This window comes from Corvus cornix, chromosome 1 (assembly GCF_000738735.6).
Source record: "Corvus cornix cornix isolate S_Up_H32 chromosome 1, ASM73873v5, whole genome shotgun sequence".
Classification (NCBI taxonomy): Eukaryota; Metazoa; Chordata; class Aves; order Passeriformes; family Corvidae; genus Corvus; species Corvus cornix.
In genome coordinates this window covers 41,965,392-42,037,480 of record NC_046332.1, presented here as the reverse complement: position 1 = coordinate 42,037,480, position 72,089 = coordinate 41,965,392, and the positions used below count along the sequence as shown (strand labels likewise).

At 37.6% G+C, this 72,089-nt stretch overlaps 2 long non-coding RNA genes across 2 annotated transcripts; both read right to left on the bottom strand.

Moving 5' to 3' along the window:
- Positions 1–21,163: 21,163 nt before the first annotated feature.
- On the bottom strand, positions 21,164–45,325 carry LOC104690056. The gene is made up of 3 exons (XR_002045658.2): positions 45,232–45,325; positions 40,756–40,822; positions 21,164–21,311 (listed from the first exon to the last, which is right to left on the bottom strand). It is a non-coding gene; the product is annotated as an uncharacterized LOC104690056 (long non-coding RNA).
- Positions 45,326–48,427: 3,102 nt separating this feature from the next.
- Positions 48,428–49,962, bottom strand: LOC120410147. Its single transcript, XR_005602111.1, has 3 exons — positions 49,581–49,962; positions 49,241–49,329; positions 48,428–48,551 (listed from the first exon to the last, which is right to left on the bottom strand). It is a non-coding gene; the product is annotated as an uncharacterized LOC120410147 (long non-coding RNA).
- Between the last annotated feature and the right edge of the window lie 22,127 nt (positions 49,963–72,089).

Below are 72,089 nucleotides of genomic sequence, written 5' to 3'. Positions count from 1 at the left end.
AGTTGTCTTTTGGGATCAGAAAGGCTGGACACATCTATATAATAGGAATACCAACCATTATTGACCAACAGCTTACCAGTGATTTTAAGGACTGAAAACAATGCAACTTCAATGCAATATTCAGGACTGATCACTTAAAACTTGTTTTTACACTGTCTTACTTCTTCACTGAGGCCATGGCTTGAGATGATAAATACTACATGAAAAGCTATCTCTGCATTGTTCCTGGAAGAAATTACTAGAAGGATGTTGAGAAAATTCATTATTAATAATCATAGTGTAGAAATTTGTTTGAATTACTTATGATTTGACTCCAGTTGGAAGGGTTTGTTATGATTTCTTTTTCTACCAACCCTTTCTTTCAGTTGTCTGGTGGAAAATGGAAGGCAGGGTCACCAAGAGAAACTGGGACTGTTTGGGGCCTGTAGATGGCATTATGACATTACTGCATTTCTGTTGACTAGCTCTGAACGCATTAAAAATTATAAAGTACCAAGAGGTCATAAAGGTGTATAGCAGCTGTGTCACAGCTGATGAAGTTATGTGACTGCCAACCGGCATCATTTAAATCCCTTAAAATATATCTGGTGCAATGCTTAGTTGCAGTTCAGTGTAGCAAGTGAATGCCATATAACCTATGAATAATGTACTGAGTAATGCAATCTAACTGTTTCTCAGGAGAATTTGGCTGTGGTTTTAGTCAACTAAGATTAGCAATTGGCAAATCAAAACTGGAAGTCTTTGTGTAGTCAACAGTGGAAAAGGCCAAGATGTGCCTTAGGGCCTTCACTGTACTGGCATATAGAAAGCAAAATTACATGGCTACAATTACACTGTTGATATTATGTCCTAGAAGTACCAAAGATATGTCACTAGAATATTATTGCTTTTTTTTTTTTTTTTTCTTCTCAGAATGCAGGACAGAAAATGAAGACGCAGCTAAAAGTGGAAATATATACTTAAAGAAGTGTAGGATTCAGCTAGCATGCTCTCCTTTCTTCTGTGAATTAAGTTTCAGGTCAGTAGTCTGTAACAAATCCTCTGTTCCAGCAGGAGACAAGCTAGTGCATTACAACACAGAAACCAGACTACCTTTTAAAATGCTTGTAAAAATGAGATTATATCTACCAGGATACATAAAAGTTTTTAACACATTAAATCAATAATATTTTTCTGAGATTAACCTATCCTTTCTTATTTAAAGGACATACCCTTTCAGCAGAGATCAGCTACACTAAAATTACCCTCAGCAAGCACAGTAAACGCTGAAATAATCGTTATGATCTGAGATGAAAATTGTACTGTAGAGCTTATTTAAAACATAAAGCTTTCTTTTATGTTCCAAATATGTTTATAGTTTGGTAGTATTCATTACCATAATGTTAATAGTTGAAATTGTAAGCAGTGTTATGTTATATACATCAAGTATGGCTGGGGAGTAATGGAATTGCTTACCATGGGGAATTACAAGCAGGATATCAAACTGACTGTTCTTCAACTGTAACTTGGGGGTTACACACATCAAACAGGAGGTTGTTTTGCAACAGCCACAGGCATATTTGTATAATGCAGACCCGCTGCTGTGGTGTAGTTTTCTACCAGAAGAAAAATCCTATCCCTATGCTTTTTGATAAGGTCACTGATAATGTGTCAGAAGAATTAAATGGTCCTGTTGAGCCAGACCTGAGCAAATTACAACTGGTAATCATAGCAGAATCATTAGTCCTGCTGTGGGAGAAAAAAACCCCCATCTTTCATAGGTTAGGTGACTGTTAACCAGAAGTCGTATCCATATTGCATATTGACATTTGTCTACATGAAACAATTATATTTTCAGTGTTTCCACACAAGATTTTCACAAGATTAGGTTTTCCTCAGATGATTTTTTTTTTTTCCTGGTGTCCTTTGAGCTATGTCTCCCAGCTGACAAGATGCTCTTGAAACTATTAGAGCTTTCTGCCTTTGAAACGTGGACTTGCATTCCTGGTTGACACACAGAGAACTGGAGCAATGAACTCTGTAGGGGCATGAATCCATAAGAATGAGCAATTTGCTGTTAGAAGAGACCTCAGAAACACATCTCTGTACAACAGTAAGCACAATCCATCCTCCACTCGCTACAGTGGCTCCCTATGGAGTGCTGAATAGGTAGAGCAGAACTTGCACCTGTCTGTCTTAGCAGCTCTGTTGGCTTTTTCATATTCAGCTGTCTGTCCTGCATATGTGAGGAAACATTGCTTCCTATGAACAAAGTCTGGAACCTTGGACAGCACTATCTTGGTTAAATTCAATGTGGATTCTTTTGCCAGCTAATAGGTTAGCAATACATAGTCATTAAAAGTCATGGGGTATATCTAGAGTGAAGGGAAATGAATACTCAAAAGAGTTGTATTTGATTTTGCCTGTATTGACACTGTGTATGACTATACCTCTTAAAAGCCTGTTTTATTTTATGCACTTTATGCATTTTAGGAAAACTGTTTTGAAATGTACAGTGCAATTTTCTTCTCAGACAGAGGGTTAGTAAATGTTTTGCTGTGAGAAATGGAGTTTGTCTGCATGACAGATAGTGAGTTTGCACCTGAGCATGGTGATTGTGTCTTAATGCTATGTTTCTTGTGGTTCTACTTAGCTGAAATACAGCTGAGTTTTGTGATCCAGATCTGGCACTGAACAACACTGCTTCTCTGCTGTCTGTGACTGTGCAATTTAATCAGCAGAGGATGCGTCTTGAAAGTTCAAAACCATTTAGATCAAGAAGTCTTTTTCCTATGTCAAATACAACTGTAAAAATTAAATAGTATATACAGAACAGTTTGTATCAGTCCTTGCACACTCACATGTGGTCTAGATGACTTCAGTGTTGACGGCTTTGAGCACCCACCCGCAAATTTGTTTTGAATAGATTCTGATGATAATTTTATTACCTCTCTAAGAGCATGTTTTAATTTAGAACAATGAAGCAGGCATTCATGAATGAGTAATAATTAGACTGAGTTATTTAGGCTCTGCTTCTAATAAGAGACATAGCAAATAAGATGTCTACTAACAATTATAGGGAAACAATCTAAACAGCTCCGCTGTCATATTGCAAACCATTGCAAAACTGAGGAGAACAAGGTCCATCTTAAATTACTAGTGCTAAATGCCTTAAGTTACTAGCAATATCTTAGAGGTTCTGTCATTCATCAGTTTCATCTGTCATTCATCTGTCATTTATCAGTTTCTTCTTCCCCTTCTTCCCCTGCTGTCTGCAGCCTAGGAGTCAACCTTGTAGGGGAAATCGTCAGCTCCTGCCATTCAGTGACAGCCATTCAAATGAATGGCAGTATTCCCACTGCCTGGAATGGATGCCATTTGTCTTTTGAAGTGGGTGGTTGCAAACATGCAACCATAAAAACTCTTAAAATTTTTTTTCTCAGATTTCCCCAGTTCTGTCTTGATATCTTCCACTACGTTCTGATGCCGCTATGGTCATTTGAGCTCAGTCTGACTCGCTAACATATTTACTGTGTTTCTGTTGCAAAGCACTTCTCCAAAACCATAACCAGGCCCTGTTGTACAGAGACAAGGAAATGGAGTCCTTGAAATTAAAGATGTTCTACTGCACAGTCTCTGAAAGCAGCAAACATCACTGCATTCTTCTCTCCCCCACCACAGCTCATGTATGGTGTGTGGGCTTTCAAAAAGCAACCAACAATCAGATCTGCAAAATCCACCAAACAGCAAAAAATGTGAGTACCTAAAGAGGAGAAGATTTCAATTTTCTGTGCAGAGAAAAAGAAAAATCCCAGAGATATGCCCACTCCCCTCAGCCAGTACATGTTCTCAGGTAGCTGGGGAAAGACACAAGTTTTGGGAACTGCCAGTGAGACTGACAAAACAGGGCTTGGTGCAGCCCTTAAGCATGGTCCTATTAAAACCGTGGGCTTGGACACAGCAAAAAACCCCTGCAGGCTTCCAAAAAAGTGCTAATTTTCAATGCATGAATTGAGTCTTTTCCTCTCAAAATGTTGGCTGCAAATTCCAGACTTGTCTGAAACTCATTCCTAGGTAAGGTGTGGAACCTTGAAAGAAGGTCAGTGCAACACCATCAGTATTCTTCTCTAGAGATGTAACTATTTCCATAAAAATTTAGAACCACAAAATGGTTGAGGTTGGCAGTAACCTCTGCATGTCATCTGTTCCACCTCTTCTGTTCAAGCAGTGCCACCTGGAGTGGGTTTTTCATGACCATGTCAGATGGCTTTTTAATATCTGCAAGGATGAAGGCTTCACCACCTTTCTGGCAACCTGTGTCAGTTCTTGGTCACTCTCATAGCAAAAAAATGTTTCTGCATGTTCAGAATTTTCTCCCATATCTACTTTACTTTCTTCAGAGATATTTGCATTTTGTAAGAACAGGGGTGTATTTTCTTTTGCAAATATATATAGAGGCAAATATAGATCATGAAAGGATAGATTGATGGCTAGAGAAATGATCAGGTGTGACAGCACAATACAGACTTTGCCAGCAGGCAGACTTGTGGCCCCTCCTCTGGATCTCCCCACAAGTGTGGTCCTCAAAAAATTCAGGCAAATAACCTCCATTTAGCTCCTTGCCTTCCCTGTCTAGCACCAAAACTATGCAGAGCTGATTTCTCCCTGTCTTTCCTGGGGACTTCCTGGTATTGCAATCTCCTGCTTTCCACTTGGGAAGGGCTAGAGAAGGGAAGGGGACCCATTTGAGGTCCCACACATATGGCAGCCACTTGCCAGCTTTTAACTTAAGTCATAAAAGACAGTCTCTCTCACTGACATATTATTCAGCCTCATAGGTCTTTTTAATACAACTTCATGACAGTACCATCCTCCTTTTGGTATTTTTGTGAATTTAGTGAACTGCCTGCCAACAAAATCCCACTTTCTTCCCCCACCAAGTTAGAAAAAGGAATGAAGCTGCTAGAGAAGATCTGTAGGATGTTTTTCAGGCACAAGTAAGTACAAGATATGCTATTTGAATATGAGAAAGAAACTGTTTTTACTGTGAGGGTGGTCAAACATTAGAGGTAGGTAGAGAAAAACTTTGTAATATCCAAAGTCTGACTGGAGATGGTCATGGGGAACCTTCTGTTAGTGATCCTGCCTGCAGCAGGAGTTTGACTGATGATCTCCAGAGGTACATTTCTAGCTCAGTTGCTCTGTGTTCCTGTGATTCTCTCACACTCCAGCTGTATTTCAGACCTGTTCACTTCTGCCCAAGAGTCTGGGCTTTCAGCTCCAGTTGAAAACTCTTCCAGCTACCAAATTTCCCTACAATATTATGCAGCAACTAATACAGTACAATCTTGATTTCTTCTGGGCTTTGGGCTCTACTATAATAGCAGTGTTATTGGTGGTTTAGTTTCTTAAATGCCATGTTCACTTTTAAGTGACCACCTACATTTTTTTGTAAGGGCAAGGTAACACAAATCGCAATGTCTCCAAATTTATCCTATTTATATAATAATAATAATTATATAGAATATATTTATATAATGAAGTTAAATAACTGCATTTGATATATAAAATACTAAACTATATTTATTCTTAATGTAGTTTGTACCCTTCTTTCCAAAGGGACATTAAAAATTTTTATTAGCACCATGATCATTTTACCTTTAAGACTGAAAATTGATATATTTTTTTCTCAAGCCATGAGTCTTTTGTCATTGCTGAGGGATTTTTGGTGTGCATTCTGTGTATGTGTTTTTTTGTTTTGTTTTGTTTCATTTCATGTACAATATGTAGAAATAGAAAAAGCAAGAATAATGCCTTTGTGATAATTTTCTTTAAAAGTCAATTTTGTACAACAGTCCTTAAATTACTCTCTTAAGAAGCATGTTAAGCACTAATTTGACAGTGACATATATGTGTATGTCACAGACATTTCAGCTTCCATTGTGTAGAGGAGACCCTAGGAAGAAAGCTACTAGGGTAAAGAGATTGTTTTCTTTGCTTCTTTTCTGTGGTTGAGTGATAAATTACTTTTTAAATTAGTTTTTCCTGTGTAAGTTTCTCTAGGAAAATTTTGCAGGATGGCAGAATATAAAAATATTGTATCAGAAATATTGCGTCCAGCAGGACCAGTGCAGAGACCATCCCCCTGTACTTGGCACTGGTGAGACTACTCCTCAAATGCTCAGTATTGGACCCCTTGCTGCAAGGAAGACATTGAGGTGCTGCTTTGAGTGCTGTGGTCTAGTTGCCAGTGTGGTGATGGATCAAAGGTTAGACTCAATTATCTTGTAGTCTTTTCCAGCCTGAATGATTCTATGATTCTGTAGTTCTGTAAAACTGGACATCCAAAAGGACTAGACTTGGACTCTAAGAGAATGGCATAAAGTTACACTGGATACCATCACTAAGTGCTGAAGCAGGAAACACAACAGAACTGAAATAAACTGTTTCTGCCACACTCTGCACATAGTGCTTCTTCCTCTTCTCATTGATGATTATCACATTGGGAAAAATTTCCATATCCCAACCACCTGATGAGACAATAGGCAGGAAACAGGAAGCAAGAAGGGATTCACCTATGTTAGTCAGTCCAAGCTCTCTTTACAGACTGTGGAAAGAAACTGGCACTGTTATGAATTTATTTGATTTAAGTTAAAAAATTGAAATAGTTTGAGCACCACTTAGGACACATCCCAAGGATTTCAAGAATGTAGAAGAGTTTTTGCCATTCACTGATAAAATTCTGGCTGCTCCTGCAGCTGGAATAGTCTTTTAAATTAAACAACAACAGATGCTAGATATTTACTGTTGCAATATGGGTAACAAATGGTGGAGAAGCAGGGAAGTATCCTGGTTTATTTCTATTGAGGTCTATTTTTTAAAGGAAGAAAAGCCTGCCTACATAAACAAAAAAAGTATTAAATAATACTAATTAGTTTTCTTTCCTTTGCTTCAGCAGACCTGAGAGGTGAAAACATTCTAACAGAGATTAATATATTAGGAACCAAAATGGTAGCATGGGCAATTTTTAATTAGCTTAAATCAGCTTCTATCTGCTTGTTTCATTATGTATTGTATTTAATGTATATGTGTTTTATCTTTCACAGTTTGTAAATGGTATATATATATAAGTAGTATGCAATTTATAAATTATAATTGGTTGTATATATATCTTCACTGAAATTGGCTCATTAGTGATAGTAATCAGTCAGTATTTGACAATAGAATTAGCCACTCATCAAAAAAAACTGGAAATTAAAAAGCAGATTGTTGGATAACACCTTCAGTAGTAATGCAAAGGTTTTCCTGCCTTTACTAGTTTTAAGTGAAAAATTAGAATGAAAACTAATTGCTCTGACCAGACATGAGGTTCTGGAAAGTATATGATGACAGCAGAGTTGCCATTAGATTGCTCTTTCCTCCTGCTATTTAGGACAATGAGTAGCAATGTCAATGTTACGCAAAATCTCTCAGATTTATTTGCAGTCCAACAGAAGGTCAAGGCAATTCCATCCAAGCAGCAACTCCAAAAAGCAACAGAAAAATGAATTTTTTTGACTACAGAAGCAGTACTTTCTAGCCCTCCAGAGAAATTTGCTCCCTCTACTTGGTCAACCTTGTTCACTTCTGACTCTTTTCCCTCTGATGCCACACTTTCTTTCCAAGCAGTGCATACCTAACCTCTTCCCTTCTTTAGGGCTGTAAATTTATTTAAAACCACAAGGTGACCTGATTCTCAGCACTGCATTCCTTCACAGTGACAGCTGTTCTTCCATTTTGTGAAAGGGTCTTAAGTGTTCAGTTCTAGTAAAAACACTTCTGGCATCCACTAATTCAGTATTCTTTTCTGTTTCAGCCATTGATATGTTACTCTACTGGATGGGGCATTCCCAACTTTCCTCCCAAATCTCACCTGTCTTGTCCAGTTGGACTGCATGGACTTGGGAGAGGAATAGTCCTGCTCATGATGGACAACATCTATCATAACCTGTCTGTTATCTCAGATGGAACTGTTATGTGGAGAAAAACATATGTACTTTGTCTAGATTGCAAAACATTCCACAGATACAATATAGGATTACTCAATCCCTGGTTACTCCTCAGGATCACATCTATAGCAATTATATTCAGTTGCAACAACTGTTTCAAAGTAACTACTAATTCTAAAAATTGAACTACTTAATAAATATTTTGCAAAAAGTATTTCAGAGTCATGGTTACTTTACATACGCATTCACAGCATAAGCATTTGTTGTTGGTTTGGCAAAGCATACTCAACATATACATACACATATATCTTTGCATAGTCAACTCAAATATATGTTTGTGGATATGGCATACAGTAAGAATGAGCATGTACATAATGTTTTGAAGTGCCTGTGGATTATTTTGTCCATTCATTACAAAGCTGGCTTAGCTGTTGCTTTAGCAACAGAAAACCCAGTGTAGACAGCTCTCAGATCAGATAGAATGATTCGACTCAGGTCAACTCCAACAGATATGATATCATCACCATTTCTTTCAATATTTGTAGGCTTATAAAAATAGAACATTTATTTTGTAGGCTTATACAAATAGAACATTCATTTTGCTTTTGATAATGATTTAAAAATACAGTACTTATTGTACATAGGGGATTGTTTTCAAACTACTGCCCTTCCCTGTGCACTGAAAGTCATAGTTCATGCCTTTTGAGGCTGGTAAATATCTAAATGCATTGTATTCCTGCTGAGCCTTTACAGTGTTCTATGTGCATCATATATCTTGTTTAGAATAATGATCTGGCACTAAACCATCACTAGTCAGTTGGTTCGAATGTAATAGACTGTCACTTCTTCAACTCAGGCCAGTGATGTCATGTGACATGACTTTACTGACTTACCACATTCTATCAAGTATTCTTGGGCTAATTATTCCAGTTCACACCATCTGAATCATTGTATAACTGAAGGTACACAAATATTTCCAGTTGTTTTGTGTCATGATGATTAATTTATTTAATTATATAAAAATAACTGTTCCAAGGGAAAAAAATAACTCAGTCCAAATAATTCAAGGATACATCTATTACATACCTTGGATTCAGTATTTCATTATTTAGGTACTTACATTACTTACATTACTAGGTGAACAACCTAGAAAGTAACAGGGTAAAGAAGCACTATATACCTCTTTCTGTGAAGCTGGCTGTGTATGGTGTTTTGGTTAAAATGGATAAAAACGTACAGTAAATATTTAGAAAATATATGAATACTGGAAGTTTGTTACAATCAGTCTGGCCCTTTGATTGGCAGCGGAGTAGGAAATGAATGAGGGCATGCTTCCCAACAAAATTTGGACATGTTTTGTTATGATAAAGAGGGGAAGGGGCAGTTGACTTCATGGAGGACAGGAACTAGAGGAAGGTGTTTCTTAGAGCCACATCTGGGGATCATAATCCATTCTTGAAAAGATTATTTCATCAAACTCAGATCCATTTCATGAAAAGTAGACATGTACATTTAAACTAGTCACTCTAAGTGCCTTCTTTAGTAAAGGAGAAAGGGGTTTATCTAATCCTAAATAGCATATCTAAATAGTCAATTGACTAAGTTGAGAAGACAGGAATATAAGAATAACAATAAAGTGCAGAAATTCACCAGTTAGCATTTTCTCTCTGAAGTTTCGTGGATGAGACACCATTGCTAGGAAGGTGATTTCCCTCATATTCAGATGGAACTTCCTGTGTATCAGTTTTTGCCCACTGCCTCTTTTACTATCTCTTGGCACCACCAAGAAGAGCCTGGCTCCATCCTCTTGGCATCCTCCCTTCAGATACTTGTATACATGGATGAGGTCCCTCCCAGCCATCTCTTCTCAAGACTGAACAGGCCCAGCTCCCTCAGCCTGTACTTGTAAGAGATGCTGCAGACCCTTCATCATCTTTTTCGCTGTCCAAGGGAAAGTCTTCTTCCCAACATTCCTTTACCCTGCGCTCTTGGGGAAGAAATTTCTGAGGGATGGTCTTGTCAGAGAAGACAAGCGCAAAGACATTCAGTAACTCTGACTTCTCTGGGTTGTCTGTTACCAGGATCCCCCTCCATTTAGTAGTGGACCCACATTATCCTTTGTTTTTCCTTTTGCTGTTGATGTATTTGAAAAAGCCCTTCTTCTTGTCCTTGACCTCCTTGGCCAGATTTAATCACAGATGGACCTTGATGTCATAGGTTAGCAAGCATAGTCCCGGAAGGGATGTCCTTGCTAAGGGGTGCTTACAGCTTCCTCTGGGACCTGATAGAACCTATCAGCTGGCCAGTTTGAATATGGACAATTCTCTAAGCCACTTAAAGTTGTGACCGCCTCTGTGATCCACATTTAAGAATAGGCAAACTCCCCCTCCAAGCTCTCTCTCGTTTCCGGCGCTGGCACAGGTGGCTGCGGGCCCAGCCCAGGCCCTGCTCGGGCCAGGCCGGGCCGGGCCACGGCCATCCTGGAGCCAATGGACCTGTTCCAGCTGTGGAACCCCCCCACTGCCTTTCTGTGGGCAGCTGGAGTGGCTCGGCTCTACCCCCTCTCCACTGCGATAAGAAAAATTCAACATTCCAGCTGCAAAGCTGCAAGGCCGAGGTGAGAGTAACCCTTTTTATTGCTGTGAAGAGCTGAAAACCTGAGGGAAGAGAGAGAGGAGATGCTTAAAGCTGAAATTCTGTTGTGAAGCTATGATATATCAGAGTATCCCGTTGTAATTTCATGAAGATATGGGGGGTGGAGTGTTCAACTTGTGAGCAGAAGCACCTGCGTTGAGATAGGCAGATGCTGACGCAGCTGTAATTTCATGAGAAGTTTGGACAGGGAGAGATGGAAGCGATGAGGACTTTTGCTCCAAACGGGAAAGGAGAAAACCTCAGTCCCTAGAGATGAACCAGATGAGGACTTTTGCTCCAAATGGGAAAGGAGAAAACCTCAGTCCCTAGAGATGCTCCCAGAGATAGTCCTAACAATGAAGATGAGGAAGACCCTTTGCTCCCAGGGAAGGAGAAGGGCCTCTGTTTTTGTTTCTGAATGGCTCAGCCTTAAAATTGTACCCCAAAAAACTTCAAGAGTGGACCCTCGAAAGTGGGAAAACCAATTGCTATCTGTGTGTGACCTTGAACAAGCTGCAAGTCGGGGGAAGGGACTCACATGCAGGCAGAGGGACTCCTCTTCCTAAATGGACTGAACAATATTTGGAAGTGGGCGGCTGTCTCGTTGTGATACTGTTTTCATAGCATGAGCAAGAAGAGACTTCTAAATGGACTAAACAAGGTTATTATGGCAGCGGTAAACAGACTGAACATCTTAAGGGTTGTCTTTTTACATTGTCAGTGGGAGAAGGGAAGAAGGTGGGGGGAGGAGGAGAGTTCTGAAGGTGGTATAATTTTTTTTTTCTTTCCTCTTTTAGGTCTGTTAATAAACTTCTTTATATTCTTTCAAGTTTGGTGCCTGCTTTGTGTTTCTCCTAATTCTTATCTCACAGCAGATAAACAGTAATGAGTATTTTGGACCAAACCACTACACTAAATTGGTGTTTCCGCCCAGTTACAAACTGAACCTGCGACACTTGGTCTTCCTTGTCTCATTTCTAATCACTCTGACTCTCTCTCTATATTCATTTCAAGTGGCCTGATCCTGCTTCCATCTCCTGTATATTTCTTGATTATTCTTGAGTAATGAGTTCTTTATTCATCCACATGGGCCTCTTGTCCCCTTTGTTTATTTCTTGCTCAAGAGGACTGTTTTTGAGATTGGAGAAAGTGATTAATGAATATCAACCAACTCTCAGACTCCTCTTTGCTGCAGGGCCTGTCCTCATGGGATTGTTCCAAGAAGATCCCTGAAGAGGTTAAAGCTAGTTTTTCTGAAGCCCGTGATTGTATCTTACTTGCTGCCATGCTTCCTCCTCACATGACACTGAACTTCACAATCTCGTGGTTGCTGCAGCTAAGGCTGCCCACAACTTTAAATCTCCAGCAAGGCCTTCACTGTTTGTTAGATAAGGTCGAGAAGCACATTCTCCTTCCTACTCTTGGCAGTTCCACTCCATGCCTGTTCTTTCTCCCTTATCCCATGGTGTTCAGTCTCTTTTGAAGATTTTAATGACTGATTGCAGGAATTTTCTCTTGAAATTTTGTAAACAGCATTCCATTACCAGTAGTTGTAGAGTACCTAAAAAACATTTCTACTCACATCTTAGAAAGCAATTTTGCAGACTTCCTCTGGTTTTGAGAAAGTCTTCATAACATTGAAATGAGAATAAAATTATAGAAATGTGATCATGTTCTCCCATTCTTTTTAACGCTGTTTGCTTTTGGTTTTGTTATCATTATCCAGCTTTCCCATTACCACCCCCATCTTAAAAATATCAGCCAATGGGGCTAATCATTTTCTTAGGGGCTACAGATCCAAAGTTAAAAATCTATGACAGCTGGTACAATGTGTGTACTGCTATGACAGTTTAAACAAAACTGATGTGTAGCTCCAGAGAATAAAATTTTAGCTTGATCTAACACAGAAACAAATTGATAAATTAGTTGGAAAGCATAATGCCATATCTCTAAAATATCTTTAACTCCTGCTTGAAAGTGTATTTACTGGAAATAATTGCATAGAACCATAAAATTGAAAAGTTGACTTATGTAGCTATATAGTTCTGTGCAAACATATTTTTTTATAATCATATTACAAAGTGCTGTACTGGCACTTATGATATGCCCATCTGAATACGTTTTACAGCATTGGAATTGTGTACTACACTTGTGTTACTGTGAAGAAATGTTCATAGTAGACAAAGTTCTTAGGTATAGAGATTACCATCACCTCATCAATTTTTAAATTGACATAGGTAAGTTGTGAAATAACCAGAGAAGCCGTAATTTACAAGGTTGGATATTACTGGCCCATGGATGACCCCATGCTGGAGCAGGTGGATATGTGAATGAGGCTGTGACCCTGTGGGAAGCCTGCACTCAAGCAGGCTCCTGCAGACTGGTGGACCCATGGAAAGAGGAGCCAACACTGGAGCAGGTTTGCTGGCAGGTCTTGTGATCCTGAGTGGGACAATGCTGGAACAGCCTGTTCCTGCAGGACTGCACCCCTGGAAGGCATTCACACTAGAGCAGTTTACCCATGTTGGAGAAGTTCATGGAGGACTGTCTGTAATGTGAGGGACTCCACGCTGCAGCAGGAGAAGAGTGTGAGGAGTCCTCCCCCTGAGGACGAAGGAGTGGCAGAGACAACTCTTTGACTGAATGCATGAACTGACTGCAACCCGTGTTCCCCATCATCCTGCACAGCTGAGGGGAGAAGGCAGAGAATTTGTGAGTGAAGTTGAGCCTGGGAAGAAGGGAGGGGTGGAGGAATGTTTTTTTTATGATTCGTTTTTAATTCTCATTATCCTACTCTGATATGATTGTCAGTTTTCCCAAGTTGAGATTGTCTGACGGTAACAGGTGAGTGATCCCTCCATGTTTTTGTCTCGAGCAAGGAGCCTTTTGTTATATTTTTCATCTGTCTGTCCATCCAGGACATCCAGGTGTCCAGCCAGGGTCCACCCACCACAGATGTTCTCATGCAGACATGTGCACAGAAAGGTACCTTGTAACTTGTTGCTTCTCCTCCAGAGATCACTAGTTTCTTCTTCAGAGCCCTGAGTGCATTGACAGTCCCTGACAACTTTTGGCTGCTTGAGCTCGTGTACAATTACAGAAAACAAAACAGGTGGTTCTGGCTGTGAAACTGTTGTGAAGAAAGTGAGAAGCCTTAATGGGGATGATCCTCCTTCCCATAGGAGCGGGTTTTAAGCTAAGACTCTAGCCCTTGGCTCCTGCCCAAGATGAATTCAGGTTGCCTGTTCCTGGCCACACACTTGCTGATTCAGACCCTGACCCCGATCCACAGGTCATGATTTAGATATGCTTTATAAGAGGTCTTTTACCTCTCTATATTCATATGTTTTGGGAGAAGAGGGAAAGATGGCAAGAAAGCCACCAAAACAGGCAAAATCTGTCATGGTATTAGTTTTCCAAAAACCATTCCCAACAGAGTAGGCCCATAAGGGTTCCAGCTGTGTCTCATAATCTTTGTGATTATTGGCATTCTTAAAAAAACATTTACAAGTTTCAGCCATGGTTTTATTATTGGTTTTACTTTTTATAATTAATTTTTTTCTTTTCATTACAGTCTTCACCATACTGCCAGTGAAATCTGTACATATTTCTCCTTATTTATTACTGGCTATGTTCCTTTCTGTTGTCACATTGCTTTACCTTGCCATAGATTCTCTGCCACCTCCACCCAGGCTACAGGTTACTTTCTATCCTGTTTTTCCCTGGTGTGTTACCTGGTTTTGGTAGATGTTACTCAAAATAAAGCTTCTATTCAAATAAGAAAATTGTACATTACACACTTTACATTTGCCATATTCGGCTGGAGACTTTCAGCATTACTTTCTCTGTAATATAAGTCAGACTTTGTTTGTCAGCTATGGTACAGGAGTTATTCTGGGGAACTCCACCACAGAAGCCATGATAAGAAATAATAAAACATGTCAAACTCATACAGGAAAGGGTCTAATCAAATGTGACTTAAAAGAGTTTATATAGAATCTATTTTCACCTGGAGCTTGATGGGCTGACAGTAATGATTATATGTACTTGAGAGAAGAAAGGTTCCAAAGGGTATACTGTTATTCCATCTTGCCAGTTGAAATACAGTGCATAAGGGAGAAAAGTTCATGTATTTATGGATTTGTAAATAAAAGGAATAGTTTCTTATTACCAGTTCAATCTTTTTATCCAAATAATGCATGATCTTCTGTGTAAAATTGAAATTTGATGTAGTTGCAAACCAGAAGGTTTTTGGCACACAATGACTGCCAAATTCTGGGCAGTGCTATCTATGTTTTAACAAAAGTGCCTGCAGATTTAAAGTTATATGTAAAATTGCATGCAAAACCTCACCTTTAAATATTTTCCCATTTTGGACTCTAGAGCAGTAATCTTGCCTCAATCTGCTTATACTTGAGAGACTATAGTTACAGAGAAGGTTGTGGTTAAGGCAGAGAAATGTGTCTCCCTGTCACAGCAGATGTTTGTTTGGGTTCCAGTCCTCTTAATGTGAGAGACAGAGAAGTCTGTGGAACAGTACTTTATTTTGCCAGCCTCCAGAAACAAGTTTTATAGCTGTAAATATAAAACTACTAAATAAAATCTATAGGACCTGAGGATTATTAAAACCTAACGTACAGATCTTGCCATTTGCCTCCAACCTTCCCTTTATTGATTCCATAATTTTATTGATTCCTTTTCTTGATTTTAGTGGAATTTCTCACGCTGGAGATGCACTATATGTATCCATAACATTAGGGACTAGGTTCTGCCTTAGGACATGTATTTATGGTAGGACAGAAGAATTCCTTCACACAGTGATCAAGTGTGTTTCATGCCCTAGCACCAGTGTGCCTGGCGAGTATCTGGTCTGAGTCTCCGGGGTCAAATGGAGGGAAGCTTAGCTGGGGGAAATTGAAGAGCTGTCTCCTTTCAGAGCAAGTAAAGACTAGCAATGTTTCTGGGTCATGTGTGTGCAAGAGGTGTGAGGTAGGGAAGAGAAGCATTTCTGTGGTTGCCAAGAGGATAGATTCAGAGAAACTAAAAAGGAGAGAGAACACAGAAAAGGAAGCTGTGAAGTCTATCCCTTGTGAGTTATGATAAAGACTCCCCTCTACCTCTGTTGTGGACAATTGTATATATATGATGGAAAAATCTGAATAACCTGGACTAAGGAGTAGAAAATCAGCTTCAATTGGCCAGAAAAGGAGGGATTGCCTGTTTCAGCAGTGGCAGTTGAAAGGTACAGCAAAACCTGAAAATTCAATGTCTTGTGCTCTGGAAGTGATTTGCCTTCTTACCCCCTCCCCCCCTCCTTTCAGTCTCATGTATATTTATCACAGCTCCCATCTGATGCACAGACTCTCCCTGCCTTGTCCTAAAAAATCCTGACAAGCTGCTAGAACATCTTCTGCCCCAAGCTGCACTACACTTGTGGAAATTTGTCTTGTAGAGGGGAGGTGAAAATGTACAGGTTGCTGCTTAGGATTTTTATTTTTCCTGGAGAGTGGAAGGATTTTGTTTTGGCTGAGGGCCAAGGCTGAAACACTTTCTATCCTTGAGAAGGACTTTTTTAGAATGGTGGGAAAGAGGCAATAGAAGACTGAAAATACAGTTGCCTGGACATGCTCCTTATGACTCTCAATGAATTCTCCAAATCAGCAATCCTGCAGGAGCAAATGAGGTTATGTGGTTATCAACTTTCTTCTGGGTTGAACATTTTTTCTATTTTATTTTAATATTTCCTTTACATGGCTGAGGAAAAACAAGGGTAGTTTCTCTTTCATTTAAAAACATTTCTATTTTTGCAGGACAGTAATATTGCTAAAGGTTCACTACTAAATTTTAAAGGAATAATAGCTCTTACTTGATTCTCTTTTTGCTATAGATCTCAGTGTCTTATCATAACATGCATCCTCGGAACTAGCATGTCATTATAGTGCTCTGATTTATCCACTGCACTTTTTATTGGGCTAGCTTTTATTCCACATAAGTATCCATTTGTTTCCTGACGTTATATGTTTGCCTGTCTGTGCATTTCAGAGCCAATGATAAACCCACAATGTCCTGGAATCGGCTTTGCTTCTTCTTGTGACTGGAGCTGTTGTAAGAACTTAAAGAACACCATTGCCTGTCTCAAACACTGTAAAGGCCACAGAAGGAACTGGCCATAAGAGAATCCACCATAGCTGGAACTTGAGATAAGCACAGAAGGGAAGAATTTTTGACAGGAAAGTGCTAATTCCAGGCCTGGTGGAGGTGACATCTGGTTAGCACATCCCGGTTAATGCACAACAGGCTGTAAAACAAAGACGTGAGATCTCTGGGGGAAATGATGTTGCTACTGATGCTGGAATCAATTGTCTGTAGCTGCCTGTAACTGTATCTTCCAGGCGTTTCCTGTCGTGGATCAAGGAATTAAAGTTAGGAAGACTGCCTAGATTGGAAATGGATTAGTGGGGAGAGGGAATGTGTCCAATGACCACAACCATGGCCTTAAGAGGCCCAGACACAATATTATCTCTTATCTCTTTCCAATTTGTTCCAGACTTTTCTGTGATGAGAAATGTAAGGTAAAGCACAGGGAAAAGCTCTTACATCAAACCTCAGTGACCAAAACAAAACTTCAAATTCATGACTATACTGTCATTTGTTTCTGAGTTTTTATTTCTCTCTACCAGCTTCAGCCTGCAACACTTCGTTTAATCACAAGATCCCTCTCTTAACTTAAAAGAAGAAGAAGCTAGAGTAATCCTTTTACTTTGTTAAGAATATCTTTTGGAGCATATTTCATATTTAGGGCAGATGCCATTTCCACTTTATTTAAAACCAGCTGGAAGCTAAAGGCTGCATTTTCCTTCCTGACCTTCTGCTGAAAAATGCTGTTTTCCAGGGGACTTGGGAGAGGAGGGAAAAGTTATTCAAGATATCTCCATATCAGCAGAGCTAAAATATTAAGTATGATGCCTCAAATAAATTGATAAAACCTGGTAATTTACACCCTTTAATGTTTGCTTATATTTCCAGTTTGTCATTCTGTGCCTGTAACCTGTAAGAATGTAAGCTCTATTTTCAGTTGACATTTCATGACTCACATGTGTATGGACATCTGAAATCCCAAAAGAAATGAAAGAGATTAGAAAAACATTAAATGAAATTCCAGTGGGCCTGAGCTAATATTTATTGAGACTCCATGACCTTAACACTTTGTAGAATGCCTTCCACTATAATTTTTGCTCTGCGCTTCACGCTACGATCCATAAGAGCCAGAGGATGAGCTTCAGTTTGCTTGTGGCATATATACCTTGGCATAGTGACAAGGTATATGTGGTATCTGGCTTATCAACAGGCAGCAGGCAGGGCCAGATTGACACCTACAGATATGTCCCACAGTATCAAGAAAAGCAGTACCTAATAATAGTTTCAGAGATGGTTTCAAATGAGTACTGGCAATCTTTCTCTGAGACAATAAACTGTAGACCTTAAAAATGTTTTCAATAGGTTGCAAGATTGAAAGATAGTAAGTTCAAAGCATACAGATAGAATAACAGTGCAGCTGATTGAAGGCCCATGAACCAGTGGTATAAGGGAACCTATTGTAATTACTTACACTGAACAAGAATAATTTGTAAATAAAATCACACCACATGATATAAAGAAAACATATTTGATGCTTAGGTTATTTCTGTGGGTTATTGCTCATATATAAATCATGCTTTATAAATCCCTTATTTTTCTGTCTGAAGTGGTTCCCATTAAAAAATCAACATTTGCCCACAGATGAAGCAGGTTACAGTCACTCGGTTCAATAAATTTTGGTTTGAGGTTGGAAAGGAAAAATCTTTCTACATCTTGCAGCTTCGAGTTTGGTACCTTTGATAACTGCTGATAGGGTCAAATGTGTGGATTTCATACTGGAAAAGAAATACTATGTGTTCCCTGTACATCTGACCCTCTCTTTACTGAGAATTAGTTTATTTTCTCAGTATTAAGTATAAAACCTGAACTTAGCATATTAATATTGCTTACACCTAAAATTTCCTTCATTCCCTTGTTGGGGTCTCCCAGTTTATCTTTGTTCCTTCATTCTTTTTCTGATACAAAATAAAAGTATTCACTTTTCACACATAACTGTATTTAAAAGTGTCTTTACAACTGGAAATACTAGACAACTTTCTTGCCTGGGCTAGTGCTAAAGTCAGTAGTTAGATACCTTTTGTTTTTTCAATCTCTCTATGTCAGATTTCTTTTTGGGATAATGGGATTTATGACTAATTGCTCCTAGATCAGGCTTATTTAACTGTTGACCTTCGCAGCTAGCTACTGAAGTATGGTTGACAGATTAGAGAACAGTGCTGCCTTAGATTTCACTCTGTGTCTACAGCTTCTGAAGGCAAGAGCAAACTGGATGAGCAGGGCAGTAGAAATGGACATAAATGATGGCCTTTCAAACAAAAAATAAAGTGGGTAGATCTGAATTTCCTCCCTGGATTACCCACAGACTTCTATGGCACCTCTGAGCATCTTGTGAAACACCTCTTATGGTGTCCCATCACTTATGGTGTTTAAGGACATTTACTTAGAACACAAGAAGCATTATGGCACTGAATTTTAATGTGCTTTGTTCTTCAAAAGGAAGATCTGTACAAGCATAAATGAACATGGAATTTTTATTCGTCTCAAAATAGAGGAGAGATCAGTAAAGCTCTGATTTTCCACATTTGTGTTGCATAGTCTTTAGTAGATATAAAGAAATTTTCAGAATTTTTAAGGCTTGGCACAGCCGATATTTTGGAGGCTATCTGCTCCTAAAAGAGAGAAAATTTTAAAATATTTGATATTTAACATAAAATAATATAACTGATTCTTATAATGCCACTAGGTAAACTACTTAAGGGTGTGTATGGGAGGCTGGAGAAGGAATGTACTCTGATTGCAAATTCAGTTCCACTCCTCCTTCTCCTTCTCCTTCTCCTTCTCCTTCTCCTTCTCCTTCTCCTTCTCCTGCTCCTTCTCCTTCTTTCTCCTTCTCTTTCTTCACCATAATGCTTTACCATTGGCTAACGTCTCTCTACTTCTTTTGAGTGAGATAGAACAGTGCAATTTAACTGACATCTTTTTTGTGCCTTATTTCCTGCACAGGGTTGAAGCAAAACATATAGAAAAGGGCAATTTCTTCCCCCTTAATAACATTACATCTTTTGTGATTAACTGCTGATATTTATTTCAGTGATATTTTACAATGTTACTGTTGAATGTCAAAAAGCAGTGAAATCTGAGTCATACATTGTATGGTAAGCTCTTCTATACCTCTGTTATCCACAATGAATTCATGCCATTACATGTCTGTCATTTCAGCAGCAGACTTTTTTTCTCAGTAAATACAAGGTCATTAAGTAGTCAGATATCTGCAATCTAGTAACTCTAATGAAATTAAAGATCCCACAGTTTCGCTACAGTAATAATAAATAACTTATTCAATTTTACGGTAGGATGGATATGTGCCTTTCAATGCAGGACTTGAACAGGGCTGGGAGTGAAATATCTGTTGTATACTGAGGAGTATATCTTATTCCTTTGCAATATTAAATGCTGGTTTTGCTATCAGGCTAACTTTTTGTGTATATATCACTGCATGCAGACTGCCATAAAGACTGGCTGTTTGCTTCTATTTTGTCTCTGCTTACAAATTAAAGCAGTTTGTTAGGAGAAACTGCTCAGAGCGTCCAAATGGGAAAGAAGTGGCTGAATTTCATCCCTGAGTTCATCACTGAATTGCCCTACAACTGTAGAAAAAGCAGTGAGGTGGATCCCACTGCAATTCTGAAAGGAGGTTCTCTACTGACCTGAGCAGGAAAGCTGGTACTCAGGAGTTCTCAGGCCTAACCAGAGGTCAAGTCTAAATACCATGTCACCATGGAGCAAGGAAGTAATTTTCTCCTTTAGAAAAATGTGAATCTTAGACAAAGTCCAGGGCAAATGGAGACGTATGTTGTGAGATAAAGCCATAGGGATTGAAATTCACTATATAACAGTTTCATGGTGCTCTGTTCAGTGTGACTGAACATTATATTAGAACAACAATTTTAACTGTGTCTGCTGCCATCTGATATCCATATAAGTGCTACTTAAAGAGAAATTAGAAATAGGATTCTCTTTTTTTCCCCTCTTTCTTTCTTTGGCTCTGTTAATTACTTAGCAACAGAGCTTGTGCCATTGCAGAAAATGAGGTCGGCAAGACAACATTCTGTAGTTATTTTAGCAGTTTATAAATGTTGCTTTTTAATATTCACTCTCTTAAACACTTCCCTCCACTCCAGCCCCAATAAAAGTACGTATTTATCCCTATGTGTCTCTATAAGAGCAAAAGTTTACTAGGATCAATGTCCCCTAAATCTGTTCCACTGGTCTCCTACATACCTCCAGTCTTACTGGGGATCAAGGAGAGCATCTGTAATGTAAAACAAATCTGTAATGTAAACACAAACCTGAAGTACATTTTTGCACAGTATCACGGCTGAAGTCTTTGAGATACTGGTACTATGAAAATATTTTACCTCTGACTCAAAGCCTCAACTGTAAATGGTCCCAGGTGGAAAGAATCACTGAGTCATAGCCTCTTCTGTCCCCTTGTCCATGCTTGCTGCAGAGAAGCAGGGCAAAATGGGGATTGCAAGTCTGTTCAGGGAACTAATTGCAGCCTTCCAGTGCCTGCAAAAAGAAAAAGGAGTACAGAGGCTGTTTACAAGAACATGTATTGACAGGACAAAGGGGGTTGTTTTCAAACTGAGAGTAGGTTAGATTAGATAGTCGGAAAAAATTCTTTTCTGTGAGGGTGTTGAAGCACTGGAATAGAAGCTATGGATGCCACACCCCTGAGAGTGTTCAAGGCCAGGTTGAATGGGACTTTGAGCAGCCTGGTTTAATGGAAGATATTCCTGTCCATGGCAGGGTGTTGGAACTAGATGATCTTTTAGGTCCCTCCCAACCCAGAGTGTTCTATGATTCCATGATTCCATGATTCCATGATTTTGACATAACAATGAATCTGCTGCCCAGTGTTAGGAGAGATCTTTGTAGAAAAGATTACTTCTACTTCAAAATTCACTCCTCTTGCTTCTGGCTGCTGCTGCTGCTGTCAAGTGTCGTTGCTTGGTTTCATCTGGGTACATCCATAATACTGAACAACACAGGACAGCCTCAACTTTGTAGCTGTGAGACTGTTGAATGGCCAATCTTACATTCACAGGGTGCTACCTCTGCCCCTTCCAAAAGGAATCCAGCCGTCCTTTGGGAATGAGGTCTGTCAGGTATTATCATCCATTGGGGATTACTTGGCAGAGTGCTAATTTTCACAAAGCAAATAGGTGTACAAGAGTAGGTTAATGAAGGGGTGCAAAGGATCACAAATCAACTGCCTAGTTTTTAATGTGAACCCTTTTAATTTGGTTGTATAAATTTATCCATCACTTCTTCAAGCCTGGTGCAGAAGAGTAACAAAGCATTCTTCTACACAAAGTGTGTCTCATCCTGAGCTCTTACTTAAATTGCACAGAAACCTTGTTCATTGATTTATGTTGGATATGTTATTTTAAACATATATTTATTTCCATACACATGTGGATGCATAACTATATAATCTCACTGACATCCTTGCAAATTCAATTTGGTGCTAATAGACAAGTTGCGCTGTTTTCATATCAATCATCATTACTACTGGTATGAAATGATAGGTTAGAAAAGTTGCATATCCTCTGCCTAACAGGAGCCAGGAGATGGCAATTTCAGAGGGAGGTGTAAAAAAGTTTAAAAATAAAAAATAAGATCCTACATGCCAAATTATTTCCATAGTTACACCTCTGAGCATTCAGTAAGATTTCACAGCTGTCACCAAGAACTAAAATTGGCCTGTATGATCTTTCTTACTGGTTGTGATGGAAGGTAGTGAAAGAAAATGCTCTTATTCTCAAGATTCGTGAATTTTACAGTGGTCACCACTCTGAAACTTTATTAAAAAAGGAAAAATATGGAATGAATATGGATTTTTATGGAACATAAAAATCTACCATGATTTAGAGGTATGATTTATAATCTCTCTATTATGACTCCCTAAGTCATAACTCAGTGTGCTGGGAGGATTCTTCCTCTGTGAAAATTTACCTCCAGTCTGTACTTGGAGTCATGCCATATACACACAACCAAGTCAAACTCTAGTCCTTCCTGGTTTACATTGCATTAGTTGATAACATGGATACACCCATTTAGTCACAGTCTAAAAAAGGGATTGCATTTTCTTCAGTGTTTTTCTGCTGGTACTTTAAGACGAGGATTTCAAATTGATATGGAAGCATATGGACAAGACATTAAAGTTCATCACATTCATGGATATGATGGAGATGTGTTCCAGAAGAACTAGAAAATAACTGCATAAGTGGTTTTCATCTCATCTAACTTTAACCATATGTTTTTGCCATTACTTTCATATGCTTGTTAAAGGTAATGAAGAAAGACAGAGAGAAAGGAGAATACACTATACTATGGAAAAAAGTATATCCACATTAATCACCTTCTGGATGCATGTAATTCTCTTCACTGAACTTGGAGGGAGATTAGAAGTTGGATTCATCTTTCCTAATGCAAATCCTGCTGTTATATATACATGTCTACACCTCAGTTAGGCTTTTTATATAGTCAAAAGGGATAAATGGATGTTTCTTCAAGTGATTCATCAAACACCAAAGTAGAGACACAGGTAAGGTGAATGAATTTTTCTTTCCATATAAGCACACTGGAAGGTTATGGTGTTCTACACAGTTGAGATAACTACATTACAGACATGCAAAGTCAGGTGGAATAGGAATTTCAATGAAGATGAAACTAGGTGATTTGTTTGAATGGAACAAGGAAATCAATTCTGTATGGTCTCTTTGAGTTCCAGTCCACAGTCCATATTCCATACATAAGCAGGTTAATAATGTATATTTGCAACCTTTTTAAAACTCTTTTCACAATGCTAGTGTGATTATTGATTACTAGCAGAACAGAGAGGTCTGAAAACACTTTAGAGAACATTATGGAAAGAAAATCCTTTGTTTGAATATCTGTAGTAGAAAAATAATACAATCAGGGAAGGCTATTTGAAGGTTCATTCCAGAAGGAAGGTGGAGAATCTCACTTCCTGCGCAAGCGTAGGACGCTGCAACACAGACCCCCTACTTTCCTTATGGGATGCAATCATAATGGGCCACACAGTCCTTAATATGAGATGGGCACAGTAAATATTATAGATTTGGGATTACTGTTGGGATCCCTTCTAAAATGAGAAATAAGTTCTAAATTGTAAGAGTTGGAGAGGGTGTAGTGGTGGCTAGGTTCTGTGCTTTACCCTCTTCTAAGCAGGATAAGCAACTCTCTCAATGGTTAAAAGTCTTCTCCTTTCCTCATGGTCAAAACAGCCCCTAGGCATAACACTGGTGTATAAGAGCCTAAGCAAAGGGGGGTATAAGCAACAGTCATCAGGTCTAAAAGCTGAAGACAGACAGCAAGAGAACATCTAGAATTTAATAACTGGATTTAGGTCTAATAAATTTCAGATCCCTTCTCTTTCCAAAGAGCAGGTTTCATGAGTCAAGACTTTGTCCCCACAGTATGTTTTTAGTTATCCTCTCTAGAGAAAAATACATATACGTATCCCTCAAGTTTGTTCAAAATGCTGATCAGTGGCTTTCTTTACATGTAAAGAAAGGGGCTTGATTTGTTGAGACATTTACAGATCTTTTGGCAGGTGTATTAGAGGACATGAGATTCCTGCCTTACATGTCTTTGGGCCATTTATTCTGAAAGCCACATTCTTCCCACTCAAAATAAAGAAGCAGCTTTCTCTCATATTTATTCTTCCTAAGTTCCTCAAGATTTAAGGAATAACATTGTCCACTGCCTGAAATCTAAAAAATGAAATATACCTGGACACCTAGACAGATTTTTTGTTCTGGCCTTTTGTGTCAAAGACACTATTCTGAGAAGTTTTGTCTATGGCAAATGCATGACAAGGGGCTTATCTGACTTAATTTCATTAACAAATGCATCACTTACATGACTTTGGTAGAAGGAAATATTCCTCCTACATTGGACAATACTTCTCAGCGTCTGGATAACAGCTACCATGTCTGTCAGCAATGAAGGTATGAAATTATTAACATAATGGATTGGTTTCAGAGGAATCCATGGCAGAATTAAAGGATCCGTAGCTTGGGCAATGAAGAAAGAGCTCAATACTTAACATAGTGTATTTGTATTTTTCCACAAAGGGTTTCCGTTATTATAATGACTCAACATATATTTTGGAAAATTGTTAAAATTAGCAAAAATTTGAAACTTCGATGTGAAGCAATTAAATAATCTGTTTCATTGGAAGCAAGATTAATGAACTGAAGCTACCTGAGTAGCTGTGGCCTGCCAAAATTTTTCCCTTTACAGTTAGGCCTGCTGTGTCTCTATCACCAAGGAACATTGGGGAGGACAATGGCTTGTCTGGAAATTGCTGATCTCTATTTCCCACTAGCAATTGTCAGATGCTGGTTTACCAGAACGATTTGTCTCAAAACCCATTGTCACTCCCTTCAGGTAAAGATGGAGTGTGTGCAGGTGGGTTGTCAGTTTCTTGGTGGACACAGGCATCATCGTGTGGCAAATGAAACAACAGTGGAGGAAAATGAACCACTAGGAGCCAAAACTTCAGTTGGTCAGAGGAGCACACATGATCAGAGACCCACTTCTAGGGAGGCAGTCCTTGCTGAAAGAGGTGGGAAAAGCCCCCAAGGGGGTGTGGTCACGGGTGACTCACGCTGTGTTAAAGACACAAAAACCTGGTTACAAAAAGAGCAAATGGAAACCTTCTATGTACGGGCAGCCAAAACCATCACATGCACTCAGACTCCTGTGCTGCCCATCACCTCCTCAGAGGGCAAACCATGGCAAAAGAAAGGAAAGGTGGGCATGGGGAAGAGGAAGGACAGGACAAGTGTTTGTGTTCTTTTACTTAATTTGCAAATCAGCTATGGGAGATTAGTACTGATTGTCAATCAAACAAGCAAAATGTCCAGACCCTAGGATCTTTTGTCTTAAAAGGGTATTTAAGAACATCTCTGCAATGATTTGAGTAAATATGCTTTTTCTTATAACAATATTTGAGATTAAAATATATTTACCCACTATTGAGGACTTCCAGTGATTTGCAGATACTTAAGAAAAACATTCACTGGAATCTATTATGGAATATTTTCTAGTACCTTCAGATTTTCTGGAATTGCTGCTTTCACCTTATCTGCCATAGTGCCTGAAATCAAAACTTTTTACTAGCACCAGGGGAAAAAGTAAAGGCACACAGTGTTATTTAAGTATCGATAAGATCGGTGCAAGGCTCAAGGGTTAGCTGCAAGTGTGGGTTTAATGAATTCAAGTTCAGGCAGATATTGGATTTATGGATGTTAATAGAGACAGTCATGTGCGTCTCATGGATTGCCACAAGCCAGGAGGGCTTATGAAGTACTTATGACATGCTGACTGAAGGTGGAGAAAACAGAGATAATAAAATAAATATGGGCTCTGATTTCAAAGTCCTGACTAATGAAACCACTGGAGCTCTGCCATCCTACAGCGAAGCTACAATCAGATGTGAGCTAAGTGCTGAAGGTGTTCACAGAAACTTGCTGCTCCTGATTGCTGTTCTCATGGGTGCTGCCCCCATTAAAAGATGTTTCACTCAAAGATTCTGCAGCACAGTGTCTGCATAAGAAGCAACCATTTTAGCAGAGAAACAGAGAAAAAAAATTATTGTTACACCAAAATTATTGTGTTCTCTTACAGAAACATTTGCTTTGTTTTGTTTTGCTCAAATTGATCACATATTTTTGAATGTAAAGAACTCTGCCTAAGCACAGAACACTGATATAAAACACTATCAAGAAGAAGAAAATGAGTCATATAAATGAAAAAGAATTCTGTACTGTGATATAGTAGATTTTCATGTAAAAAATCAGCCCTTGTTCCTTTGCAGAAAAGTGTATAAGGATTGGAATTTTATACCTTTAAACTATATAAAATCAGACAATTTCAGTATGATAGACCATAGCATAAAACATTCCACCATGTTGTTCTGTAAGGCAGAACCTTTTTAAGTGCAAAACTCATTAAAATAATTTTTTGGAAGAAAATTTTTAACATGTTTTCTTTTTGAGCTTTCCCACAAAAAAGATTGAAAATTTTGGTTTACTTGTTCTTTTAATTAGTTTTTAAGTTCTCTACAGTTTGTCCTACTTGAAAACTGTCTTCCGTATTGCATTGATATCTCACTCATAATGACATCTCTGCAGCTCTGCTTACATTTGGTAGTTCATTGTTTATATATCTGAGAATCATTTTCCTGTCAATTCATTATTACCTCATTATTTACCATATGTGTAGCTATCATGTGTCCTTTCCAGAGAAAGAATTCTAGAGCACAACCCTCATTAATCTATGGGAGTTACATTTGTTACTTCTAGAGTCATGTCATTTCATATAATTCATTATTCCACCTTGCCAAATGATCCGGTGTGTCTAATATAGTCCCATTCTAGCCGTGACTCCACCATACTTTGAAGTTATTAGAAAGTTTTACAAGTAACAATTACGTATTTATTGCTGGTGTTCTTCTACTGATTTATTGTGATTTTCCACTTACTTACATTTAATTTCTGTATGTATCATATAAATAATAAACCATATAATATAGAAAACTCTAGCAATATCTAAAAAAATTAAATTACAGAATCATAGACTACTTTAGGTTGGAATGGACCTCTAGAAGTCACTTGATCTTTTTCTTTTCTCAGAGTAAGGCTATATGAGAGCAGATTCCTCAGGGAATATTCTGTAAGAAAATTCATAACTTCTCTGGGCAAGTTATTCCAGTGTCTGACTACTTGCATTGTGAGAAAGTTTCTTCCAATATTTCCCAGAAATTTTCCCCTTTGTAAATTTTGTCTACTTACTGTACATATATGAGAATAATCCAATTTTCAGATATCTAAAGATAGCATCAGTTATAAACGATATCAGACAACTAAAATATCAAATTTACACACTATGTAAGGCTCAAGTGGTTTAATCTTTAAGCAAAAGTACTATCACATGGTCTCATGCTTCCATTTTGAAATTTGGAATTGTGTAGAGGACAACATCAAATGTTGAGATGAGAACTCAACCATATCCAAACCTGATATTTCATTAAAATCTTTTCTATCCCTTGCAAGTTTAATTGCCATTAAATTATTTTCTTTTGTATAGCTTTTTCTCCTGAATTTTAATTTCAGAGGCAAATCATTCATCCTTTAGCCCTACTTTGGTGATGTCATAACAGGGTTTCACAATATCCTCTACATGAGAGACACTGAAATTATTCAGGATTTGGATGGTCTCACACAGCAGGATATCTGCGGAGATCTGATGCGTTAGATCAGACCTACTGAAATTTAAGGTACTATCTATGGCCTATAAAACTTTACATGGCTTGGAATCAATTCACTTGAGAGATTATCGCACTCTCACTGCCACTGATGTGTGTGGCATCAAAGATTTAGTTGTTTTCCACTCTTTACAAAGGAAAAGTATGTACCCATCTGAACATTGTCTGCAGCATTTCCTGCGTGCTCAGATTTTCTTCAGATTTCTTTCTGCAATAGGCACATTTTTACTCTGGAAAAAACTGAATGTGGCTAGGAGGTACACTGAGAGAATAGGTGTTTGCCTGATTTGGGAAATGATTTAGACGATGATGAGGTGTAATTTAGTCATATTTAGTGTATAATTAAATATTAGACCACCTAGAGCCTTGTATAATGCCTTTATTATATTAAACTGAAATGAATAAAAAACGTAATCAGCACCATTACTAATTTACTGGTGATTTATTGAGGTAACAGCTTTGCAACACCACAGGTGCAGACACACTGCAGTGGGCCCCGTGTAGTTCAGGTCTGGGAGTCCTGATTAGACTGGGAAATATGCTGTGCAGTTGTGCCCATCTTGACTGTATCCATGGTGCTAAAGAAAGACAGCTGGGGACTGATAACTGCAATAGCCAAGTGTGGTGCCTAGCTTGTGTCCATAAAAATAAGACACTTGTTTTGAAGCAGAAAAGCTGGATCACCCAAACCCAGAGAGTGAGCTAGCAGTTTAGCTGGCTGACCAGAGTCTGTTATTTCAATCCAGTCACTGGCCCTTTTTTGTTTAACAGTATAGATATATTTCTCTGGAGATACCAAAAACTTGATTAAATAAGTCAAGAAGGAACCTGATGCACTGGAATTACTGTGAGCAAAACTGGATTAGGTGGTCTATAGCAGTCCTTCATAGTTTAAACCATTCTAAGAGTCTATGAATATCATTTCTAATGACAACCTGGTCCTATCTATGATAGTTATTCATATGCAGGTTTGCTCTTGGGTACTGAGGTAAATTGGCACAGAATACTTCATACCCACCTAAAATCCTCTTAACGTCCTGCCTGTTGAGAGTGATGCCTACCCAGTGAAGGCTTTGTGCTGTGCCTGAGAATCACTCTGTGATTCTGTGGAAGAGTCTGAGCTAGGTCAAAAAACAGCCTTCCAGGGACCATGTGAATCATTTCACTGGGTGAATGATCAAGTATATGGGAATGTTCTCTAGCCCTGTTTACTTGACTTGTACAGAAATGGCACTAGTGTCTGAAAGCAGCTTAGTTAGTTCAGACAAGTGTTACAGATCTGGGCAGGCTTCTTGCCAGCTGTTGGTTGGTCTTTCCCTCTTTGTGAGCTCTCCCATTGTCTTGGAGTCAGGTGAACTCACAGCCCATACTTTGAAAAGTAAACCAGACCAAGCACTGTGATTACCTACAGCGATACTGTTGTTTTAAGATGTTGGTGCGGTTTTGGCCTGGGCCAACTCACACTACACAGACAAAGCCAAGGGACTTTGGATAGCACTAGCCAAGGTCGGCTCCTGATGGACAGTAAGTACAAGGCCATCTTACTCAGAGGACAGAAGAGAGTTTAATCATGTGAGCCTCTATCTTGTGCTACTTGCCTTCAGAATGGCCCCAGCCCACTCTTTTTATTAACACAGACATAGTAGTAATATAATTTGCTTAGAACTCAGAAACGTTCAGCAAGATCCACACTCATCTGCTTCTCTTCATTGAAAATTTTGCAATGTAAATAGAAGGACTGAATTTTCCTGAAGTTTGGTATTTCTAGGGATGATTAATATAAGAGCTGGATGGTGAAAAAGATAAGTTTGGGTCTTGCATAGATGTATATCTGAAGATACAAGCAGTATCTAAAAGATAAATATGTATTTCCAGATTTGCAATATTCCATAACAACACACACTGACTGCTTCTAAGATACCTCTTTTCCTAAAACACACTTTTCCTAAATCTTCTTACAGAGTAAGCTTGATGTCCTGTAAAACAACTGATGCCAATTCTGAAACAAACCTCATTGCTCCTTTAAATCCTCTCTAAAGCTGTAATGGGTTATCTAGGTCTTTTCTTTTAGACTTCCTGATTAAACCTTTCATTTTCAATCTTGAAATTACTTTAAACTGTTCATAGCTCTGTTCAGAAACAGGAATACTTAGTCTTTCCAAACAATTTTTTAAATATTTTTTTTACCAAATTATGAGAAATTATTACAAGGTTAAAGTGTTATGTGCCTTAAAATTTTCAAAAACCTTCAGCTGCAGAATCTTGAATTATGTTTTCTGTCCTCCTAAACATGCAGTTTGAAACCCCAGAATAGCAGCAGTACATTTTGTTCCACTTGGCAGCTGGGTGAACAACATGAACAGAGAGCAGACACTAAAAGGGGACTCAGGACTGAAAATAGGCTTTTTAATTTTTCCTAGTTATTTTCTGCCAGATGGTTTCCAGTAGTATTCCTCAAGTATTTCCTGCGATATTGCAGGGAAGTAAGAATTCGAAGTGCCCTTAGACCAATCTTTGTGCAGTGGTTTGATGTATTCAAATAGCAGGTATGACACATTCAAGTAACTCTGAAAATATGTTTACATGAATCCACAGCATTGTTGGTTATTCATCATAATAATTCTGATCATTCTGCTGTTTATTTCTTACCTTTTTTTCATTTTTGGAAAGGAGTTTATGAAAGTCAATGAACATGTTAAAGTTATTCGTGGCATGTGGTTAGCTGGGAATGAATATTCAGCTAAGAAGTATTTTACAGAGAAAGTGGTCCAAGAAAGGACCATGTGTGCACGCTTATATTTTCATTTAGTTGGACATGGTAAGCCATTTGAAATAAAAACTTGCGAGACACTGATTGCTGATCACAGCTGAATTCAAGTCTGCGTTATTTATGGAAAACCAAAATATATCTCAACCAATGAAGATCCAAATTTCATATTATTCACTTGACTAATATACTTCAGTAAGAGATTTCTGTAGAGCTAACTGAACTTTCTTAATGTTGATAAGAGTTATGAGAGTACCAAGAATTCTCATAACATTAAAACTGAATGGAGAGATATCTGTAGAAACATAACTCCTGAACTGTAATAACTTGGCATCAATGATAATGACATTTTGAGACAGGAATTGTAATGCTGGTGGAAAAATGCAGAAATAATTTAATTTAAACCCACTTCTTCCGTAGGATGGGATTTTTTAAGCCCTTCTACATAATGATATTAAATTAATTGAAAATATTTGTTCTTTCTTTTCCATTCACTTCATTTATTCTTAATAGATAATATGCTTTGAACTACAACAAAGTCATTTTTCAAAAGAATTGATAGGGTATTGAAGCACTGTCATATCTGGGGGCAGAAAATTTTAAAATGTATAATACGTCTCTAAGTATTAATAAAACCCAGCAACACTTCAAAGTTTTCAAGTAAGTCATAGAATAGTTTGGGTTGGAAGGGACCATTTAAAATCATATAGTCCAACCCCCCTGCCATGAGCAGGGATATTCTCAGTGCGATCTGGTTGCTCACGAAGCCCCATCCAATCTGACCTTGAATGTTTTCAGGGACAGAGTATCCATTATTTCTCTGGGTAACCTGTTCCAGTGTCTCACCAACTTCCTTGCAAAAAATATCTTTCTATATCTAGTCTGAATCTACCCTCTTTCAGTTTAAAACCTTTACCCCTTGTCCTGTCACAGCAGGCTCTACTAAAAAGCCTGTCCCCATCTATCTTGTAGCCCCTTTTAGTTACTGAAAGGCTGCTGGAAGGTCTTCTGAAAACCTTCTCCAGGCTGAACACCCAGCTCTTCCAGCCCATCGTGTTGGGAGAGGTGCCCCAGTCTTCTGATCATCTTTGTGGACCTTCTCAGGACTTGCTCCAGCAAGTCCACTCCCTCAACCTGCTGGCCACTGTTTTTTTGGTGCAGTCTAGGGGACAATTTGCTTTCTGGGCACAAGTGCACATCCCCATTTCATGTCAATAACCCCCCAGTCCTTCTTGTCAGGGCTGCTCTCAATCCCTTTATCTCCCATTTGGTATGAATACCAGGGATTACCCCACCCTACATGCAAGACCTTGTCGAACATCATGAGGTCCTCCTGGGCCCATCTTTAGAGCTTGTCCAGGTCCCTCTGAATAGCATCCCATCCTTTGGGCATGTCAACCGCATCATTCAGCTTGGTGTCATCTGCAAATTTGCAGAGTATGCGCTTACTGTCTGTGTCATTGATGAATGAGTGAAAAGTCATGGCAGTCAAGTGAGGTCACCAGTGCCTGGAAAATAGGAGACACTGCACTCATTTTGTAAAAGCATAGAAAGGAGGACCCTGTGAACTACCCACCTTGTGCATGGAAAGATCGAGGAACAGTTTCTCCTAGAAGTTGTGCTAAGGCCCATGGAGGATAGGGAGGCAATTCAAGGCGACCTGGCTCCACAAAGGGCAAATCCTCCCCGACGTATATATAGAAGCCCTTCATATTATTCCTTGCATCCCGTGCCAAGGTCAGCTCCATTCTCACCTTGAGCTTCCTGACCCCATTCCTACACAACTGCTGTGTCCCTATGCTCTCCCTAGGACATCTCTCCCTATTTCCTCTGCCTGTGCGTTTCTTTGTCTCCCTTTAGTTTGACCAGCGGGACTTGGTTCATCATGGCAGTCTTATCCTCCTTTCCTGATTGCTTACACCTGGGGATCACTAGCTCTTACACTGTCTGGAAGATGTCCTTAAAGATCTCCCACTCTATTTTGCTCCCATTTTCCTGAGGGCAGTTTCCCAGGGGGTCCTCTTGACTAACTTTGTGAAGAGCTGGAGTTCTGCTTTCCTAAAATTCTGGGTGCTTGCTTTATTCTTCACCTGACCCATATCCCTCAGGACTGCAAACTCCACTAGTGCTAAGGAAAGGAAGTGAAAGAAATAATTTGACACACACTAATACAGATAAAATGCAAACGTGCCTACAAAACCAGAAGAAATTTAGAAAAGGAGGTATGTGCTTCACAGTTCTGAGATTTTGATAGGTTAAAGAAGGCACATAGCAGTTGACAATGTGTGTGAATAGTTGGAAGCATTCTGGCTCCAACAAAGTGAACTTCAAATAATTAAGTGGCTAAAAGTTTACATCCTGGACTCATAAAAACAGGTTTTGATTAGAATCTTCAGTTAATTGCAGGTATTTTAATTTTCAGTTACTTGGAAATCAAGTTTGTTCGTGAACAAAGAATTTTAATTGTGTTTAGCTGTCATGTTTAATACCTTCAATTAATACAATTGACATTGATGATGTTCTCATTTTCTAGAATCCTAGATAGTAAAATTTTGGTCCCTTAGATACAACTAAATAAAATTATAGCAAATTAGATCTTTCCTTATGAATACCTACAGCACCTACCATTTAGCCCCTCAGAACAAAAATTTGCTTTTCATAAGAGCAACGATGCTCTCCTGTACACAGAGGTGCATCAGGTCAACCTATAATGTGAGGCAAACCTGAAATGAGACAGCACAATGTGAAAAGACATGCTTTTCAGGTTTCACAGTAGTGCAATAAGAACAACTTTCAACTAAATCAAAGCAATAAACGTTGAAACCAGAAGCAGAAATAAAATAGTGCCATATCAGTTTAAAGAAATAGTTGTATACATACTGATAGACAGACCTTAACATACAAAATTTTTTTTGGTTCCAATACTAAAGTAGAAAATTTTTAAACGCGAGAATAGGAGACTGACTTTTCAGCTGTGTAGTTTTCTCCAGTTGTCTGGGCAAAAATGATACCTAATCTCCTACTGCTGAGATCAGCTGGCTTTTCAGCATTGAATTCAATGAAAAGAGTAGTTTGATGTCTGGTATGTGCAGTATTGCAATTGCACATTCTGTGAAGAATTGGTAACTAAAGGTCTTGGTGATTTGAAATAACACTGCGGCATTTGAATTAGTGCCTTCTAGCGCCTTCCACCAGTACCAGTCTTTATAAGGTGAAATACCTAGATTTAAGAGGCAAAATTATAAACTTATTATTAAAGAGTAAAATCAAAAATTCTCTCTAAGAAACACCAGTGTCACAGACTTGAATTCCTCATTTACATGATATCAGTGATACAGTGCTACAGCCATCTGCTAATAAAATGACCATTCAACTCCAAATGAGACAGAAGGCATAATGCATTTTTAAAAGAGACTAAAATTCATTTTCTCAAAGAATGTTCTCTGACTTTTAATTGAAATTAGGCCATGATTTCCCCAGTCTACAACTGGCACCAATGATGAGTCAGTCAGCTATATAATGTGAACAGGCGTAAGTTCATCCAACTAAATCATTTGAACATAAGACTCTAAGAAGACAGAGCTCTACAAAACTCCACTCAAGCATATGGCAATGTACATGTAGAAGGACATTAACCTGTCATCTCCTCCTGCCTTGTGATGGCAGTTCTGGATCTTGTTAAAGTCTTGCATATTTTTGCCGACAGCTCTCCAAGTCTTTTGAGGTTTAAAAATACAAATTAATGAGAGAACAGTTCTTTATTCTTGCTTTGTGTCAATATACAGTAAGGTCAGGTCAAATTGCTGCCATTCTGAAACACACACTTATATGGCCAGTGGAGGATTTCCACCTCTTCCTTCCCACTCAGATTTTCTAGCATTTTCAGTAATAGTAATGGCCAAAATTTTCAAGGTTGAGGTATTGAGTTACATATGGATTTAAATAGTATGCAAGTGTCAGACAATGTAAAATTTTGTTCCTCTGTCTATTAAAGCAAGACATATAATAAATTTAAATTCTTATAGAAGAGCAACAATGAATTTATTTAGTGGGTCAGTAACACTTAGCTGTGGATATCTTTTGCAGAACAAGGTCTGATATGCAATCGTATTTTAAAAAAATCTAAAAAAAAAGTAAAACTAAGGAAATTATTTAATTTTGAGACTGACTGCCATAAATAAGAAGAAAGATTAGTTAAGAAACATAATCAAAGATATTGATTAAAATAATGATTGTAAAAGAATATTTTAAATGGATTTGGGATTTTGTGTTATCTTTTCTCCAATAATTTGTCAGACAGGAACTTTGTGCTCAAATACAGGAACTGATTGACAGGTCTTGAGAAACCCAATGCCTTCTGCCCACACACCCCCTGTCAAATTTCATCACAGTATTCTGTTGTGAAAGTTGATTAATTAGTCTGGATCTTGGTTACACCTGAGAGGCAAAAAAAAGCTTGTATTTGTTAACTAAATTTAACAAAATAATAATAACTGAAATTAGTAAGAGATTAAAATAAAGTAACATTTAATACAAAACTTCCATAACCTCTGACAGGTTCAAATTCTTGTGTACGTGAAAGTTAAAAAAAGAGAAGCTTATTAAATTATCCAAACACGCTAGATTTTTTTATTTATACAAAACTAATCTAATAATCTAACTACAAATGTCTAAAAATTCCATCTTTTCAGGACCAAAAAAATGAAGCATCTTTTTATTTTTGCATCTCTTTATTTATGTATTTATTATGTAAACTATGATGGAAATAATGCTAAAGATATAGCATTATGTGTATACCAAAACATAGAAAATTATTACTCAAACAAGAGAAAAAAAATTAAAAGTGCTAATAAAATTCAAAAGGATAATACAAATAAACAGTAGAAAATTAGTGTGGGAGGAGAAAAAGACATTGAAACTGGTCTTACTAGAAAAAATTCTTTTTTTTGAATCTCTTGTCAATGTCCATTCTCACAATGTGTACTACAAGATTTATAGCCTTTGGGGAAAGCATAATCACCTTTTTTTAAAAAAAAATTATGATTAAACGTAATATTTTAAGTTTAATTTTTACACAGCAACCCATGGTTTTTGGAAAATATCTAGCAAAATCTAGTGGCTTCCTAGTATAATACATTTACAACACTGAGTAGAGGTATACAAGACGATATTGCTTCAACTTAAATATGCTTCCCAAGGCAAATCCAGTAGAGAGGCTATTTTGTTTTTCAAGAACCCTGCCATAAGGTGCAGTTCAAATGTCTCTGTCTGGGCTGTGATCCCCCGTTTTTAAAGCTCTTCTAAGGATGCAAGTGTCAACACATTACCTTTTTAAATCTGACAGAAAAAGCAATGCATGGATGTTTTGATTTTAATTCCTAACACCAGCACACCATAGCACCAGGCCATGGAGCACCACATGGGATGGCATAATTCACCCCACGGTAGCTGTGCTGTTGTGGGGACAGGAGCATGAAATCAGAGTCTGAAAAAGAGGAATTGGGAGGAAGGCTCTATGGCCCAATAGATGTGCCATTGCTCTGTGAGAGGGCAGATACAGCTTCTTGATCATTCGCTCAGTACTGGTTTTCTTCCCCTGCACTAATATTTTTAATATTTCTGCCATATATTTCCACTGTTAATTGTTGCTAACAGGAAGAACACAGTGAGGAGGCACCATCAGCTCCTGAGCAAGAAGTTGGACAGAGTGCAGACATCATTGCCACAAAGCTGCATTCAAAGTAGAGATTTTTTAAGAATTACTATCTTGGATTTAAGGTCCTACATTTTATGCTTATCCCATTTGCTGAGCTAAAGCCTTCTCTCTGGATCTTAATCTCTGTAATAATACATTCCATCTCTGTGAGAGGCAAAGAACACCTTTTCCTTGCAACTTTAAAATTCTTTGAAGAAAATTTGACAGAGTACAAAGGGGTCCAGACTGAAGATACCTTGAATGTTAATAGTACTAATTGTCTTGTTTACTTGTAGTATATTGATATAATATTATTATGTACAACATGAGCTAAAGAAGAAAGAGCTAAGGAGTACAAAAACAAAGAGCAGAACTGTGAAAAATCTTAGTTAACTTTCAATTAGTTGAATGTTTCAGCTTCAGCATTTGTTTTTTAGAAGACTTGGAGAATGAATAAACAAAGATTTTTCAATCCCATTATTCAACAAGGTAGAGTTGGATCACTTTGTACATTACAGGTCTCCCTCTGTCTTAACTCAAAGGAGAAAATGACAGCTAAAGTTTGGTTTATTCAAATGAAATGTGTTTTCCCCCCACACCATTAACTGCATAGCATCTACAGTACCGACATGCTACTTGAATAACCAGCCTTTCAGTGCCAAAAGAAAATGAATTATATGTTATTAAGAAAATCCCCAAAGTTCTCTTCAGCAATGAGGGAGTACAATCATGGATGCTGTAATTATGTAAATAATCATTTATATTCAATATTGCCCAAGTGCCACTAAGCTATTATATCTGTACGCTTGTAGTTATATCTGCAAACATATCTGCATGCAACTCATTCATAATCAGAATACGTATTTGATCAGTTGAAGTGCATTTTTGGAAGGCAAATGCCTTGTTTATTGGTAATGAAATGAAGGCCTCGGAGTAGCTAATAAAGACTTAGCTAGTGGAAAGATTTTTTTATACACCCATGTGCCCTCAGAACTCCTGATGAACTGTGTGGTCCAGATGATCAGACAGTGTCACACAGGCATTGACTCACACTACTTGTGATTCTTCCCACATGCTTGATTTGCTCCTGTGTTAACCCTTCTCACAGCCACAGACTCATGGGAATTACATCTTTCACTAACATCTTATTGTGAGATAGGAAATGAATGTCTTTTTGCCCTGTAGATGAAATTATACACTTTACCTTCAATAACATTTGAGAAATGCTTTAGACATTCTTCTATTAAGTACTATGTCCTGGGCTGTGGACATATCATACACAGTTCACTTGAAAATTAGAATATCTAAATGTAGATATTAACCTGTGGGTATCTGCATAGTCGTATTGGGTTTGTGTGGACAGGTTCTGGTACCAGGGGATCAGTAGATCAGCAGCTTCTGTGAGAAGTCACCAGAAGCTGCTCCTGTGTCCAACAGAGCCAATGTCAGCTGGCTCCAAGACAGACCCACCACTGGCCAAGGCTGAGCCCATCAGCGATGGTGGGAGCAACACTGAGATAATAGATCGAAGAAAGGGAAAAAAATACTGCACAACAGCAGGTGGGAGAGAGGAGTGAGAATGTGTGAGAGAAACAGTCCTGCAGACACCAATGTCAGTGCAGAAGGAGGGGGAGGATGTGCTCCAGGCACTGGAGCAGAGATTTTCCTGCAGCCTGTGGCGCAGACCATGGTGAGGCAACTGTGCCCCTGCAGCCCATGAGGGAGCAGAGATCCAGCTGCAGTCTCTGGAAGACTCCACACTGGAGCAGGTGGATGTACACAGCTGCACAAAGCTGTGACCCTGTAGGACGCTTGTGCTGGAGCAGGCTCCTGTCAGGATAGGTGGACCCAAGCAGAGAGGAGTGCATTCTGGAGCAGGTTTTCTGCCAGGTTCTGGGATCCCATGGTGAGGACCCCTGATGGAGAAGTTTTTCCTGAAGGATTGCACCCCATGGCAGTCCCCACGCTGAAGCAGTTTATGAAGAACTGCAGCCTGTGAGAAGGAATCACACTGGAGAAATCGTGGAGGACTGTCTCCTGTGGGAAGGATCCTACGCTGGAGCAGGGGAAGAGTGTGAGGTGGAAGGAGCAGCAGAGACAAAGTATTATGAACTGGCTATGAGCCCCATCCCCTATCTCCTTGCACAGCTTATGGTAAGAGGTAGAACAGTCAGGAGTAAAGGAAGTTGAGCTTGGGAAGATGAGAGTATGGGGGAAAGGTGTTGCAAAATTTGTTTTTTTTTTCTCATTCTCTTACTCTAATTTACTGGCAATAAATTTAATTAGCTTTCCTAATTCGTCTGTTTTGTCCATGACTGTAATTGCTGAATGATCTCCCTATATTTACGTTGTTCCCATAAACTTTTGATTGTATTTTCTCCCCCTGTCCTGTTGAGGAAAATGAGTGATGGAGCAGTCAGCACCCAGCCAAGATCAACCCCTGGCTCTTCCACATTATTTTGTACTGCAGCAGATATTTTTATTGGGATTTCTGATAGGGATTATGATCATTATATATATAGTAGTAAATTTTCCCCAACAATATTAATTTTATTGTTAATTTTAATGTTATTTACAGAATTAGGACTATAAGACTCTAAAAATAATTCTTACTATTTTTGTCTCTGTAGTTATTTTTGTCTTTTATCATACTTTTTCTCAGTGAAATGGTTCCTTTTCCCATGACCAGTTTCCCTTCTCTCTTCTACTAATCAACCGCTAGAGAATTCCTAGAATTGTGTGCATATACTTGATCATATTCTTGGTATGCACAAAGAAGTAATTTCTTTAAGGATTGCAGTTATCCAAATGACCAAGTGACATTAAGGTCTTCAGATTATATCTGGATAGAAAATACATGGAAAGCAATATTATCTAAGAAACAGAGCCACTGATTCACATCATTGTTAAGTGTGGAAAGGAACACCAGTGACTAATAAGCTGAGGGGGAAAAAAAAGGGAATACCACTTCTGTAGGATAGTTTCCTGGTTTCAGCAGTTTCTCTGAGTTAACTCAGTGAAAATATGCTCTATGCAAGACCATGTCTTGTGAGACAGCAAGGTTCTGTGCCATGTGTGTTCCCCTTCAAAACAGAAATTATTTATAACAGGGGAAAATGTTATTACCATTATGAGCAACCATGTTTAATACTAACCATTTTAAGACCCACAGGGAAGAGGGAAACATTAATTTTTCTTCTCATGTATCCCAAGCATTAATGTATAGCTTCAAGACATTTAATCTTTCCCTTTTTTTCTCCTGTCAGTCCTACAACCTTTTTTAGGGAAAGATGTATTGCAACATCAGCCAGGAAAAATGAGTAAGTCATTTCTTTTCCATGCAAGAGGAATGAGCAATCTATCTGGATAAGCTCAAGAAACAAAGATGAATAATGAAATGAATAGTTAGTTCACTAAAAAGTGCAGTGTCGAGGTCATTGAAATGTCACTATTTCTTGAAATGACTTTTTAATAAAGATTGTTTTGAAAAGCTCAGATTTTGATTTTGATCTTTTAAAACAGCATTTTTCAGCTTTTCATTTTAACATTTAATGTCAGGATTTTTCCAGTTTTGGTTAAGAATATAATAACTGATTATAAAAGATGACTTCACATTAAATTAACTGATTTTTTTCTAAATTATTTAAGAAATAAAAAGGTTTAATAATGGCATAAAGTTCCACCTAATGTATCTCAAGTAAAAGTATGTGTAAATATTATCTCACCAAGAAATGCTGTAATATAGTTAAATTTATAATTCACTCAAAAGTTTTCATTTCTCTAAAATGACAACAGTGGAAAATAATGAAAAGTAGACAAATACGAGTAAACAAATACAATGTAAAAATAAATTACATTGGTTCCATCTTACTAATTTTCTCATCTAGCTTTTATAAAAAAATATGTTCATGTACAGAAAAAAGGAGCAGATAAAGACCATTAAGTCAGCAGAAAATTAACATGTCAGTAGAATAATATCTACAGCAATAAAATCTTGGAGAAAAAGTTCTTATTTGCTTATATGCTGATTTTGGAATCATTGGTAAAGGCTAGAAATGCTGCTGTATGCATAAAAATTCAGCTGATATTTCAGCAATCTGATGGGAAGATTTCCTTGGAGTGTTAAAATCACAGGGATTAAATCCATTTATTATGGTTGAAACATACCAGAAGGTCAATGCATTGTTACCTTTTTTTCTGAATCCAGGACAAGGTGGAAGTAAATGATCTTTCTGGCCTTGAGAGTAGTCTTCTAACTAACAAAAGAGAGGATGAGGTAGTCTGATGTCAACCAAAGAAAGCCGAAGCAGAACAGAGAGAATGAGATAAATGGTCAAGCACATCTAGGAACTATGACTTAAAATTAAAAATACATAGGAGCTGCAAATGTAAACATACTGGAGTTTTTTTCTCTATTAATATTAACAACAAAATAATTTGTCTAAATTATTAGTGACTGTTTTCTTAAATTTAAAATATAAAATTGCAAGTTAGTAAATTCCAGGGCAGTCTTCTTTTGTTTTTCAGGTTTTTTTAAAGGTACTGAAGAACTGATTCAAGCTTAAAAATTAATGATGACTTTTGTGAGCCTTCATGATTTGATTATGCTTCTGTGGAAACCAATAACACATTCTCTGGTGCATACCAGGAGCTAGTTTCACAGGCATCCAGATAATTATAGGCTTAGTCAACTGGTAAATAGAAAGTAAAGAGAAAAATGTGAATACTTATTGGGAACTACTTAAGAACACTTACCAGGCCCTTAAAATACACTACACCACTGTCTAAAGTATTGTGTATTATTTACAATTATTTGCAGAGGATGAACATCTTTACATATATTCCAATCAAAACACTCAATTGTTCACTCTCATAATATCCTCGAACTTCAATCTAATTTTTTTCATCTTTGTCTTTCACACTTTCAGCTTCACATTTTCTGCTAGAGTGGAAAGTCTGCTGTTATGTGTCTCTTCCTTGTAGAATGTGTTCTAATTATCCATTTATGTTCTTCTTGTTGGACTGAGCTCCTCAGGTTTTTCCTTCTAAGGCTTTGCTCAACTGCTCACTAAGCCTTGTTGCAGTTCTCTGAGTCCTCCAGCCCACCAGCTTATGAGGAATGTCATTCCCTTGGCCACTGGTAGCAGAATTAATACCCTCAGGGATCGCATTAACTGTTAGGCTGTGGCACCAGAATGGACACAGATCACTGAGAACGTCACCCACTAGTATTTTAAGTCTTTTCAAGTGTCACTGCTTTCCCATGGAAGTCTTCTGTCTGCTGCTATGAGAGATATTCCAATGTTTGGCCACACTGAAACTCATAAACCTATATATATGTATATGTGCACATTAGGTTGATCAGTTTTTTGGTTCTCTGCATCTGTCTGACTTCCTCCTAGCCAAACACCCATCCTTGATGCTATCTGTGGATGGCAAAACTCCCTTTTTTTAAACTGACAGTGATTTTGCTTTTTCAACAATAGTTGACAAAAGCTTTAAATTATGTCTGATTTCTTTTTTCCTTCCTATACTCTCCACAAATACCGAATTGATGAGTTATTAAAAGCTAAAGAGAATTTTGACATACTATAGACAGAGCTATTATTTTTTTTTAAATATGCTGTTTAACTAGTGTTTAACCTACATGGTGTGCAGCAGACTAATTTTGTGTTGCTCAAGTTCCCTAACCCTAAGGTGTGATGTAGAATGCATTACAGAATTCTATTGCATTATCACTTGTGCATCTGCCAGATAAACTATATTCACATAAAAGTGAAGTGAAGCAGTTTTGACAGTACCTATTTCTCAAAACTATGTGGGAAGTAACATTCGTTACATTAACATCTTATTAAGAGCCAGATGCTCAGTTTCTGAAACAGCACAACAATCTTTACTATTTTCAAATTGAATGACTAAACAGGAGTCGGGAGCTCATCTTTGGAAGTCTTGGCTGCTGGTAGATGTGAGGTTAGATTAGATGGTTGCAGTTACTCTTCATTTGCTTAAAAGAATCAGGTTAAGAAAAGCTGCTTAGATGAAAAATCTATGAAAGAGTTTTAAAATCTCTGAGTAGACTGCAAAAAGCCCCCACACCAGGATACACTGAGCATACAAACTATCATTGCTGGTTTAAATCAGTAGTTAGTGATCACAGGAAAAAGACTTCTTCAGGTAACTGAGAAGCTTAAAAAAAAACAACTCATGGCTGATTTTCAATGGGTCTTGTATCACAATTTTACCATACATTAAATGTGCTTTCATATGTTAAATGCGTTACAGTAAAATTAAGTGATGCTTATTAAGAAATATAGGAAACAGCCTTTGACAGGAGGTGAAAAGTGGTGTGCCATGACTCCTTCTCTGGATCTTCCCATGGCACGATACACTGACTACAGGCCTAAAACAAGGTAGTAGGTAAGTACAGTTTTTTGAAGATCTCCTGGCTAAATTCAGCTCCATGGGTGTGGTTGAAAACCTATTTTTTAAATTTCTGGATGAGAGCAGCACTGTGGCAGGCAGCTGGACAGCTCTGGACTCTGTTTTACACGTCAGTGTCAATCAAGGTCAAACACTGGGCTTGCACAAGCTGCAAGGACTTGTGTGTACCGACCAGCTGTGCTTTGGCAGCTGTATCCCAATTACACTTTCCAATATTTTGGACTGGAATATTTGACCAAAATGGTTTTGCAATATTAAAGACATAAAGTTTCTTTTCCACATACTTTTGCATTTCACCAGCAGTCAGAGCAGTTTCCATGCACTTGTCCATATGTTGCATTCCAATGCAGTGATGTGCTACTCTTTGGTCCTAATACATTAGATAATTGCTCGATTACATTGCTGAATATTAGACCTATAATTTTAATGCAAATTTTAATTTTCCCAAGAACAAGCATCTTCTGTTTAACTTAAAAGCAACACGCTTTCTGCTCAAACCTTGAACCTTTGATTCCATCAATGATTTAAAATACTCTTTAATGCATACTCTAACTTTTAAAGTTAAATTATACTTTTTGAACACATTTCTGGCTTAAAGAGTTTTTTTTCCTAACTGATTGCTTTGACAGGCCAGGAAAATTCATTCCTTATGGGCAGCTTTGTCTTTGAATCCTGTGCCTTTCTGCAATAAAGAGAGTGTCTCCTGGATTTTCTGTAATTCCACTTTCTTACTGAGATTATACATTTTAACTAAAAACAATCCTTTCAGTGGTGATTCAGATCTAATTTTTCCAAAGCTGGTGAAATCTTGATGTGAGGTGAATATATACTGGTATAAGAAATTAGTCACTTTCCTCGATATATTCTTCCTGACGAATTTGTCTTTGATCCTATCAAGACTTTCAAAGCTTTAACATTAGTTAAGGATCTTCAGAAGAAAGCAATCTGAAATTACATATAAAGGAAAATTATTAGACTTTTTCCTAATTATGGTTGGAGGCTCATTTAACACGCATCAGGGGAATGAAGCATTTCAAAATGGGCTGAGAGGAATTACAGCACTTAAAGTCTGTATTTCTGCCTGCTAGAGATTTAGTTGTGATTTCAGTGAACTCTTGTGGTAAGATAGAAGATGTTGCCTGTGTACCAAGGGGATAGAGACCCAAGGCAAAACACTTTGGAGGAAATGCTGTAGGAGGAATTGTGTACGTAGCATGGGAATATGCCCTGACATTCAGTACATGGTCAGTTTGAAAAAGTCCTTTTCCTTATCTAACCTGAGATTCCTGCAGGAACAACCTCTCCAGAAATGAGACATGTCTCTGGAAGGACACTTATGGGATGTACACTGCCAAAAACTGCAGTAGGGTATCTGTAGGTATCTGAGAGGGTCATTATGGAAATAAAAAGATTTACCATGTGAATTTTTAAAATCTTTTTTGCTTAAAACACAATTCTTCACAGAGAAAAACAAAACTAATAGATTTATAATTTGTGGCTGAGACTTCATGACTCTATCCATTTTGCTTTTTTAGACTGATGTCCAATATTAGTCCAATTATTAAAAGTTAAAGATAATTTTGACATACAGGATGGCTTACATCCTCTGATTCTGAAACTATATGGAGATGTCCAGGTAAAATTATACTGGTTTTATATATTTTCTCAGACACAGTAGAAGGCTCAAGGTGTATTAATAATATGTTGTATTTTCAGTATTATTTTCTTTCATCATCCTATTCTCCCTGGAATTCTGTTTGCTATTGAGGTTGGCTTTTCTCACTACATAGAATTTCATTTCCATCTTCTGTGTTACTGCTTTTCCAGACCTCACCTATGTTTTCCTTTTTCACATATAGTTTGTAGTTTCCAGTCTCAGATTGTCTTTGTGAAGAAAGTTTCAAATGGAGATGACTCTTAGACAAAGAGTCACTGCAATATGGTATTGTTGCTTATCTTCTTTAAAACATTTGGAAATAATAGTGATGGTATTGGAATGGACCTGGGACAAGAAGAAATACAGAAATCTCTACCCACCTTGAAAGAAACAGTGGATATTTCAGGACAAACAGAACATACATATGAAAAAAAATTATCCAGCATAGTTCATGATAAATGTTTTTTCCCGTTTTAATCACATGTAATAAATTTTCAGTCATTTCCTTATCCTAAAAGTCCTTGAAATTAAGTTTTAATACAGAAAAGGAGAGGGAAAATGACTTACCTTAGCTCCTTTCCATAGTACTCAGCTGCATTTTCTTTAATTTTCTAATATGCAAGGCTTATTCCAATCTCTGCAGCTGTTAGTCTAATTGGATGATTTCCTGTTTGAAATGCAGAATAATTTAAAGTGACTATAAGTTGTTCAGGGAACCCCCCTTTCTAGGACATTACTTAATCTGACATATTCAACGCTCATCAGAGATTCAACATCTTTTCAAACTGATTACTGCTTCCTCCATCACACTCCAAGTTCCATGACTTCCATTTAAGTGCACCAATTTAGAGTTTGATTATTCAAATGAAACTAAGAGGAAAAATCAACCTTTTTTTTTTTTTTTTGAATGCGCTTCCTCAAAATGTATACTGCATGCAGTCCTCTGTAGTATTTGCTAGATTCCTTATTTTCTGTGATGCAACAGCAAGCTCTGTATTTAGGGTATTTCTTTGCTGAGGGTAAGAACAGTGATGTGGGAGAAATGTATGTTGCATATGGCTAATATCCACCAGAATCTATCTGGTGAAATAAAGTTTAGTTTTTTATTAAAAAGGGACAACATTTCTTTTGAGTAATGAATTTCCTTAGGTGTGAGTTTCACAAGAAGTGCAAATAATCAAGAACTGGTATTTCTTTGTACAGCCTTGAAACAAAAAAGTTTGATTTGCCAGGCCCAAAACTTCCTGTGAGTCAGGTCACTGAAAATGTTGACTGTGTGAGAGAGAATAATCCCCTTACTAAGACAATTCATCAGGCACGTGGCCCTCCAAGGAACCTAATTATATCAGCCTCCTGAAAAAAATGCTGCTTACCATCGGACTCGTTTGCTTGTTTTGGTTTATTTTTGTTCTGTTTTGTGTTTGGTTGTTTTTATTCTCTTACTGTATTGTTCATGCCTACAGAATTTTCCTCTTGGTAGGGTAAAGACACAATTTTTTCTATAGATCCCCTTGAAAACATGAAAATTTTTCTCAAGTAGTTGCTCATAATTGTTGATGAAGTTACTTGCCTTAAAAGCTATTCCTGCAGGATAAGATTTGAACGGTAGGTAAAGAAAAAAACATTTGCAAACAGAGTATGTAATAGGCTCCAAAGGAGAAGATGAGGTTTCTTCTGTGTGGAAGAATCTGGGAAGGCATTTACTGAACCATAATGGGAACAGTTCACTTGAGGTTTCATCTGGAAACTTTCACCCTTTGTAAGAATGTCTGGGACATCAGCAGCTCACTTGTAAAAATGACTGGGAGACAGACGAGACAGGGAAGATTTCTTAAGATGTACACTGAGTCCATGGACATCACTTGAACTCAAACAAATACAACACATTTAAAAGCAAAATATATAAATGCATTCTAATACAACCTTTGCACATGTGCTCATGGTGAAGGAGACCAAAACGCCTCTCCAAGGACAATTTTCTAGCTGGTAATGTGTTCTGGCTGTCAGCTTGGCAGACTTATGATGAAAAGTGGCAATCCTCTCTTGTTTCAAGCTGCCATTCCCTCTTTACCTTACATTGTTCTGAGGCAAGTTTTTCCTCAGAGGTAGCAATGAAAAAGGAGTTCAAAAGTTGAAAATAAAAGCTGCCCGGGGTATAAAATATTGAGGGTGATTTTATTTGTTATTCCTGAGGGGTAAAACATGTTTCAATTGTTGGCCATCACTGGTCAAGTGTGTATACAGTTACATACACCTCTTCTGATTACTTTTTTTCATTTATTTCATACTGTAATGACTAAATTTTACCAGGTCAAACCTAAAAAAACCCACAAAACCCCAAACCACTTTCATTGATGTTCAACCACAGTGTTTACCTGTATAATGCACAGGCAGAGGGTGTGCAGAAGTCTCATAGTTTATGATCACCTTGGGTAGTCAAACATCTTTATTTAGGCTTAAGACTGTTTTTCATTTTCATTAATTTCTTTATGCATTCAATTGTGGCATCATGTATGATGAAAGAAAATGTTTGTGTAATATGTATCCCAGGTAGATGTGAAGCAATGTTCTAAATACCTTCAGGCTCCTATGAAGGGACTGGACTTGTAACTCTGAGAGGAGTAGCAGCTGGCTGTTCCTATGTTAGCACACAGTGACAGACCAGTTGGAGTGTACCATCTGTAAGGAAAACAACTGGCAGTAAAGTTCTGGAGTCTTTTTTTTCAGTTTGGCTTTTTGTTGCTTTTTTTCTTTCTTTACTTCAGGCTAATTCTACTTTGGCCTGGTGGATTGAGTGACCATTGGTTGATGGAGTGTATCAGCCATTCTTCTGGAGCTCCTCATCCAGTTTAGTTTCATCTAAGGTGGTACAGTTCAAGATCTCCAAAGACCACTCCTTGAGAATCCAGAGAAGAGCATGAATCTCACTTTGGAAGCACACTGCTGATCCATTTTATTTAGATCTAATCCATTAGTCCAGTGTTCTACATGATACCAATTATGCATTGGTACTGAGACCTCTATATAATATTTCAGGCCTGTTCTTACGAAATAAATCAATTTTCTCTGATACTCTGCTATATTCTCTTTTCACCACATTCAAAATCAAGAAAGTGTCAAGTGAACTGGATTGATACCCTCATTGATGACTGGGGCCTTTCTATTTCTGGAAAGGAGATAAATGGCATTTTCTTAGGAAAAATTCTTATAAAAGAATTGGCTTTTTAAAATTTTCATCAGTTTCTTTTGAACCTTTTGAACCATAATTTTTTATGAAGCATATTACAGATCGGTAGTGCATGGAAAGATTAGTCAGAAAACATTTAGAGCTAGTTAATGAACACTACTTTACAGAGTTTTTATTTAGTAAAATTAGAGGGCATTGCTTTAGTCTGTGTAAAGGACCTATTATCTTGCAGCTAGCGTCCAATAATTTGTCTTACATAAGCAGTTAAAGTTAGTAGGGATCTCAATATAGCAGTTTGACAGAAGTGTTAAATATAGGTATCATCTAAACTCGCTGGAAATGGGGATTGTTTTTCCTAAGAACACAGTCCAAAAGTGAACAAAAATGAAAGGGAAAAACTTCCAGCAGGCCTTCTTGGCTCAAATCATAACAACTATGTTAATCAGAGCGTTGTTTTGCACCGCCTGCAATTGCCTTTCAACAGTCAGTACAAAAGTCAGCAAAGCATAAGCATTCATGTGACAAGAATAACTCCCTTAGGAGTAGAAGCTGAAGCTGACCTGAGGAGAGGACATTGCACAACTGCAAATGTAAGTACTTGGGGAAGGTTCGTAGCGTGGTAATTTTTGTAAACGGCTACAGGTATTTGTGTCCAGTTCTCATGGAGAAGTATGTCATTTGTTCCTGTGCACCATGCAGTCTGAAGTGAAGAAAGAAAGAAAATATGAGTTATCAGATGACTGTCACATATTTTTACTTGAACAACACTATTTCAGATACCCAATTATTTATTTTTTCCCTCAAGTCTCTTCAGCTCCTTGGTATTACCAGAAATCCCTGATCTTAGAGATTGCTGACCTCACTATTGTGGGGCCATGCAAACTGATCAGATCAGAGACACGAATGAGTATCTCACAAAAGACTGGGGGGCAGAGGCTTAGAATGGTGAGGAATGTTTTGCTGGAGCTCCTTGATTGTCTCTAAGCTATTGAGTGGATTTTATAATAAGCTCAGAGAATATTATTTTTTATATCATAAATATATTAAAACACAGTTGCCCTGCCAAATCCAGATGAGAACAGCACTGATCCTGAATTGGCTGCTGTCAATAAACTTGTGCTGTATACTCAGTACTGTGATGCATCTTAGTGCCTGAAATGAAAATTTAAAATCCATAGTAAATAAAGCAAAAAGAATTTGCAAGGCAATATAAATACCATGTTCAGAGATGTTTGAGTAAAAATAGCAAAAAGAAAGGGCAAGATAGTAAAATAACCTATTCAGAGACATTTTAATAAAATTAAAAAAGGCATAGATAACAAGCTAGACAAAAATGAGGCATATCATCTATGATGAGGTAATTATGTTTTAACGGATGAGGTGGAATACCTATTCTGAATATGATGGAAGTATTCCAAGTTCCCATAATAAATTCACTGCTCCTTTTGCACATGTAGTTGTTTCAGGCAGGAACTTTTCTAGAATGAAGAGATGGGCATTCAATCAAAACCAAGACAACAGATAAATAAGAAAAATTACAATCAGAAATGCAAATTTTCAGAAGGAAAGGTGGTAGAAGTAGAAAAGCTGAACAAAGGAAGACAAAAGAAGTGTTCTGGGTGGAATAGACAGCAATGTTTTACCAATTAAAACAGCTTTTAAAATAAAAAAACAATTCTGATGAAAACACCAAGAACCTTATTAAATAATACTTGAGGAAAGAACCTACCTTCACTTTATGAAAAACTCTGTGGCATTTATAAGGTATGCAATTTCTACACTTCATACACAGAGGAACGTCAAAAGTATGTCGTCTCCTGTTGATGGTCCTTTACTGCTTAAATAGTGTCTGGCTATTCTTAGGTGAAACATAAAAGCATGCTGAAAAGCAGTCCCTGAAGATCACTTCTGCAGGAAAGATGAACACTTGTGTTTGAAACATATTACAGACCAAACTGAAGAACAGGAAGACACTTATAACAATATGAGTTCAAGAGCACTTCTGTCAATCAGCTTTCTCGGGGCCACTTTCCCAAATAACAAAATAAACTTTTAAATCAGTAAAAATTAAAATAATTGGTATTTTTTTCCTTTTTGTTATGATTGATCCAGGAGTTTTTCTTTTTCTCTCTAAGCTATTGGAATATGATACCAATAACATTTTTAAAAAAAAATCTAAATTAAAGGTGTTAAAACTTCTTAATCAAACTATATATTTATTAATTTAATTAAAGTCTGAAATCTCTTTACAAACATATTATCTTTGACTACAATTGTTTTTTTCCCTAACAGACTCCTCTTGGTTTGTCATTTGCAGACTTCCATTAGAAATGTGCCCCTTAGACTTTCTCTGAAGACACTACTGAATGTTCCCATGACAATTTGCAAAAGCAGGATCTTCTTTTGGTCTCTGTTTTTGACATTGGGCTTTAACTGCATTATTACCTAGTAAATGGAGCTATTGTTAGAAATTACTGGAATATGACAGGCCCTGTGACAATTTCTGAGACTTTAAAATGCACTTGTTCAACTTCAGACTGAGAAAAAATCCTGTTTTTCTGGAGAAATGATCAGTGTAACAACATCTATTTTTGTTTCAAATTTTCATTAAGACCTCTCCCTGTGTCTTCAGTAGTGATCAGAGGGTCTTCCTGGAAAGGCATAAACCTTTCTTTGGCTAACATCACCAAAATCTGAGTGTCTAAGAAAAGGTTGCCTTTGCAACCTTTCTTTTCCACAGTGCAGAGGAAAAAGCATTATTTAGCAAAAATATTGCTGCAAGTCTTTCACACTTTACTATTCTTCTGCTGGGAAGCAGGTTGCTTTCAAAACTTTCTAGCAATTTCTCTTAAAAAAAAAAGGTGACTTGTCAATAATCTTTTCATTGAGTAAAAGCAAATAAAAAAATAACAAGATGAAGGTTTCTCTTGCTCATTCAGTTGATCCCTAGGTACTTGCTGGGGATAAAAGGAAGCAAGGTATACAGAAGGAAAAATTTATTAAATGTTTAGCATGAGGAATGTCTCAGCACATCCAGAAGGCAATCTTTCTAGGGTAATTTGCAAGAGTTCTGCCCTGAAAAAAAATACAGAAAATTAATTCCTTATGTTATTCTCAAGAGATTAGGGCTTACTTGGAACAGGGAGCATCCCTGCAAACTCTTTACTAGTCAATGGATTTAGGCTCCAGTGTGATCATAGAATAAATCTGGCTTTAGGTTTGTGGTATGAGATCAAAAGAAAATCCCATGAAATGAAGTAAGAAGCCAATTTAAACTCATTCTGTATGGTCAGTTTTGCTCAAAAGATGTTGCTGTGCTGACTTTGAAGTCTCAGGCTTTCTTCTGGAACAAGTTTCAATGCATTATCTCTTTTCCTACATGCCTGAAAATAAAAGGGTTTAAACACTGTATTGTATGCTTCAGTGCTCTTTTGAAAAAATGCCAGCAAGCCTTTCCTCCTGCCCTTGCCTGCCCTCATTCTGGATAAAATTTGTGTTTTGAGTTATCTGGTAGCACACAGATGCAATATCAATGGCTATTGAAACATGGAATAAAGGTATAAAAATTACTATTCTTGCTATATTCTCAGGCTTTTTTCAAACTGAACTAAGCAAATGCCTGTTTATGAGGTTGGGGGACTATAGGTAATGACTCTGCATTGTCAATTTTTTATATTTTATCTTCAGTTTCATTCATGAGTTCCGTGACTTCCCTCTTTTGCTTGTTAATGAAAGCTAGGATTAAAATTTTTCCAGCCTAGTGATGTATTTTTTGTTAGTGCTGCAGTCTCTTGACTAAAATAGGGTGCTGTGTGTGCCTTCTCCATAGTGCAGAAAGAGACAGGTAATGAGAAATGGCCAGCAAATGAGGAAAGAGCTAATAAGCACTGCTGCCAAGCTGACTTCACAAAAAAAAAAAAAAAAAAAAAAAAAAAAAAAATTCTGTCTTTTAAAAACTGAATAAGGAGAAAAAGTGGTATGAGTGCTACAGCTGGGGTTGTCAGAGAAAACCCACTTCAGAAAGTAAAACATACTGCAGATATAAGGCTTTTTTTTTTCTAACTCATCAGAAAGGAGTTCCAAAAAGAAAATGCAGACCTCAACAAATAAGTAGTCAAAAAGAGAGAGAACCATCTGTTGTATCCCTTTTTCCCCCTCCAAGGGTAAGGGAAGACCTTCATAGTCTGAGTCAGAAACCTACAAATAGGAGACCTATGGAAGGGGCTTCATTTCCCACTCCAGCCTGGAGAATTTAAAACAGGATGGGTAGAGAAGACCTAAAGGAAGAAGGAGAGCATGAAAAAGTAATAAAACCAAACGGATTTCAGAATTATTTTAGTTCGTCTTTACAGATATTTGAGGATGCTATTTATAGAGAGGAGTATTTGCAAACTAGTGTCAAAAAACATATGTTAGGAGATGCATCCATGAATGCAAATTTCACAGGAAAACCTGTAATTTTGCTAAAAAAGGGATGTAATCACGGGTCCACCAGTTTGCAGTTAACTAATGTCATCAAATGAGTGGATTTCTGCTGAGAAAACACATTTCTTGAAAGATCAGAAGACCATTTGAAGGTATTTTTTTTCAAGACATTTGCCATTGTCTTGAACAGTCTTTAAAGATTATAATAATATGTATTTTCTGGAAGCAGTAGTCACAAAAAAGGGTAATATTACTGAAGTGTGAAACAATCAAGCAATGAGCATTGCTGTGTGACTGTAACCTCCATTTCACCTTGAAGCTTCTGTAGATGAAATTTCAGAGCATAATGAGATTAAATATTTTTCTTGAAGAGCTTTCAACTTATGTCCCAGAACTACAACCAGGTCCTACAGGGTGACCTGATTTGAAGCTAATGGAACTCTGCAAGGATGCCAAGGTCACTCCTTGCCAAGCCTCTGGGAGAGACTCAGCCTGTGTCAGGTCTGACAACAGGAGTGATGACAGTAGATGAAGCAACCCTGAGGCAAAGTCTGAATCAAAATCAGGTCGCGTGTAAAGGAATCATTGGGGTTGCACTTTTTGCATCAGCTGAGAATCTGGTCCTCAGGGAAAGAAGGTTAGTGGCAGATGGCAGAGGTTCTGTGGATCGACTTCGGAAGGGCAGCAAAGCCACATAGCAATGATGAAGATCTTCGGAGTCAGAATGAAAAAAGTGAAATACTGGATCTTGATTTGACACACTTTTCATTCTCCTCTTCTTTCCCTTCTAGTACAAACCTTTTATTTATTTCATATAGTTTTGCTGGTTTTCACTCCAAGATCTATTTAAACGTAAATACTTAGATGGATGTTAAAAAAATGTGATATCCTTCACATTGAGCTCAATTAATATGTAAAGTCTTTCAAATGGTACTGCTAAAACAGCAAGGAAAAATAGAGTCTGCTGCAATGGACTTAAATGACAGCTCTGCAATGTGGTCAAAATCTGTGATAGTGATATTTGAAAATGAAGGTTAAAAAGTGGTAAAGAGCATCTATTTTTCTTTTTTCCAGAGTAGAGTAAATGAATATCATATCCCCATCCTTACAAAGTACTAAACTAATGGTATTCAATTAAATCAAATCCTCTTGAACCCTAGATGACTAATTAACAGGAGTAATTACCAAGCAACTATCTCCTATTACAAATCTGCATAGCATGGTGCAAAATCTAACCTTGAATAGTTTGCTAAGAAAAAAAAAAAAAAAAAGTTCTGTATTTCAAATTACATCCAGTAGGCAGATAGCAAGGACACTGGCAAGGGCATGGAGCCTGGCAGATTTGGGGAATCCAGTAGGTGGAACGCATCAGCAATGACACTGAGTTACTTCCTGACAATAAGCCCATACCAGCCAGCTAAAGAGGTGAGAGCAGCTGAAACCAAAATCCTTCCCTATAAGGTGTTTTCTCTGAAGAATAAAAATAAAAAATATTACGGGAAAGCAATTTGAGTCCTGTATGGTGTCCCTTTCTTGGGAAGAGTTTTTACATTCAGTTGGACAGCAGTACTAAATTCATCATAATCTACAATAGCTATTTAATGATGAGGCTAAGGCTGCTATCAGAGGCACCTGTAAAAGTGGTTTTGATGTTCTTAAGACTACATCCAAATAGAATAATGATCACTTTCTCTTCTGGGGTATGCTATACATGAGGTCTGAAGCACATGAAATAATAGGAACACAACTTTGCAGGCACCACGAGATGCCTTTGTCAAGAGCACATTATATGCAATCATACAATGTGAAATCAAGGCCTGAATGAAAAATGTAGGTCTGCCTCAGGAAAACTATGGTACCAAAAATCCCATTGTGAACACTGGAAGCCAGGACAGAATTACAATTAACAACCAAAAAACTGTCAGGTAAGATCTTCCCTTCTTTCATTTTTTTCTCCCTCATATTAAGTCTTTATCCTTCCCTTGTGAGATTTAAACTTTAAAGACTCTTGCTTAGAGTCTGCTTCCCACACTAATTACAGACACTAAGCATCTGTTGGAATGTCCTCTGGTTATCACTGGAATTTAAACTACCACCATTCCCCACAGTATAGTAGTTAAATCTTAGTGGTTTAAGTCTATATTCGCTAGTACTTAGTATGCAGTGAAACAGTAGATGCATCTGAAATATGCAGCTGAGTTCTAACACACTCTGATAATGAAGGAGATAAAGCAATCATTCACAGGTCTTTTCAAATGAAATACCTCATCTCTCTATTCAGATACACAACTTTTAATTAGTGTTTGCCTGAGAATTGTCCATACACTACAAAATCCTCTCCAACTTTTGATTTACAAAGGTAAAACTGAAAGAGAAATACCAGCTCTCCCTTCAGCCAGCTTCATTCTTCACATCTGTTTGATAGTCTCTGAAAGTTGTTTGCTTTCCTTTTGGAACTGCATAGTGATTAAAGAAAGCCAATTTGCTCAGAAAACTCAGTGGTTTGTCTTTCTGATATCTCTGCAAATTTTATTCTGCTTGTAGAACTGGAATTCTCAAAATATCCAATCTTGGCTTTTCTGTTTTATTCAGATAGGGAAACAATCAGAGCTCTATTAGTTTGCTCAATTCCAGTTCTATTCCTTGGAGTTTATCTGCTTTACCTGAGTGTGCAATCTTTCAAAATAAATGTTCCTAGCTACCAGCCTATCAGGCATTAGACACTGCGTTTTGGATTTGTTGTTCAGTTCTCCAGCTTCCCTCACTCCCAGCTTAATTCATTATCTCTGTACGAAGCTCATTCATGTCCTGCCATCACTCTAGCTCTTTCTTATGCTGTTGTGAAATGTTGTGGCACCTTCATTTTATTTGGACTGGGAGCTTGACTATTACAGGGACCATGTTGGGTTTTACTTCTTTCAAGACATGCATTTTGAGTAAAATAATTTGACCAAAGTATTTTTTTTTTGGGGGGGGGGGGGGGGGAGGTGAAATAGTATTTTCAACAAACAAGTCCCCTCACAGTATCCCCAAATTTCTATCTTATTGGAGCCTTTTCATCTCAGCTACACAGGCTCTCATGCAAAATGAGCTTAGGTGTCCTAAGTCAGATTTCAAAATTTTCATACCTGAATACAAAATCAAGATTTCCCCAGTCAGTCATTGAGTTGATACCTTATCCTGGGACCATCCAGCATGCATTAATATTGCACTTTTTAAAATTCTTGTCTTCACAATATACTGGAATATTCTTATCCTAAAAATGGGTAAGACTGGCCTATCTCAATGAAACCCTCTGCAAAAGCAACAACAACAACAAAAGGCATTCCCTTTGTATCTAGCTAGAGGAACTTGATTGTGACTGCTACTGTTCAAGGATGAGCATCTGCCTCTCGTGTGGTCCCATCCCAGGAGGAATTGAGGGGCCCCATCTGTGCTCTGCCCGCCAGCCCTGGGGGGTCCTGCCTGTGCTCCATGCCCAGGTGTAGCTGTGTGCTCCTCACACCCTCTCAGCACAGCGAGGGGCAGCTTGTTTGTCAGAGGTGACTGCTTTTAGTAACAAATTTGTTTACTTAAGCCTTGGGTAGTGATCCCCAACTACATCCTGCTCTTCACAGGCTTTTCTGGAACCATCAGAAAGAAGATGAATTAATTAAAGATTACTTTAAGTGGTTGTGAAAGTTACTTAATCTCCTCAACAAAGTAGTGACCTGCATTTTGAAAGCTCCTGAGCTTTGCACTTTTAAATTTTATAGCCACTCAGAAGTGGCTCTTATAAAGTGAGAAATAATGCGTCACAGTAGCTTTCTGCAGCTAACTTTGACAATGTATTGCCTAGCTATATTCTGACTATATTATACGCTTGTAGGTGTAATTGTGCTTTGCTGTTCCTGTTTCCTGTTCTTTACAGACAGAGCTGCTTTTTTCAGTGTGCCGTTGGATGATGAATGACAATAATATCTGAGAAAGAATCTTAGCCTACATAGTGAAGCCCAAGTTAGGTTTGTTTCCACTCATATACACTTAAAATGATTCCTATTAGCTGTAAATGGGTGCAAAAAAAAAAAAGAAACCATGGGAAAAATATATGAAAAAAGCTTTTTCTTTAGTTTCTTAATTGTTGAATGAATTTTAAGCTTTGTTTATGAAGCCTCCTAAATGCATAATCTGTTCTCATTTCTTGAAAGCAGGAAGATATTTAAGGTTTAATGATGTAATAAAACTGATAGAATACTTCTGTCTGTTAAATGTATTATCTTTTGTTATAATAAAATTTAATAGAACAGAGGAAAATCTTTCAGACATCTTGCATTTACGGAAAATGATTGTTATACTCTTAATATCAGTGATGTAGACTGTGATTTAATGAGATCAGAGCTATCAGTGAGGTTTAATGATGCTGTAAGATTGTTGTAAGATGACTGAACTTGTTAAAGGCATGTTCACAAAACTATGATTTCTATCACGCTGTGTATATGTGGAAAATGATAAGTCTGTAAAAGAAATCCATAAAAAGAGACAAAAGTAAAATATGTTGTATTCACCCCTCTAACATTCATGAACAGTTAAGTGTTGGCTGAATAAAATCTTGCTATGAAATTCAATGGGTTCATGGTCCTCCCTGTTAAGATGAAATCAAGGATCACAGAAAAGCTGTTTTGGCCCATCACTAATAAAAGGTTTGTACCACTGTGAATTCCAGCCCCACCAAGGTATCATTAGAACTCGTGAGAGAACAGAAAGAGTCCTAAATACAGAGGGGCTATGTAGAATTAAGGGACTTAGAAAACATGGGCAGAAGAAGCCTGATCCAGAAGACGACTGCAAAAGGTCAGATTGTGATGTGGAAGTTGTGACAGATGTTCTCTAGGGTTTGGACTGGAAGAAAAGCAATTTCTGCACTTCAGAGAGAAGAGGCATATAAGGAGTAGTGGATATGCTTTTTTTCTTCAGGGGACTATTTTTTTCTCTTCCTTGGGGAGTAGAATCTGTTGAACACAAGAAGAGCTGCAGCATAGGAGAAGGTGAAACCAAGTGAATCCTTCCTTCAGGTGACTACCTGCATTGTGCCTAATTACCCTGGATTGTTCTGTTTCCTTGATCTTTGCCTCTGCCAGAAAATAATTTGAAAATTTCTGATACACAAAAAAACTTAAAAAAATTCTCATTGGAAGCTGCAATCTCCCTACACTTACAGCAGAGTATGAATTGTGTTTGAACTCTTACCACACAAGAAAACCTAAACATTAAGATATCCTATCCTACACATACCTTGAGGAATTAAGTGAGGGGAAGATTCTTAGTCCCTTTTGATAAAACTGTTGTTCAACTTGGCACAGTTTAGTGTCAGAAATGAGTGGAGAGAGAGAAAATAGAACCACAAGTCTAAAATGTGTTGATTAGAGAACTCACCTAGAAAGCCTAATTTTCTGCCATTGTCCATTGAACACTCACTATAAAATTAAAATAATAAAACAATGACAAAATTTCAGTTTTTCTTTCTCCTCATATGTGTCCCAAGTACTTAATTACCTTTATGCTTATTTTCTCTTGGGTCTGATGAATATTTAAGTATTCAAAGTAGAGAGAATTCCAACAGCAGCAACTGAATGTATTTATTTTCACCCTATCCTGACATAGCAAACAGTCCACGTACAAACAGATATGAAAAAAGATGAAAGACCTGGGTAAAAGAAGCTTTCAAGCAAAGCAGCCACCTGAATCTAAGATGTCCTTAACATCAGCAGTGCCCTAGATACAATGCAATTGGCAGATGGGCATGTGTGCAGACACATTTTGGACATTAGGCTTGCTCTGAGAGCACCAAACAGATGAGGCCCTGCAGGCAAGGATAAGATGGCTCTGCAGAGAGACCTTTACCTTCTTCCAGGGTCAGATGACATTTTAAGAAAGCAAGAGAGGTTATCATAGAATCATAAAATCATAGAATGGTTTAGGTTGGAAGGGACCTCGAAGATCATCTACTTACAAGCCCCCTCCCATGGGCAGCCTAGGAGGATTAAGGTTATGTATCCAGGCTGCTTGCATTCTGCATAATTTGGGACTTTGTTTGAAGAGTGGATCAATTTTCTAACAATCCTAAACTGTTATTTCAGGTACCTAAAATAATTCCATTCAATGGCTTCATTCTGAAGTACTTTATAGTCCATCACAGCGATTACATAGAGCTGTTTGCTCTAGGTGATGGCATAGACATTGCATTCAGCTCACTCTCAGAAACCTTTCTCTGGGAGGAAAAAATTAAAAAATAAATCCTGGAAAATTAAGCAATAGACATCAGCTTTTCACCTTCCTGGCTGAACCACTGATTCCTAGGCCACTGAATCAGGCTCTGCTTTCTGCATGACAACCATATTCTCCAATCTTCTATAAGATGCATTTTGTCACCTTCCTGCTTTGGGAATTGACTCACTAGATACTATCCAGAAATTCCAGATAATGGCCATCATATGCAAAATACATAAGTCTGGCACTTGTTTGCTCTGTGTCCAGTGCAGAACACATCTCATATGTGAGGTCTGGATGTGCCACAGTTGTTGGTAGCAGTTCTGGACCCATCATTTCCATATATTATGTTGCAGAGTGGATTGGCTACAACAGAACAAGTAGAATATGCACTGCTCCCCAGAACACAGTATAGACTTGTTGTTCATGCACTCTCCTGAAAAGCACATGTCAGCTGCAATCCACCCAGGACTGAAGACATCAGTAATAGAATCATTGAAAAGTTTGGGTTGGAAAAAACCTTTAAAGATTATCTAGTCCAGCCCCCCCTGCCAGAGGCAGGGATGCTTTCTACTTGTCCAGGCTACTCAGAGCTCTGTCCAATTTGGCCTTGAACAGTTCCAGGGATGGGGCAACTTTTCTGGGAAACCTGTTTCTGTGCCTCACCACCCTCACAGCAAATAATTTCTTCCCAATATCTAATCTAAATCTACCATATTTTCATTTAAAATCATTATTCCTTGACCTACAGCTACATTCCCTGATAAAGAGTCTCTTACTGTTTTCCTGTAGGCTCCCTTTATGCTGAAAATGGTGTAGAAAATATTGCCAGAAGGCACTGAGGAGCTGAAAACACTCTTGAGCTCTGGTTGAAAAAGGGATTAAATAAAAGCATGGAGAACAGGTTCATTTATGCCTACTGAAGTCGGTGAGCTAGGTGCAGTCTCCAGCTCAGGTGTTGCCAGACATCTTACTAGGATCTGGAGTGCATCAGCAGCCTTAAGAGACCTGCCTGGTCTCCCCCTGACCCCACCCACAGCACAGGACCCCATGGCTGCTTCTGGGGATGTCAGGTGTTGCCTAGAAAAGCCACAAAGGAATGGTCTCCAGCTTCCACATCTCTGCTCCTGATGCCATGAAGATTTTTTGCCTTTTCTTTTATACCCCTGTTATACCTTTTACAACTTCTCTATTCCCAGTGCTTTTTGCCTACATTCTTGGACTTGTTTGTCAAGCTGAGAGACTAAACATTTTAGAAGCTTTGTAGCTAGGGATCAGTGTGCCCCAGACCCCAAGGTCCTCTCCAGAACACATTCCAGGGGAAGGTTCCTTGGGGAGGGGGGCTCACTTGAGCCTCTCATTGGGGAATCTTTGATAGATATGCTAATTAGTAAAGCCTATAATGATATACCCGATCTTTTGGGGGTGTGCATTGCGGTGTGCATTTCAGTGCATTCGACCTGGACGTGTGAACCTAAGGATCCTTAAAATAAACACCAAGGTAAAATCCCTTTTCCCCTTCTAACCGTGTATGACTCTTGATTTTAAGACCAGGAAAAGGCATCACTCCAGCCAGCCAGGGGCCCTCACCTAAGCCAAGCCCAGCTTGGCCCACCTGTATCCCTATCCCTATCCCCAGGGTCAGTGTTGGGAGCTGGGGCTTCCCTGGCTGTCCCAGATGCCCTGCTCCCTGTCTGGGGCTGTGGGACCCACCCTGACTGCTAAGCCCTGCCCTGTGTCCTCAGGAGAGGAGCCCTGACAAGTGCTTCCACAGACTGCTTTAATTGTTCCCAGACGCTTTAGTGTGATGAGACGAAAAGCAGGGGATGGTGACTCTTGTGACTTTACAGTAAGAACATGCTTTTTTCAAGCATAAAGCAATTAGGTAATGGACTTTCCATGAGTGATGGGTCAGTGGATTTACAGTAAGATTGATTGCCTCATCATTTCAACAAGGAACTATCAAGGTGTGATGGAAAATCTTTTCCTTAAAGAGGTTGACACAGAACTGATCATAATTTACAGAGAGACAGAACTCAAGTTAAATTTTCTAGTAATAAGTTGCCTGTAAATATCCTTGGAGTTCATTCTAACACTGACAAACTGAAAAATAATAGAAAAATAATAATCTTTCCAGCATTATATGCATAAAATAATAGAAAAATAGAAAATTTGTCAGTCAGCTTCGGTTCAGATGGCACAAATCAGAGAGGGTACACTGGTTTTTATTTCTCTGAAGCTGCTACAGGGAAATCTCCTGCAGAAATATTCTACAGAACAAGGCAGGCATCACAAGGATTATGTGAGCAACAGAGGGCTCCAAGGCCATAGCCATAGACAGAAGTGTAGTACAAAAATATTGGATTACAAGACACAAGGTCATAGCAATAATTGAAGTGTTGATAGAAAATTGGCTCAGACAACCATGCTGTAACATACAGGATTCTTCTTCAGCAAAACCATGTAGGAAGGCTACCAGTTTATCAAGTATCTTCTGAAACTTCACTTCAGTAAAAAAAAGTGTTAGCTTGCCTAATACTGGGATATGGATTGCCAGGATTTGCAGATTATGATCCGAACCAGAGGGGATACAGGAAAAAAACTAGGCAAAAAGGAAAATACATCATGGTAGTTACTGTTCAGTAACTGGAAAAAAAATTGTACAAACCTGAAAAATATTTTAAAAACACCTCTTAAAACACTATGAACTTGCCAAAAGTATTTGGGAGCCTGGAAAATGACCCGAGACTAGAGTACAGTCTCTGACAATTTCTAATAAGAATTAGTATTTCTCTAGGTGTTGGGACTAATGAAACTTGGAATCTGGTATCTCTCTCTTTCCTGTGATCTTGGACATTATAAAGGCTTAGTATCTGAAGGATCTTTCCTCAACCCAGCACCCCTTTGAATCTTAAGATCTTTGAGACCGCTAGCCTTTTCAAATTTTGGCCAAATCAGAAGAAAAAAAAAAAAGAATAATCAAGAAAGAATCATACTTGAGGGAACATAAAGAAGAAAAGATAGTGGTAGAATGACAGCCACAGTCTTTCTGTGTCTCCATGTAAGCTCATGCTTAATAAACAAAGACATTGTGAAGCTTTCTGCTTTTAGCAGGGGAGATTGCCATGTGTTAAATACACCTTCTGCATGATAACAGAAAGATTTTACAGCATGAATATAATGATATTTGATATCCTCAAGATGACCAGATAAGCAGAATTCAAACCTCTTGTACACTTGATCTGATAGATGGGTGAGAATTACTGACCTGGTCTCTCAGCGTCAAGGGCCAGTAACAGAAAGGAGCACAGTAGTGTTCTGAACTGGAGAGCACTCAGCATACACAATGGCCACAGGACAGGAAGGAAACAGTTCGTGAGCTTTCCATGTTTCACCTTCAGTACTTAGCCTTATAGAACAAAGAAACCAAATCTTCAACCAAATCTGATGATAAGTAGCAAATAAAATTTTATCAATAAAGACTTGCTACTTTAGGGTGTCTTATATGGCAGAACCATCAATGAATAGAAGAAAACTGTTTTCTGTGTGGTGAAGGAGAAGGGAGTTCAGTTTGAGACATTTGTTACTCTACTAACTACAAATTCCTCTTGCACTTTTAAGAAGGGAACTTTCTCCTATTGCTATCTAAGGCTGCCAGCATTATATACAGAATATAAAAACTTAATATGTGTGTGGCCCAACTGAATTTGATTAAGATTATAAATGTGTTAAGGTGTTGTTTTGTTTTATGAAAGAAGTTTAAAATTGCCTATTTGTGATCTTGCATTGATTTATAGCATTTTAAGGAAACAAAGCATTTCTTGAGAAAAAGTCAGACTGCTTGAAATAAAACAAAAAAGCTTAAGTATCCATAAAATCTTTGGCATACAGAATTGAAGGAAGTAAGCTTTGTTGCTAGGAGACTGTGACTAGAAGGAGAGATTGCTTTATTTTACAGATTAGAATCTGTAACCAAAATGCTTAGCAGGTAATAAAATAGCTATATGTATGAGTTCCATGCAGACCAGGTGACATATGAGGCAAGTGCTAGAAGGCTTATGAAAAGTGCAAATCTTAGAACACTCATCAGCTATCATGACAAAATGTCCTGATAAAAGAAGCTTATTATTTGCTTGCTTATAATTAGGACAAAATTTCAGTTGGGATATGAATTAAAGGATAAATATTGATGAATCCATCAAGAAGGGACTGTGTTTAATTTACTTTTGGTATTTACATGGTACTAATTTGTAGGTGTCTGAAAGTTTTTAAATGAATAGCAATAAAAAATGTTGCATGTATGGAAAATGCAAGCTTGTTGCAGAGAAGAAAGGGAATTATTCTAAAAGTTATCTCAAATTTGTCAAGTACCTTCACATAAAGAAAAGAATTTTGAAAAATTTTAAGCTTCTCCTACTTACAATCCAACACAAATAGCTTTATAATATTTATATAAAGTTTTGACTTTTTAGAAATTAAAATTAAAAGCAATAACTGTAATTTAGAATGTTAAAACTCAACTGAGAAGTAATAATGCATTAATTTTGTCTTGAAAAAATAAGCTCAAGGTTTTTGAGAGTTTTTTGGGTGGAAAAAGGTGCTATTTTAGTTAAAATGTCTCTGTTCTTCTTCTTTAGTGTGATTCAATCAATGGAGAGGCAGAGTTTTCATGAGATATTAACCATAGAGTTAATTAAAAAAACCCAATACCTTCAGTTTGGTAACTGTGACACATCTCTTGCTGGTTCCCATATCACTTCATGGCAGGAAATTTTAGATATCCAGGCCCACAGAATATGTGTGGGAACCCTGGATACATATGTAATTAATTATTTCTAAAGTTGAAATCTTTAGAATTAGTAAAATATAATCAAAATTATTTGATATAAAGTTGTGTTTAAAAAATATATTGTTCCTGAAGTGTTGGAACAAATATTTTGCTTAATTGTAGTTAGGTGACATTTTTTGACTCCTACTTCATTCTCATTTTCCTTCTGACATTTCAGATCTTTCACTGGACAGTATTACAGAGATGTTTGTTCTAAAGATACTGTCAGAAAACTTGTTCATATATGAAAACACTCCTGAAAGAGCAAAATAAAACCTCAGCATGGCATATGACTTCCCTCGTGCAGTCAGTCATCCTAAAGCATCAGGGTGGTTACTCATGTTTTCTGGTGGGTGGACACCCTTCTGCAATTTCTTCTTCCGTGCCAAACCAGCCTGCTCAACACATCAGCCAGTCAGCTACACTTAGGCCCCCTCATGCAAGAGTCACTTAGAGATTATAGCTTTGCAGTGTCAAGCTCTTGTTCACAGCAAGCCAGATGATTTTCTAGCACCACATGGTAGTCTGGTAGCTCATTTTCAGTTACGTTGTTGTTCAGGGTGAAATCTCAGCTTCTTTTTGATTTGTTGCACTTACGTACCCATCCACCTTTTGGAAAACACTCAGAGGTTCTCATTAGGTTGAATAACATGTAATTCAAGCCTAGTGGGATTTACATTTAGTGTTCTTTAATAATTTCCTATAGTTTAACATTATTTTTCAAATGTTACTGATTGAAAAATATCAGAATTAAAAAAACCAAAACTAACAAAATTTTAAATTCTCTGCATTACTGAAAATCAGAGGTTTACATGTCCAAATTTACTTCTCTGGCTAATGGTGAACTGAAGTGTTCTATGATTCTATGAGGTCCTCAACCTTCTGCTTTCTGAAAGTATTCATTGAGACACATTCTCAGCAAATTATGCAAAGTCTAAAATCACTCAGGTGCTTTGTCTTAGCACTAATTTGCACATGCCTGCTTTACAGTGGCAACAGCAAAGTGCAGTACCTGCCTTCTAGAGGGGGATGAAACAATTGAAAAATATTATCTTTTGGCTTTAGGGTCTGGTTCTAGTTGATGCAGTTGGCGAAATGGCATGAGTGTTAAAGTTATAAAGTGTATCTTGACACTGAGATACCCTGGCAACTTGCATATATATATGAGCAATTGAAGAGAAACTGATATTATCAGAAAAAAAAAAAAAAAGACATTCCAGTTTGGGTCAGGAAAATAATTTATTAAAATCAATTTGGTGGTTTATTTCTTAAAAATTTGAACGTATTCATACCAATGTTATGGTTGAACCATTCCAATTGAAACCTCATTTGCATAGAAAATGAGAGAAGACTTTACTTTGGGAGCATGTGATCTATTCAGGCTTAGAAAAAGGAAACAACATAGTTATCTTCAATTTATATGCAGAAAATAAGGCACAAATACACAAGTGGCAGGGGTCATTTGAACAGTTGTAGTTGTCCACAGTGTAGGTATTCACATGTAAGCCAGCAACTTTAGGGTCCCTTTTAAATCAGGATTGAAAAACAGGCGCTTCCAAGCTATAATTCTCCTCAACATCAACCAAGTATAAAGGACCATATAAATCACACACTAAAACTATCTTTTTCTCTCCACTAACTATAAAGGCAGCTTAATGTCTTTATCTCTGTTAACAATTTTTCTTCTTCACAGCTAGGTTTGGTCCAATTAATTGCTTCTGTACGAGTAAAGTTGCCTAGTAAAGCTAGGACAGACTTGAAGATTGAGTCAGCCTTGATGGAAATCCTTATCAGCTCCCTGTCAAACCTATCTTTTTCTTTGCAAATGATTCTTGATCATTTGAAAGGCAAATTTGAATGCAATGTGTGAATTCCTGTGAATTTAGTCTTTCACAAACTCATTTAAAGATTCTTTACAATTTTTGCTAATTTCTTAGGAACTTATGGAGACTACCATTTAATTTTATTCTTCAGCAGCAGGTAGCTACCAAAGCAAAGATCACTCTTCCTAAGATAAACAAACAAAAAGCTTTTTCAGATTCATTGTGTGTGGTAGAAATATTTCATGTTCTCTGCTCAAGGCTGTTGGGCACTTAAAATGAGTGCATACCACATATCCACACTCCAATGTGTTTTTCAGAAATTGCAACTAGACTTATAGCTGCAATACAACTTGTCTTCAAAGGTATTTACCTGAGATAATACGTCAAATTCAATTGTTAACGTACAGGGCAAAATTTCATGTAGTTTTCATTTTTTATTGACTTTTGTGAAGACTATAGCACTTTGGCAAGGAATTAGGTAAATTGACCTATGTAGACCTACACCAAGAGTGGATTTTGGGTCTCAGTAAAGCATAATATTTGCAAGAAATCTTTCTGTCTTAGCCATGAAAGCATTAGGCTGTGATCAGAGGATGAAGCCAGCCTGTGATAGGCAAGTCAGTCTCAGACTGTTAGTGTTACTGTCATATATGCATTTTGTATCTGTGTAAGGACAAGTGCAACAGCAAGAATATCAACCTAGCTTGTATAATTTTGGGGTTTTTTTGCTTTCCAAACAACTTGATACAGAGCCCACCAAATAATCGGATATCTTCATTAGATAGCAGGAACTTAAGGAGTCCACTAATTTTCTTCAGTCACTTTCAGGGAGAAATTGTGCCAAAGCAATTGCGAGTCTGTAGGAGTGAATTTTCTTCATTACCTGCAATGAACCATTATGTCAAGAAGGTTCTGTCAGGCATTCTGAAGTAATTGCATTACAAAGAACAAAGGTTTTAAGATGAATAAATTAAGTCATAAAAATATGTTGTCTTCAATTTCCTAACTAAAAAGTTGTATTTTCTGCATCTAAGGAACTGAGCTGATACCAAAAACAACTGCAGGTTTATGACAGTAAGTATTTGTTGCAATGATTATGTTTGAAATCTAATAAGCCTAATTGTGTGGTGCTCAGAAATTCTTAAAATATAGGTTTTAATCTAAATTGTGTCTCAAAAGTTTGCTAGTTGATGTATCAACTTATTTTATATTTACTTTATTAAAAAATTCTCTAACAAATAATTTCTTTGAGCAAGTTCCCTGCAGCAAAATGCTTCTTTGAGTTGCATAGATGTAAACTTAAATCAACAGACTTCAGCTCAGTAGCTACTTCTGATTTTGTGATTTATTGTAGACAAATGTTTTTCAAACCGTGTTAGGGTTTTTTTAACTTCTAGAGGACTCAACTCCAGCTATGAATTATATAATAAAAAAAAAAAGTACCAGTATTATTGCCGTAACTGATTGATACTGATAGTCAGCAGTTATTGGAGCACAGTGTCCACACTGCTGCTTTTGTAAAATGTGCTATTAATGGCCCCAGGACAAGGATGTATGTGGTACTACACTGAGCTGATAAAACATTAGTTGCATGAACTGAGCATGGGGGATGCTGAAAAAAATATTGCAATGGGCACTCAAAACACAATATTATAAGGCCTTGAAAGTGTAAGCACAAGATGATAGAAAAGCTCTAAATGCAGGCCATGAATGATTGATCACTCACTGATTATTAAAGGAATGCTGCCTGGAAACTGGGTTAAACTGGATTTAGGGATAATAGAAAAAGAACAAGGTAAGGTGATTTTTGCAAATATATAAAAAATTACCTAAAGCAGACTCAGTATCTAAGATGAAGGCAAAAACAGTATCACAGTTCTTTAAAAAGTGTGGTAAGAACTTGGTTTAGAGATGACTCATCCCCCCCCCCCCCCAGTTCTTGACAAGAACCTTTTATGAAGCTTAGGATCTACTGCAGATGTGAAAGGCTGAGCATAGTATCAGAGAAAGAAGGGACAGCAGGAAGTCTGTTTGTATCAATTTAGGCTAAATTATTTTGGGGAAAGGGAGGTAAAAATTAGGTAATTTGAATGGTAAATTTTACTGTCATTATAACCAGACTAATAATAATTTTATAAGATTGTTTTGATATGAACTAAACTAAGAACAAGTTCTTGCCTTCATATCTAGAGTTCATTACTGTAGCTCATATAAATTGTACACAGGGCTTGGTATGGTATCCTATCCTTGAGGCCTGACTTAAATCTGAATGCAAAAATTCACGGAGAACATAAGTGACCCAGGCTTTAATTTGCATGTAACAGCTGGTGGAGGATATGGGTATCTTCAGCTGATAAAGTCTGGATGACAATCAGGAAGAATCTCTCTTTGGCCCAGTGCTAATCAAGTACTTTACTGGAAGCAAACATAAAATTGTAATGTAATTTGCAGATGAATGAAACTGGTTGAGAGAAAAGGAATAATCATGTGTAAAAATTGGTTCCTAAGTGCCCCTTGATGTGCTTTTCTCATTTTAAGCCAAATATGAGTCCATATGCCTAGTAACCAGGAATATAGGTCATACTGGCCTGGTATGCACTTTCCCCAGTTGTGGCTGAGGTAATTGCTGGCATAGAAGGAGAATGTTATGTACAGAGTTACTAGGCCAATTTCTGTGCCACATAAACTGATTAAAGCAATGCTTCAATGGCCCCTATTAAAGGCGGTCAGAACAAATGTAGAGAAAAATCTCACTTGTTGTACATCTTTGTAGGACGAGACATCTCTCTCTCCATTTAATTTAATTTATCAAAGAAGAGATTTAGTAGTCATGAAATGATGACAGTACTACTGTGCAAAGAGCTATCTGACAAAGCAAAGGCATACTGACTTCCAAAGGCTGAGAGAGAGCACTAGGTCAGTTCAGGCCAAAAATCAACATCTATGAGACAATCAGTGTGTTTAACTACTAGAACTACTACAAGGAGTTCAGACAGAGGATCTGCCACTAAAGTTTAAACGCAAGCTGTTTGTCTATTTAGAAGTAGAGCAGTAGCTCATCCAGAGATCTGGAAAGTACTGGGTGAAAAGTTGTAGTCTGTGCATTGTAGGAGATCAGAATTGATTGTATAATAGGCCCCTTTGTCCTTAAACTCTATTATTTATATATCAGAATTTTTATTATCTTCTATCAGTATGTTAATAGAGTTTAATTTAAGGTATTTGGTTCCTATTATAAATTTTCATGAGACTTTTGCATGACTGCAAATCCCATTAGACATATACTTTTGAATGAAAGGTTTGGCACGCACTTTGACCTATAAAAGTCAAGAAAGTGAATTCAGGGTAATGTATACCAAAAAAGACATAAAAGCCCCCAAAGGTTTTAGCAGTAGTCAGAATTAAAGACTATGAATTCCACAGAGGACCCCAAATACATCACATCACATTTAAAGTAGACTTCTTTCAACTACCAGTAGTAGTTAACCATTAGCTGCCCATGTTTATTTGCCTATTTGTTTACTTGTTGCCCAGGACTTGTTGGCTTTGTGGGCTGGAGGCTCAAGTCCAGCTAGAGGATATCACTTGCTCTTCCCTTATCCACAAATGCTGTAACCCCATTGTAAAAGGATAACAGATTCGTCAGACACAATTTGTGGATAGTGAAGTCATGTTGGCTGTCGCCAATTCACCGTATTTTCCATGTGCCTTTGAATAGTTTTCAGTAAGATCTGCTCCATGACCTTGCTGGGCACCATGGTGAGACTGACTGGCCTGTAATTCCCTGGGTCTTTCTTTTTTTTCCCTTTTCAAATATGGGGGTTGCTTTTCCCATTTCCAGTAGCCTAACATTGCAAGCCACCAATCATTCATGTAATGCACACAAGATTTTTGCTACTGAACTGTGGAATACTTTTTTTGACGCTTGAAGTTAAAAACTAAACTGTAGTGATAATAGATGGGCAGCAGGCAGGAAGAGAGATTAATGGGAAAAAGAAATGCTTTAAAGTCTGTGTAGAGAGTAGACATCTCCCACAGTGTTTCTAGCTGCTCAGATGAAAGCTAATGCAGTATAAACCTCTAATTGTTATGACATTATATCATATTGCATTGATATGTTTCTATTAAGTTGAAAAGAAGACACGACACCATGCGAATATTTTGTGGAAATCCATACTCTTACTTTCAAAGGTACTAAAGGGAGATGTAGCGATCTTCCAGTGAATTTCCTTCCTCCTCATACTCAATGTATTTTTCTGTATCTGTTTGAGGGCTTTAAAGGAACACCCAAAACACTTGCAGCAAATATAAAGAAGTGCAATAAAAATTAAGTCTGCAAAAAGGGCCTCTTTCTAGTCAAACATAAAGATTTAACCAGCTTTCACTGAGCAGAATTTACAAAAAACATCAGACAATAAACTGGATGTCTGCTGCCCTTCGTAAGTATATTTATTAGTTTCAATTAAGTTGGCACTCTGCCACATTTAAACTTAGCTCTGTCATTCAGTTTCCCCCATGCAAATGAATAGGTTGTTTGTACAGCTGAATCCATTTAGGCATTTTTAGTCAGATATTTTCCTTCTGTCTTCTAGAGACAGTGAACGTAAAAGATGCTGATGCACATTCCACACTTCACATGTGGTGCTAAAAATCCATTAGTTGTAGAACAGTGACAACACGGGCTGATCAGAGAGAGCAGTTGAAGGTCAGGTTTAAATAGATGTATAACATCAGCCAGGCTTGATTGGCCATGGCTTTAGCATGTATCTCTGAATGACTATTCAAATATTGATGTTAAGCAACCACAGAATACTGAATACACTACTTGAAATTAAAATCAAATACAAAATAGTAAAACATCAGCTTTGGACAATATTTTGAATATATTTATTAGAAAACCGTGGGATAGAAAAATTGACACATTTTGTAACAGAAAGAGAATCCTTCAGTACAGAGCATGGACTCTTGTTCTGATGTGGTTTTGCTGGCAAGACCCTTTTTCTGTGCTCCTAGATGTTAGCAGGCAGACTACTTTTACTACTGGATCGAAGTCCCTAAGGGAAATAAGGAATAGCTGACTCAGAACATCTCTTCACTACACTTTGCACTGCTTCTTAAACCTAAGCGGTAGGGGGTCAGGAAGGAATCCCTTGCGTCCCCTCACAGTGTCTTGTATCATAGTTGGCTTTTTAAAAACTAATTTGCTGATTAGTATTTCTTAAGCAAAATCAACATGCTGGGGAAGGACTACAGACACAGTTGAACTGTGAATAGTAAGAAAATAATCATTAAACTTAAAAGGATTATTTAGATCTCCTTGAAGAGCTGAAACCTTTTATAATCTCTTCAGTGAAGAAAAGTATTTTTCTCTTTTCTTTGTCTATTTTTCTGCACAATCCTGTTCACGGGCTGGACCCTGGTTTCTTCAAGTTATTTCATTATTTTTATGATGGTTGTCAGGTTTTTAGTGTCATGTTGATGGACTGGGCTTCTCTCCCTACTGTCTCTTATGTTTTCTTAGCTCTCATTCATCTTCTACTTCTGAATGGTGTTCATGTTACTGCTTGACATAAAGGTCATCTTGATATTACCCTTAAAGCTTATCCTGAATATGTTGGTCTTCATTCTTCCCTCATGGCTGATAAATGACTTTGGTTTCTTACCTCAGAAATTACAGTATAATGAGCTTCTCACTAAGTTTTCATAAACTTCTTCAATCAAAGGGTTTGAATTAGTTAATAGTTTTTCCTAAAAAGTACAGAAAATCTTTATGACATCTTTATTTCATAAAGATGACAGTTTTGAAAAATCTTTTTTGGGACAAAGTTAATCATGCTACTTTTCCAAATCTTTTCAAGGTTATAAAAACAAGTAGAAGCATTTGGTCATTATTGCTGGATTTCTACCACAGTTTCATTTTCATTGCAAGGTTCCAATCTTTGTAGGAAAACAGACTAATTTCTTTTAATATTTCAGTTTCTAAAGTTATGCTCCCTTTGGGACATTAATGACCATATTTTTTGTCTTCCTTTCATTGATGAAACCAATAAACTGTTTTATTTTGATTTGCTCGCTCTTTGATGAGTCTTTTGTTTACCATCAATACACAGACTGAGACAGGTAATGTCATCAGAAAAATCAGCATTGTTATTTCCTCATAAATCCTTATGTTAGATTCTTTAGCACTCAAACCGCATGAGCAATAGTGAGATACAGGAAAACCCTAAACTGCATTGGTTGCCACTAAAAACCACTAAAGGATATTTTCCACCATCTCTACTCACAATGTTGTTCTACTTGTTACAGCAGAATATCTTTCCATGTAGTCTGCAGCATACCATAATTTTCCAAAGATCATCTCATGTGTTCCATAAATCTACTTGAGAAATGCAGACATTTTGTCAAAAAACCTGCTTGTTGATCTATATCCATTTCAATTTAAAATGTCAAAGAAGAATTTGCTCTGCATACCTAAAGTCAATATCTTAAATACCTTCCTCCTCTGCTTTTAGCTGAAAATCTATTTACTTCTTTATGTTCTGTGGTGCTGAACATTTTTGAAACACACTGAGACTTGTTACAGTAGGTACAGTCATCCATCCTTCAAAATATACTATAAAGGTGTTTCTTTTCATTTCACATTTGGTTTAAAAGCATATGGAAGTCTGGAGGATTGTTTTTGTCACTTGCTTTAAGCTTTTCTGTGATTAAATGTATCAAATCTCCATATGAAAAAATCAACTTGATCAATTCAGAAGATCTGATCTGAGTAATGTTGCTACACATTCTAGTTTCATTTTAATTTTTGATTAAAGGAAACTATAATTCAGCTGTTCAAAAATTTCATGCATTGTATGCATAAAGTATCTTTAATTGGCTTATATGGCAGCATCATCACAGTATAAATATAGGATAC